General features: G+C 51.2%; 2 protein-coding genes across 2 annotated transcripts; one reads left to right on the top strand and one right to left on the bottom strand.

Moving 5' to 3' along the window:
* Positions 1 to 5983: 5983 nt before the first annotated feature.
* Positions 5984 to 8353, top strand: LOC111933443 (receptor-transporting protein 3-like). Its single transcript, XM_023933022.2, has 2 exons — positions 5984 to 6212; positions 7278 to 8353. Exons 1-2 carry the CDS (start codon positions 6067 to 6069, stop codon positions 8050 to 8052), a joined length of 921 nt encoding a protein of 306 aa, XP_023788790.2. The 5' UTR covers positions 5984 to 6066; the 3' UTR covers positions 8053 to 8353.
* Positions 8354 to 12854: 4501 nt separating this feature from the next.
* MASP1 (MBL associated serine protease 1) lies at positions 12855 to 35889 on the bottom strand. Its single transcript, XM_086843476.1, has 11 exons — positions 35575 to 35889; positions 33178 to 33403; positions 26350 to 26527; positions 25957 to 26088; positions 25309 to 25505; positions 24884 to 25031; positions 24269 to 24387; positions 23337 to 23415; positions 18918 to 19055; positions 17881 to 17955; positions 12855 to 15418 (listed from the first exon to the last, which is right to left on the bottom strand). Exons 1-11 carry the CDS (start codon positions 35790 to 35792, stop codon positions 14523 to 14525), a joined length of 2406 nt encoding a protein of 801 aa, XP_086699602.1. The 5' UTR covers positions 35793 to 35889; the 3' UTR covers positions 12855 to 14522.
* Between the last annotated feature and the right edge of the window lie 15851 nt (positions 35890 to 51740).

Raw genomic sequence — 51740 nt, 5'->3', positions numbered from 1 at the left:
AGAGCTCAGTCAGCAGTTTTGCATTTTGCTTTCCCTTCAGACATGACACTGACATTGTTGAGAGGGTGGACCCTGCTTCATATTTTCCATCCTACCTCTCAGGCAACAGAGGTGCCAGATCTTCAGCACTTCCTGCACTCCCTGACTGCAGCTATGACTTCTCCAGGTGCAGTTGGGGCTGAGTCCTTTCCTCTCTGGTTGGATGGTGGTCTGCAGCTGACCAGAGGCTCCTGAGCCATCCAGTGGGGTTGGAGGTGTAGCAAAAGCATCTCCCACTGTCATTTGGGATGGGAGAGCATCCAGCCTGCAGCAGTACCTGTGCCACTCCCCATCAGCCTGGCTGCAATCCTGCCCCTTGTAGGGAGGAAGGCTGGGAAGATGCATGGGGTGAGTGGTGAGCATGCTCCAGGCTGCCAGACACCATCTCCCATCCCTTCTTGGAGCACAGGATGCCAGCACTAACAGACATGAGCTATACTCCCCTGCACCTGGCTTGGCACTGGCTGTGCTGGCTGAGCATCCCCAAACCAAGCAGTGCCCTGAGCTGGGTATCAGACCCCATACCTCAGCATCTTTCTTGGGAATGGGGAGTCGAGTGTGTTTGTGTGCTCTTCATGCACACATATGCAAACACACACAAATGCTCATGAGCACACAGATGTGCAAACAACTCACCAGACAAATCTGAGTGCACACCCCCAGATTTGCACAGTTACTGTACCAAATACCACCTCCCCACAGACACACATCCCCTCAGGCCCCCCATCTGTGTGCAACAGCTGCTGCTGTGCTGGGATGCCAGACCAGCCAAGGGGGAGGCTCTGGGTGCTGGAGCTGCTGTGTTTCCTGTACAGTCTGGTCTAGCAGTTAAAACAACCACTTCCGACCACGGGCACTCAGCACTCACCCGAGGAGTGGCTGCCACCACCTCAGTGCCAAAATGCTTCATCAGCCCCCTGAGACCACGCACCACCTGAGACCTCTGGAGAGCCTCACCCTGGTCCCACACTAGGGGCTTGATGATGGGGAATGGCCAGAGCCCTCTGGGAGACCTCAGAGAGCTGGGACTGATCCCTCTCAGCATCTGCAGAAAGCTGGATGTGTGGCAACATGCCTGGGCCATACCTAAGCAAATCACCTCCTACATGGTGCTTGAGAGCCATCCTGGCTCCTTATACACCCCAGCCTTGATTAAAAGAGGTTGGGAAACAACATGTGAGCAAGCATCTCTTCAGAAAACATGAACTCAATAAACCATGTCTTGGGAGACCTGGGTAGGCAGATGAAGGTGGAAAGGAAATCCTTTCCTGCGCTTTGCAGCCATGCCTTTGAGGAAAGCCATGCCATGGACCAGCAAGGCACCATTCCTGAACACTAGGATACTGATGCTGAGGGGAGAAGGGGTGGTCAGGCTGTAGGACAGTAGGGTCAGTTTCAAGGGAGCACTGTCCTGGTCACTGGGATGTCTTGGAGGTTTTTTGTTAGGAGAGGTTGGACTGGGGGTGATGCATCAGGTGTGTGGGTTATTTGTCCCCTGGGTTAATGGGATGGCTTGTGGGTGGGACTGATCTGTCCGGAACTGTGGTGTGGGAGCATTGCCGTGGCCTCAAGTGTCTAGGAAAGTAACTGTTGTTCCTGGAAGACAAAGCCTGGAGGGAGCTGGTGGGTGCTGTGGTTGGTGGTAGGAGGGGTGGGCTGCTGTGCAGACTGCCTGGTCTCCTAACCATGGCCAGGCTGCACAGCTCTGGTGTGTCCTGAAGGGTCTGGGTCCACAACATCTCTTCCATCCTGTCCCACCAAGAGTCTCACCCTACCTGTCACTGAGCTGTTGTAGCCTTACAGAGCATCTTTGTTTCCTCCTTCTGCACTCATTCCACTTTCTCTAGTTTTGCTTTCAGTTGTCTCCAGAGTTTCTTCTCCTCTCTCTTCTTCCCTTTGGTGGGATGTGATGCTCAGGCAGTCCCCCTGGTGCCTGGGGCTTGGAGGGCCAGGCAGGAGTCCTTTGTTTGCCTGCTTCTCTGTCCCAAGACCAAGTCCACTGCCCATGGCACTGGAGCAGAGCCTTGTTGGAGGAGGTTGAGCTTGCTCCTTACACCTGTGGGGACCATCACAAGGCTCACCAGGTGAACAAGGAGCCTAAGCCCATGTGGGGTAATACCTGCCCAAACCTTCACATCCATTTTCCCCCTTAAATCTCTCTCCATTGCTCAGCATCCCTCTCCATGCCAGAAGTCCAGGATGATGGGGCAATGTGCCCTCTCTACAGTCCACCTTGGGCATAGCCCCATTTCCAGAGGAACTGATCCTCCTTTCCTCAAATCCACCCTTAGACAGGTGGACCCTTCTGCTCCAAGGGCTCAGCTGTGCAGACAGTCCTGCATGGAAGGGAGCCTGTAACCATTGCTTGTCCCTAGAGCTGGTGGGTTTCACCACGATGGGCTGACAACCATTCACTGTCAACTGCATCAAGGCTGGAGGGGGACTAAGGCACAGGGAGCTGTCATGGAGCAATGTCCCAGGAGGATATGAATGCTCAATTCACCATCTGCTTCATGGAAGCAGAAAAAAGAGAATTTTGGAAATTCTAGATGAGTCAACCTGCTTCAGTATTCAGGAAACTGCTGGAACAAATTACCACCAAGTGACAAACACTGACAGGGCAGTGCTGGGGCTGAGAACACAGATTTAGCAGGAACTTGTGTCAAACCACCCTCATTTTCTCTTCATTAGCGTGTCACACTGGGTACCACGGGGAAAGCGGAAGGGATGCTATCTTTGTGATGCCTTACATTACATTCTCATAAGCAAATGAGGAAATGGAAAATTCTGCCACTGTGGGTGGATGGATTCTCAAGAAGCTCAATCCCATGAGCATTTATCAATAGCTCGTGCAGCAGACACATCCAACAGATTTTCTGGGGATGCCTGGCTCACATGAAAACAAGATGCTATTGAAGGAGGGTGTAGTGGCTGTTTGGGTGGAGGGTTAGAAAATGAGTTCACCCTGATGACCTGGAGAAAAGAGCAAAAATTTCCTGAAAGAAGGAATGATGAAAAATAATTGGGTGTGTTCAGCACAGGAAAAAATGAGGGAAGTCTACAGAGTGGGAAAAATCCTCGGTATGAAGCAAGCTGTGAGAAATGTTTAGGGTTCTGCCCTGTTGCTTAGATGTCAGTTCATCTGTCCTGCAAACCTTGATGTGCCCAAGGACGCAGCATCCCCACTGCTGAGAGGATGTTCCTCTCTGTAGTCCTGCCTGAGGTCTGGGGTTGAATGTCTCTTCATGCTCCTCCCAGGGACTGCTGGCAGGATGGAGCCACCAGGGTATGGTGTGACCCATGCCAAAGGAAGGGATGGATGTCTCAGCAGGAATGAGGCACATGTGGGCTGAGGATGGTCCTTATGGGCAATGTGGGCACTTTGTCCCTTGGCTGGAAGAGTGGGGAATGTGGAGGCTGGCACACTGGAATAGTGAGAGATGAAGAGGAGGAGAAAGAACTTTGGGAAACCTTCCTGCACACACAGACGCAGCTCACCCAGTCAAGTCAAAAATAATTTCATGCTGTACAAAAACAGCAGGGAAATTACCACCCAGGCTGCACTTTGAGTGCTTCCTTCATGCATCCCATGGAGAAGCCATGGCCAGTGTGCTGGAATGAAGAGGATTGGCAGAGTCTGACCCTGGCAAGGGCTGCCAGCCCACTGATGTCATGCTGTGTGCAGGACAGAGCTTGTTCCCACTCCCTGCTGAGGCCAGGCTGTGGGGAGATCCTGTAGGAACAGCTTTTGTTTCCAGGCAGGTACTGATAAGCCTGGTAGAAAGGTGCTTGGGCAGAGCCAGGAGGTGTGTGTGAAATGGAACAGGATGTCAAAGCAATTTTGTCTCTGTGGGTTGTTCAGGAAAGTCCCTTTAGTAAAAGCAAGTCAAAAGCTTTAATAGAGGGACCAGCACTTTGCTGTCTCAGAGATGACTGTGAGGGCTCGGCACATTGTGGGTCACGATTTGAGTTGTGTTACCATGACGTAACAGGGCACTGGTTTCCATCACAGTCAGGTTTTGAAGGCAGGGACCTGTTCCTGTGGCAGGTATGCCACGGTATCCTCACTGAGCAGTGTGCCAGAGGAGCAGTGTTTTGGTCCCTGGGGTGGGAAGTGTGGGGGGTGGTGCCTGTCCTGAGGGGAGAATCCCTTGCCCTGTGTCAGCAGCCTCCAGGAGGAAGAGCTGAAACCACAGATCCCACAGATGAAGCGATCAGTTTGCTCGGGTGAATATGAGAGTGTCAAGAGACAGGGCTGTGTCCTCGAGGGGCTCCTCCTCCTCAAAACAGCTGGAGGTGTTTAACACAGGCATGCCCTAGCTGTGAAGGGAAGGTGTCAAAACCTTTAGGTCTTTCCTGCATTCAACCCCCCCAAGGTGAATCTTGGACAATAACACAGAAGGGGTCAAGGGGACAGACAGGCAGATGCTGCAGGGTGGGGGCTCCATCCTGGTCACTGTGCTGCTGGCTGGGTCCCTGTGCCATAGGCCATGGTGCCAGCTGTGAGGCCAACCCTTTCCCTACTTAGCTCCCACCTTCTGCACCATGAAATTTGCAGCCCTGAAGACCCCTCTGTGGCAGGGTACATGAAGGGGTTTTCTATAATGAACCTATAGATATGGGGGCCCCAGGGAAAGGAATGAGAGGAGGCTGGGAAGATCTGCTGCTTCATCTCTTCCTGCTCATGCACCAGCCCTGAGCCAGGGATGTCCCCCAGCTCCCATCTGTGAACATTGAAAACACTGGTGGGATGATCTCTCCTTCACTGTCCTGCCTGTAGTTCACTGCCCCAGCCCAAGCAGGACCCAATGAAGCCATGACAGGGGTCTCAGCATGGGGGTGACTCAGGGTCTGTCCATAGGATAGGGCTTTCTACCTCTTCATAAGCCTCCTGAAGACCTTGTCTAGGCTTTTCTGCTTCCAAGCTCTTTCTTTCCTTCCAGTCCTGCTCCAGATGATGGTATCAAGGTGTAACTGAGAGCAGAAGGAACCTCATAGAAGGAAAATGTGGAAGCTGAAGGTTTGGTCTGCCCTGGAATCTCATCACAGGAGGGGCAGTGCACATTGTGAAGGTGTTATAGGGCTCTTGGTACAAACAACTTGATGGATTTTCCCTTCCAGCAGCAAAGATCAGAGCCTCTCTGCCAGGCTGTGGTTCCTGGGATTTACCTGCATGGACTGCCTGGACCTAAACCTGCCTTATCAAGATCCTTCTCAAACTCAAGACCTGTTATCATTTGATATCATATCTAACCTGCTCTCTGTCCTGCATTGCTCTCCATGGGATTTCCTGGGGGGCTTGTGCCAGGATCACCCAGGAGGGGTGATCTGGGAGGCAGAGGGCTGCAGGCAGCCCCAGCCCTGCTGTTTATACCTCACCTGTGTGCTCTCAGCTCAGAGCACGCCTCATCTCTTTTGGTTTTACTTACCATGTTGTTCTCCCCAACTTTCCACCCTGCAGTTTCATGTTAGGCCTTTTTCTGCTCAAATTGGCTGAAAGTCGATAAAAATAGCCCATGGTTGGTGGCAGCTATTGAGAGAGAGAAGGTTATCTTGGAGCTTTATCAGCTGCTGAGTCCTGCATTGTCAATGGGTTTCGCTTTCATTATTCCTAAGCTGGGCAAATCTCTCAAAGTTCTCCCCACTGCCATGAATGTGATGGGCATGGGCAGCCTGGCAGGGGGTTTTGTTTCCAGTCTTTCTGCCTATGGACAAAGCAGCATTGTGGCTTTCCAAGCTCAGGGGTTCACCTATATATATTGAGGAAACCCACCTTGTCCTTGCTTTAGGAGCCATTTCACCTGGCCAAGATCTGGTGCAGTGTCAGCAGAGACTGTTGACCCAGAGATTGGGATGGGGCGGTGCTGCTCATGCAGGAGCAAAGGTTCCCCTCTCTGTGCACAAAAACGTTGTACAAAGAGGAAAAGTATAGGGAAAAGGCAGTTGCACATGTGTATTAGCATTGAGAAGCTGCAAGCTTGACTTACAGGCTTGGTCACTACCTCTTCCCCAGCTTCAAGTGGAACCATGACCACGTGGCAGGGCATTTTTGCAGTGAAGATTGAAGAAATGCACATAACAGATCCGTGGACACTTGTAGAGGATGATTTCCTGCAGGTGCAGGACTGCAGGCCTGGCTGGAAGGAGTTTGTGCAGAACCGTGCTCTTGGGAGGTAGGGGGCTGCTGGCAGTCCCACTTGGAGTGGGATCAGGGTTGATGGGTTGCCATGTGGACCTTTCCCATTTTCAAAATTTGCTTGCAGGAAACAGGTTTTTTAGCAAAAAGGGGAGTTTGGAGGTGGGTGAGGCTGTGAAGGGTTTCTTAATTTTTGTTTGAATCTCAGTTGGTTATTGCCAAACTGGAAAACATGGTAATTGGAGGGGAGAATAGTTCAGCAACACCATAGAGCCAAAGGGCAGATGTTATTTGGCCAGAATGTCTCTATGTTGTTGTCAAGATGAAAAGAGCTCCTTCAGCAAGTAGGGGGAGTCATATCTCACTAGAATCAAATCTTCTGGGTTTGCACCCGGAGGATGAGGAGAGAGAGAACCACTGTGTGCTGGGACATGGGACAATGCTTCAGCAGCTATTGCACCTGCCCTGGGCTGTGGCACCTTGGGCAGAGAGAGTCTGTGGCTCTGCATTGCTGATGAAAAGCCCTATCCCAAACATTCCCAGCCTGGGCATTGTTCAAACACCCTGCCTGAGCGGCATCAAATGGAGACCTTGGTTGCTAGGTCCCATGCAGATTGTGCAAGATGAAGAGCTGTGGGCTGCACACCTTTTGGCTCTTCAAGATGTATCTTCACCTGCCCTGTACCTTCCACCCACACCTTCCTTCTATTTTGCTTCTTTTTATTCTGTTACCCAGTCTTGGTTTTGATGCTAGCTTTCTGCTGAGCTGTGATGAGCCAGCATGGGTGAGGGGCTGGAATCCCACACAGGGACCTGATGGTTCCTGCCCCAAGGGCCCCTGCTTTTGGCAGTGGAGCCAGGATCCCAGCAGACAGCCTGGCTTCTGAAATCTTTAATGCTGGGGCCAGCCCTCAGCTCACATATGTGGTGAACTTCCCAAACTGCCAACATGCTGTTAGGGGGAGGACAGTTAGGTGTAAAGCTTGCATGACCGAGGTAAGTCCATCGTCTGTGTTAACCCTCATCCCTACTGACTGTGCTGAAAGGCTCTGGCTCAGTGTGGGGCACCTGGAATGAGCTGGTCTCCTCTTTGCCCTGACAGGTTTGAGTGCTCCCAGTGTTTTCATAAGTGGTCTTCTGCCAAAGTGCACATCCTATTCCACATGTGCCACTCCCAAGGCTGGGGCACAGTGTGGATGAGAATCTTTCGCCAGAAATGCAGGCGCTGCCCCAATTCCCGGCTGGAGGATCCTGAGTTCAGCCTGGAGACTGTGGAGACAATTCTGCACAACCTGGCAATAAAGATCCTCCAGTATTTCTACAATAAGCCTGTCCAGCCCTCTGACCTCCTGGAAGTTGTGGTGGATACACTGGTGACGGGGCCACACGACCGTGCCCACTGCGAGGCCTGCCAGCTCGGCAACTGCAACAGGTCACAGAGGGCCCCAGCACAGGATGCCTGGAAGCCCTTGAGGGATGAGGACAAGGCCAGGATGCACAGCACCGAGTCATGGCTGGCCTTGGCATCAGATGTCTGGAAGTCCTTGACAAATATGGGGGAGGCCAGGACCCATCACACTGAGTCATGGCCATCCCCAGGATCAGATGATTGTAAACCTTTGATTGGTGTGGGCAAGGCCAGGACCCATCGCACTGAGTCGCAATCAGCCCGAGAATGGGCTGCCTGGAATGCAGATGTGTCCAGGACTTCTCAGCCCCTGAAACGCCAGGACTTAAGGCCCCATGTGGCCTCAACCCACCACCCCTCACCCTCGAACAGCAACTTCCCCTGGAAATGCTGCTGCTGCATCGGCGGCTCTTTGCTCTGTGTTTTGGCACTGATCATCTTTGTTGTGCTTTATTTTACCTTGAGGTAGAGAGACCTGGGGATCACAAAGAGGAACTAGGGTGATGGCTAAGGAAGCTGATGAACTGCCTGGAAAATTTGGTACCCAAGGTCAGCCCTTGCTCTTGGCTCAGCAAGCTCCCCAGCTCCTGGTGGCATGGGAACACAACTGGGATGCCTCAGCCACGCACCTTGTCCCACAGCCTCTGGAAAACTGGTGGGTCTGATGGATTCTTATGGGACATATTCTGTATGAGGATGAATCTCCCAGCTACCCCATGCACAGGATGAGGTTTATTACTTGCAAGAATAAAGCAAGCTCCTTCTCCTCAGCCCAAGGGTGCATTTGTGCTTTTTAATTTCTCAAAAGCCTTTTCTAGGTGTGTGTGGACATCTCAGAAGGAAGCTGGGGGCTGTTTTTATCTCCCAGTGGAGCTCTTCTTCCAGGGAGGCACATCCCCAGTCTGCCCTGCCTTTGGCCAGCTGTCTGGGTACCCTGCAGAGGGGACAAAGGGTGCCCAAACTTGGCACGTGCAAGATGGCTGTGGCAGCAATTCCAATTATGCCCCAATTATCAGGAAATTGCAAATATTGGGCTACAGGATCTGGGCAAAGGGGAAGATGTGGACTCTTGCCTTCTGCTACTTCACGCTGCAGGGCTTTAGGGATCTCGTGGGTGTCATAAAGTTGGGAGGAAATGTGCTGTTGTCCCCATGCAGCCTAACCCTGACTTTTACCTTCCTTGCAGGGGAGCTGGGTTCCTGTAGGACTTACCCATAGGCACAGCATGTCCTGTGGCCACAAGTTTAGCCCAGAAAAATGAGGTGAAGTTGGTTTGTAAGTGCTTGTGTCCTGGTTTCAGCTGGGATGGAGATAGTTTTCTTCTTTGTAGCTGTAACAGCATTGTACTTTGGACTTAATATGGGTATAATAATGTTGATAACAGGCTGATGTTTTAGTTGTTGCAAGTAGTGCTTACTCTAAGTCAAGGACTTCTCTGTTTCCCCTGCCCTGCCAGTGGAGCAGGTGCACAAGGAGCTGTGAGGGAGCACGGCCAGGACAGCTGGCCACAACTGGCACAAAGGACTTTCCATACCATAAATCATTCTGCTCAGTGGATAAACTGGAGGAGTTGTCCAGGAGGGGCTGATTGCTCCAGGGGATGAGCTGGACATGGGTCAGAAGGTGGTGAACAACTGTAGTGTACATCTCTTGTCTTTATTATGTCTCTCTCTCTTTATCTCTCTGTTCATGATTGTTATTATTATTATTATTAATAATATTTACTTTGTTTTAATTATTGAACTGTTCTTATCTCAACTCACAGACTTTACCCTTTTCCAGTTCTCCTCCCCATCCTACTGGGGCAGGGTGGTTTGACTGAGTGAGGGACTGTGCTGTACTTAGTTGCTGGCAGGGCTTAAACCACGGCAACTTGACTAAACTTTTGAAATAGCCTGTAGCCTGTACATCACAAACCTCAAACACAACCATGGTTACCAAAGTCTGTCTTCTCTGGGATCCTGGGGTGAGCAAGTGGTGGTGGGGGCGCATGGTGTGCCCTGTGAGAGAGAGCATTGCAAGGGCTGTCACCTGGGAGTGCACTGCGGGATGCACATGGGAAATCCCCCTCCATGGGGCCACAGGAGAATCCAGGAGATGCAGCCATTCCCTGGGGAAGCAAGGTGCAGTGATGAGCATGCAGTCACCAGCTCACTGCTGAGCCCTGGAAGGGTTTAGGAGCAATTTAGGAGACAGCAACCCTTGGTGTGCTTGCGCCATTCTTATCATAGTTTTTGGGGTTTTTTGATACCTCTCACAGAGAGGCTGGCCAGTGATCCTGGCTGGGGAATGATTCCTATTAATTCCATTCACCTTCTGGCTTATTCTGCTTCAGTGGCCCCAGGCACCTGCTGGGCTAGGATGCTGATTGCTGGGGTTAAGTGGGAATTTCTAACACATTCCTGAGTCCCTCTTTGCTGTTTTCTCTGGGATTCATGAATTGTGGGGGAGCTGAAACACAGGCACCAGGAGACCTGTTGCTTATCTGAGTAACAAGAGCTGAATTGAACAGCCCTCAAATTACTTCAGGTACTGACATTGGTTTTAGGCCTGTCTGTCACATTAGTCCAACAAGAAGCAGACCTTCAGAACCACTGAAGCAGCTGTATCCATCCTCTCCTGGCTTTGCAAATGATTTGATGTTGAAGATGGGTATGATATCAAAGATTTCCTGACTGAATTAGTGGAAGAATGGTGGGCTGAAGGAAAAAAAAATAACCAAACTCTGTGTGGCTCACACAGCATCAATCCCTGGCTGCACCTGCTTCCCAGGTGCTGTCCTCTCCTCCCTGCTGTATCCTGAAGGGCCCTTTACGCGGCTTTTTCTGCTACTGTAAGATTCGTCCGTATTCGCAGATATGAGGGCTACTGGTTAAAAAAAAAATGAATATAACAAGAAAACGCTGTGTGGTCCAGACGCAGCGTGGATTTGGTTTCTTAAGTGCTCTGGCCTGCTTTTATTCCACCAACTTTCCTTCACCAGCGCCTTCTCTCTGCAGCCTGAGCAGCCCTGGCCACGGAGCCAGCAGATGGAGCTGCAGATCTCCGGCACTGCACTGGGCACCACTGGGACCAGTGACCCGTCAGCACTGGGACGGGACAGCATTCCTCACATGGGGGATGCCCTCCCTGCTATTTCTGTGACCAGCTGCTTCCCTGTAGCGTGGTCCCCCAAAGGCCATGCTGCGTGGGTCCGGGACTGCTCTGTGGCTGCGGGGATCTGATGAGTGCCTCTGCTGCGGCTCTGCCGGAGCTGTGCTCTGGTCCAGCCCATCCTGCAGCCTGGACCAGCTTCCCTCCCTCCTGTGCTGGGAGCAGCCCGCCCCTGCCCCGCCGCTGCTATGCCATGAAGCAAAGATCTGGCCAAGTTTCTCGCTGCCATTGCCCATAGCCCTCTTCTTTCAATGCTGAGGTTTTCCCAGCCCCAGTTACCAGGTCTGGGCTGTCTGCAGCCTCCCCAGCCGCCCAGCTGCTGAGTGGGAGCTCCCTCGCCTCTGCCTGAGATACCAACTCTGGTGGAGACTACATCCCTGCAGGGAATTTAGTCTGCTAGTCTGGTATTTTCCTGCTTGAGTCTCTCTGCTCTTTTACAAGGGCAGACCTATCTCTTTCAAGTCTCTAACACACCGCTGTGCTCCCCCATCCACGGCCTTGTGTGAATATGCTCTTTTTTCCCTGGTCCCCCCCTCGCCGCTGCCTTCTTGCCTGCCTGTGTCCTCATCCTGTGCAAGCATGTCCCCTCCTTCATGCAGCCCCTTCATCTCCTCTCCTGTACTCAGAGCCACCTGTGCATACATGGGCTTCTCAGCCATGGCTTCATTTTTGGGGTCCTTTCCAGGATACCCCTTTCCGACACGCAGTTGTGCCCATTACTAGTTTCTTAGCAAACTGCCTTCAAAATTCTGCTTTCTGTGGCTTTTGGCACTTTTGGGGTTCAGAGCAAGCACTCCTGGCCTGGCCAGGCCCCCGGCTGTCATGGGAACAGCGAGCCCATCCCAGGGGATGAGGGAAGAAGGATGCTCTCTCTGTGTGCTCTGTGCAGGTCCTGTCTGTCCCCCTGGTCTCTTTGAGATTGGGCTCTGCTACAGCAACTCTCAGCTCGCGCCTGGTGCTCGCAGCCAGGGACAGCGAAAAACTTCACCCAGGGATGTTTTGCTGGCTTTCCACCACAGCCAGACTGATAAATAGCTGTCTCCGCGCCTGTCTCCCTGGAGAGAAGCTCTCAGCACTCTGGCAGGTTGCGAGGTGCCAGAAAATGCAAAGGCCATTGTTGGTCTCCCTTTTCCCCTCGGCTGCCTGTTCCCAGCCCACCGCAGAGCCCGAGGGGCGCTCGGGGCTGGCGCTCGGCGGCCGCAGCTTTGTGAGCAGGGGCCGAGGGCTGGGCTGGCCCCGGGATTTCCCGGCAAAGCTATTGACGGGAGGCGGGGAGAGTGTATTTACCAGTGATCTGTTAAAGGACAGCAATATTTTTTAATGTGCCCCAGGGCTGTCTGGGCTCAGATCCTACAGGCGATGGTTTAATGCTCAGGGGACCATGCCTTTATTTTGCTTTTTCTCTCTCCTCTCCTTTACTCCTGTGATGTCTCTGGAATTGTTAGCGAGCCAGACCCACCACCCTCCTCCCTGCCATCAAAACAGAGGAGCCTCGTGCTGTTTTTCAGTTCTGTGCCATTGGAAAATAGGGATCAATAACCCAGCTCCCAGCCCTGGATACAGGCACAAGGGAGGAGACAGTCCCCATTATTTTAATCTCCCTCCAGAGCGTAGATTCTCACAGTCTCTGGTACAGAGATGTCTGGTGGAGTTTTGTCCCTGCCTCAGCTTACATCTGAGTTCCCTGCAGGTCCTCTGCTGTGAGGACAAGCTCTCAGTCCAACAACTAGTGAGGATGGGCCGATTTCTCACATCTATTAAAGCCAAAGTCACACACCTCATATTTTTTTCCTCATGTCAATTGAATTCAGACTTAATTGCTATTCTCAGCAAACAGGTTGCAGCCCTCTCCTCCTGCCACTACCCCCATCTTCAGTGATGTGCTAAGGCTATAAATAATTGAAGGCAGGTCCTCCTCTGTTGCCCTTTTTTTGTGATTTGTATTCAGGGGCTGCTCAGGGTCTGTCTCAGCCCAAGAAGCTGCACAGACCAAGGCTGAGCAGCCGTCGGAGTGAGGGATGGTGTGAGGATTCTCCTGGGAGTGCAGGCGTGCATAGCAGACATCAGCAACCAGACTTGACCGTGTTCCTCTTGGAATAAAAGCCACGGGGCACAAACTCAGTACATACAAAAGTTTTATTTTGTTCTCAGGACGAAGACTGAGAGAATCATCCTTACCTGACATCAGATATTTTACAGAATGTAATATATATAAAAAAAAGAAATACATATATATTAAAAAATACCTTGCAGTTACATGACATAGCCAAGAGTACAGTTCATAGTGTATCTGCAAGTTCAATCATCCTTAGGCCTTCTGCTCCTCTACAAGTTCTACAAACGGCTTTTTGGATAATAGCAAAATGTCAGAATGGTTCATCCACTGTTGGCTTCTTCTTTTCATGGAAAAACCAAAGGAGGAGGAGGAGAAAGAAAGGTCTGAAGGAGGCTACAGACACACAGAGAGCACAGCAGGTAATTTTTGCATGTTGCTTACAGCTATAGGAGGGCTTTGCTGGCAAATAGAACAGAAGGTGTCCCTGCTGAAGGAAGGACCTGACCTTGTTCCTTGTTGAGACTTGTCTGCATGGGCCATGGAGGGAAGCTGGGGAGATATGAATACTTCTGGTGTGTTTGGTGGGTTTGAGTCAGTCTAGAAGGATTTGGACACCTGCAATAGGCCGCAAGAGCCATGAGCAAACACTGAATATCACTGGTAACTTGTAAATCAGCTAGATCAGTGGCCTCAAAAGCAGTTAAAAGGGACTAGGTTCTTGCAAGAATGAATAAACTGTCATGCAGGACTAACCAGGCCCCTGAGAAGGAGATGAAAGCCAAGGAAGAATGTTTTATATGAAATGATTCTGCTGAAAATAATTATTAGATACAGCCAATGTGAAGTTGTCTTGTAATGGAAAACTTTCCTTGGGAGGTCTGCTGTGGCTGGAAACCACAGAGCTAATCTCAGGGTGGGACTAGAGAGGGCTTCAAGTGATAGAGGATTGGAGAAATTTTTGTGGCTGGAGGTCAGGGTGATGCTGAGTCCAAACCCTGCTCCGTGTCCTCGTGTCCTCTGTGGGTCACTCATCCCACATGGTGGGATACAGGTATCCTGTTTGGGCTGGTGCTGTCTTGGCAGCCATGGCTGAAGTTTAGGGCTAAATGTGGATGCATCCTCACATCTTTGGGGCCAGGTGGATATCACCTGAGATGCCACCAGGAAGGGACTTTTATTTGTATATAAAAATAATGGCAAACTCCTAGGACTCTCATTACTCCTTGCACAGAAAAGGGGTTCACCAGCATGGGGAACCTGTGAGGCCCAGGCCTGCCCACGTGGATTTCCTGCACTGTCCATAGGATTTGAAGCTCTGTAGTTGCATCTTCTGATGGATAGAATTGGCTGGAGAGTCCTGGGGGTAGGGACAATTCCCTGTGCACGGTACAAAGCTTTGGTGTCAGGGAAACGCTGCCTCAATTGCTGTGCCTCTTTCCTGGCTCGGAGGGCAGTTCCCTGGAGTGTGGGTGAGGTTTGCAGATGGGCAGCACATGCGGAGGACACCAGCTGAGATCCTGTCCTTTGCCCCCTCCCTCCAGCTCCCTAGCAAGCATTTCCTAAGAACGCAAGCAAAGGGATGGGGGACCAAGCGAAACAAATGACCTGGCAAGGGCTTGGCATGCGTGGAGTATCGTGGCTATTGCTTGCGAAAGACCCGAGTCTGGAGCACATTAAACAATAACAACAAGAGGAAAGGGAGCCACGATGGCAGCAGGCTGCTTAGTCACTCATCTCTCCAGCTCTGGGTCCAGAAGTGTCCATCTCTCTGAGGAGCCTGTTTTCTGCTCCACCCAGTCCACATAGTTAGAGACCTTGGTGTACACACCGTACACCTGCTTGCTGCCGCACTCCTCCGGGCCACCCCATGAGACCAGCCCTTGGGCCACCCACCTCCGCGTTCCTGGGTCCTGGATGACGAAGGCTCCCCCGCTGTCTCCCAGACAAGTGTCCTTCCCCCCCTCATAGTAGCCGGCGCAGAACATGTTCTCGGTCACGCTGTAGTTGCCTGAGCGCGACTCGTAGCTGGTCTTGCACTCGGCGTGCAGCACCACGGGCAGTTTGACGTACTGCAGGATGTCAGACAGGGTCCTCATGCTTGAGCTGATGATCTCATCCACCGTGATGTTGGGGTTGGAGAGCCCCCAGCCAGCCACCAGCCCCAGGGTGTTGGGGTGAGGCCCCTCCAGCTCATGCTCAAACTGGGGCAGGCAGACAGGCATGACATACTTCCCCATGGTCACCTTCTCCTTCAGCTTGACCAGCGCGATGTCGTGGTTGTAGTTCTGGATGTCAAACTCCTCATGGAGGATGATCCTCTCCACCGTCCTGTTGACAGCTTCCATCTTGTTCCTCACGTCGTGAAGGGCCAGATAGACGGTGACGTGCTCCTTGGAGACGGGGATGACGGTCTTGTCCCGCCGCTGGGACCGGAGCACGTGGGCGGCCGTCAGCACCCAGGACTCTGACAGCAGGGCCCCGCTGCCGAACCATTTGTCGTTGGGCACCCGGGACATGTCCTCCACCACAATCAGGGCCTGCCAGGGGAAGAAGCCGGGCTCCGCGTTCCGCCCGCCGATGATGCGCTTGATGATGCCGGGCAGAGGACGAGCTGGCCGGCCACACACTGGGGACAGAAGGGACAGGACAGTTACTTCCAGCTTATTTATTTAGTCAACAAATGAAAAAAAAACACAAAAACAAACCCTGTAGGTTATGCCATGTGGTTATCTTCAAACCAAACACTCTCTTTTGTCCTTTTAGGTTTTGTTTTTCTTTCCATTTTCAGTTTCTGGAGCGATTTGGCTAGATCTACACCATTTAAGAAGCAGAAAGGCCAAATGAGTAATCTTGTAGCCTCACTGTGACCTGTGAGCTCACCCAGCCCTTCCCAGACCTTTCAGGCACTTGCCTGACTCCTGCTCAGTGTGCCAAGAGACCCAGGGGAATGATGGTGGGAGCTTGACATCAACCCAGTCTCACCCCTCACTCTGAGACCTGTCATGAGGTCTGTGTTCTCACAGCCATGGCATTTGTCCTCCTGGAGCTGCTGTGGCTGGAGAAGGCTTGGCCATAGGATGTTGCCTAGCACCATGGGCTTTACTCCTGCATCTCATCACTCACAATTCTGACAGCCAGAAAAAACCAGACCCTCTCTGCTCAGCTCTTCAACAGACCCAGAATTAATGCCTGAAGAGCCCTGACATGGTGCCTGCTTTGCTTGCAGGAGCTTTATGTAGACACGGTGTTAGGAAGACCGAGGGAATCAGGATGCTGAAGGTGGCTTTAAGAAGATGGACACGGTGGGGAGGGACAATCCTGTCCTCAGGGATCTTAAGCCTTGGGACATGGCTGTTTGTGGTGGGGCTGATTCCTGCCTGTGGCAGCATTTTGGAGGGGGATTCTCGGGTGGGTTGGGGATGCTGATGTCACTGGGAGGTTGTGGGAGTCCATTTGGGCTTGTCTTACATCTGGAAGAGTCCTGAACCACAGCAACTCGGGTGCTGGTCTCATCCCTCTCAGTCTGCAAAAAAACCCCATATCCTCCATGGAAAGTGCTGGGACTGCCTCAATGCCACCTGTGCTGTGAGGGGAGGATGCAAAGCCTCACAAACAGAGGGTCTGACCCCTCAAGGTGGTGGGGTCAGGGTGAGAATCAGTCTTGGAACCAGGGCAGGAGCACTGGAAGCTGATAATGTGGATTTGTTGAGGCTGGGGTCTGCCTCTAGAAAAAATGTAACTCTAGCATGGAGGGATCATGGTGAATGTGTCTCTGCGTGTGCTCCACACCTCTGTCATTCCCAGTGCTGAAAGGAATAGAAAACATGCTCAGGAAACGAATTCCTGGGTCCCAGCCCAGCTGCTCTGCTGCACTGAAGCTGACGGCCGTCCCAGGGAGATGCTTTTAGAGGAAGCACATCCAGCCAAATATTTGTTCTATTAAATTACATATCAAAAATGCTGACCAGGCTGCAAATGCTCCCACTAATGGCAGAGGCAGGCATGGAGCAGCCTGGAAGAGAGGCTCCTATTGATGGGGAGGTGCGTGAGACACAGGGGAAGATCTGAAGAGCAGCTGGCCAGCTGCTGCCTGCAGATGCCGATCTCAGGAGAGCGTCACCCTCTCTCTGGGATTTTCCATTTTCCTGAAGTCTTTCTGACTCCTGTCACTAATCACAAGGCCTGGAAATGGCCCATGAAAGCAGCTATGGCCCCAAAGCTGTCCCTGTATGCTCCCGGCTCAAATTAGTTCAGGCTGAAACATCAAGCAGCAATGCAGAGAGCAGCTGCCACAACAAGAGCAGCCAGAGCCCTGGTCTTGGAGTTTTATGGGATGCAGGGAATCTTAGGAGTCCTTCCTCTAGCCTTGCAGTGTCTCAGCATGGCTGGAGAGCAGATACCCTCCATGGGGCTGGGCCAATATCTGAAGCCCAGGGTGGTTGCAGCTGCAGCTGCTGCACAGCAGCCGGATCCCTGCACCCCTCTGGAGAGCCATTGCGGCACATCCCATTACAATCCACACCCAAGCTGCCTCCAGGCCCCTGACGTGCCAGCCAGCCTGGCACCATGCTTGGCTACAGCCAGAAACTCTCCCAGAGACTTTTATTTAATCCCGAGCAGGTGCCTGGCCTGGAAACTTGCTGGCTGCAAACATTTCTGCCACTGCTCAAAGACTTGGAACTTTTCCTTCCCTGTAAAGCAGCTTCTGGAAGGCTTGAAGAGGTGATAACTGCTACTGGATGTGTAGACATTCAGTTCGGATGACAGCCAGGTAAAGTTCTGCTCTTGGCTAAAACCACCTCCAGGGACACTGAGGGCTCATCATGGCCAGTGGGCTGCTGGTTTCCTTGTGGGGGAGTTTGGGGAGCCCAGACAGCTGGGATGGCTGTGACCCCGGTGCCACCACTGCACCCTGACAGTCTGGGCCTGCTGAGATAGCCTCTGTCCCCACCACCCTCCTGGCCATGCATTGTGGCACTTGGGATGCATAGCTGGCACTGCCACCAGGAGCAGCGTGGCAGCAGCCCCTCCCTGCGTGTCCCTGCGTGTCACCCCTGGCTGCAGGAACCAGGCAGCCAGCAGCAGTACCTGGTCTGCAGGATGGCAGCTCGGTCCCCAGCTCCTTGCTCCTCCACTGCCCCAACGCATCGCACGTGTAGGTGGCTGGAAGAGAGCAAAGTGTTAGCTGGGCTCTGGTCCTGGCATGAGGGATTGTTCTTTCCAGTGAGGAGACCTTGCCCAGCTGTCAGGACCCTTTGAACCCTTTTTCAGAGCAGGAAGTGACCTCCCTTTTAGTGCTCCATTCCCGGGGGGCCATGGTAGCCCTGCCCCCATGCAGGGACATGTCTCCATCCTCCGTTTCATTGCCTGGAGCTGTCTGCAGGGCTGTGCTATAGCCTCAGCCTCTGCTGGCAACTACCTCCACATAAAAATGCTGCCAATGCCCATTCTGCTAATTCTTATGTGATGCTGGGACCATATGCAGGGAGATAAAAGCAGGGAGACAAGAATGTGAAGAATTCTTTTGGCTTCTTGATGAGGGAGGAGAAGGGAGAAGGGCTGGGCTGCATATGCACCCTTTCCACTGTCCAGAACTGGGTCTGGAGGGTACAGAGCACTGTGGTGCTTGATAAACCACCTTGTGGTTTTTCTGTAGTTGTGCACCAAGGGGGCTGGCAGGATAAACTCAGTCTGAAATGACCCCACTGCTGTCTGTTCAACTTTGTCTGTGCTGAACATTTGGGTGCTGGGATGAGCCTTGCTGCACCCTTCTAGAGGTGCTCTCTCCGGTAGCAGCTCCTTTCATAGAGACAGAAAATCCTGTAGTCTGCAGGGAGCAGATGGCAGGGTAAGAAGGCAGAACACCCACACTGCTCTCCCAAGGCTGTGAAACACTCAGGCAAAGCGGCCAACAGGGCCAACTCCATCCTACCTCGTTGTGGAGCAGGATTTGTCCAGTCTGGTAGTCCAGGCAGGGCAGACAAAGGGTTTGGTATGTGTAGGCTACACTCACAGCCTGCTGCTTGTAAAACACCCTGGAGCTGCCATCCCACGCTCCCCCCACTTGCATCCCATGTGCCCACCCTCACTGTGCCGTGGGGACGTGGCCTGGCCCCACTGCTCACCGGTGCTGTTGGGGGCCATGTGGTAGTAGGGGTGCTGGCAGTGGTACTGGATGGCTGCTTGGTAGGTGGTCAGGTTGTTCCTGGTGGAGAAGGTGACAAAGCCATGCTCCAGCTCCGGCGGCGCTTTGCAGTCAGCAACTGAAAGCCAACACAGAAGGGGGGTTGAATCCTGTGCTGTATCTTGGGGTGTTCAGCCAGCCAGCAGGCAGGCAGTGCTGGCCATTGGCATGGGATGGTGGTCTTGTAGGGCAGACCAAGGGCCTGTATAATGCTGTCTCCCTTTTCTGTATGGCACTGCAGGAGGCTCTGTCCTGGCAGGCAGCCTGGCTCTGTGAAACCCTCCCAAGGCCACCCTGCACAGGCAGAGCATGGGTGGCACCGTGGAACACCAGCAGCATGTCCCACCCCCAGGCTGTGTGACCAACACCACTCACACTGGTGGAGACCCTGGGCCCAGGAGCCCCTCCATGTACTGCAAGATCTCTCTGCTACACCAGTGAGAGGAAAAACCTGTTCTGGCAGGTGAGGTCTGTTGAGATGGTCCCACAGTGTGTCTCTGCATTGTAGTGGTGAGCAGGGAGAGGCAGGCAGTGATTCATCAGCTGTGCATCGGGGTGCTCCTCTTTGCTGAGAGCACAGCCCTGTCCTTCCTGCTCTGGTCTTGCTCACCGAACCGTGCTGATGAGCATTTAGAGATCAGGTGGAACAACCCTGGGTCCTGGCTGTCCTGTGAAGGACATTGAGAGTGTGGCTTGGCTGGTCTGCAGGCAGGGGTGAGGCCTGTACGTGTGGGTGAGACCAGACCTGCTCCATCCCCCAAGACATCAGCAGATTTGGCTCTGCTTCACCAGTCCCTGGTCTTGACTCAGGGTGTGATGGAGGGAGACGATTTTTGGGGTGCCATTGCCCTTCCCCATGGCCTGTCCCTTTCTCCCCATGATCCCTCAGCATGCTCTGCCCAGCCTCTCCCCACAGCTTGTCCCCACTATTAAGCTTGTGCCAAATACTCCAGTGAGGACCCCAGGCTGTGGGAGGGTTCATCTGTCAAATCCAGGAGTAACCTCCTTGGAGCTGAGCCTTCCTACCACGTGGGCAGTTGACAGCACATTTGGGTGATGCTGTGCAGCCTTCCCCTACCCCATCCTGGGTGACCTGCCCCAGTGGAAGGCAGGAGCCAGGGTCTGATCCTGCCAAGAAATGCAGTGCTGTGGAGCTGGGTTCTGCTATGTTTAGAATGAGGGGTTGAGTAGGGAAATGGTGACTTTGCAGTGAGCAGGTCCTATGGATCAGGGATGATGTGAGGTCTGTTGGTTCCCATGTGCTCCAGGATGTGAAGGGAATGAGGACAGCAGTCCTAACTGATCCAGGCTAACAAAGAGAGAATTCACTAGACATAGTAGGTGGAACCAGGGCTATGTGCCACTGCTCAGGATTGCCTAATTCCTTGGGTGAAAAAAGCCTGGTTTATGGCAAAATACTGCAGCTTACCATTCACCAGGGTCCCCTCCACTGTCTGTAGGGACAGCAAGTGATAGGATGAGTGTGAAGGTGCAGGCAGGCTGGGTGGAGACTGTGTACCTGTTTCCTTGCAGGAAAGACGAAATGAATGTCAGGGGACCATCCTGGCCTGCATCTCTGCTCTGGGATTGTTTATTGCTGCAAGGCAGCATTCACTGACCCACACAGCCCTGTGTGCCCCTCAGACCTGGACAAGCCTGATGCCTGGAGAATGGACCTTTGTAGAGAGGTGTTGCTGCATCAGTGTCCCAGGTCCTGCTGACAGGGTGAGGGGAGGGCATTCGTTCTATAAGCCTTTCTAGAGTTTTCCCTCAGGAAAGGGGCATTTAGCATCTCTGTCTTTGTAGGACCAGAAGTGGACTGATGTCCCAAACACACACCTCCTCCTCCTCCTCTTTCTTTCCCAGCCTCTGGCCCACATCCCACCACCCTCCTAGTGGAGCCTCCAATGCCCCAGGGAGTCCAGGGTGTGTGCCCATGGCTCCTGGGGATGTGAATAGGGCCAGATACCAGGCTCTGGCCTCCTTCAGCTGCAGTCAGCCTGAGGCTAGTCCATCCTCACCTCTGCCAGGCCAAATGTGGGGAGCAAAGGGGAAATGGAGGAACATCCATCCCCCTGTCACAGTGCCAGGGCTCAGTGCCTGCAGGAAAGGGCTGGTGGTGCCAACCTATCCTCCAGGCATCCTTGTTCAGGGGATCTGAAAGGCACCAGGACTCTTGGAGAGAGGAGAGGAAGGAGTGTTTCTTATTTGTGAGACTGGGCCAGTGAGGAAGGGCATTGGGACACTGAATCCAACCCACCAACCAACCAACTGGGCGGCTGTGCCACGATCCTTGCACGGCTGCCTCGGAGGGGGAGCTGAGGCTCCCCAGGAGACCAAGTGGAGAGGGAGAAATGCAGAAATGCTGGGAGCTGGCAGCAGCACGTGGTCCCCAGGCAGCAGTGCTGGGGCCAGCTGGGGTCCCTTCCCGTGGGGCAGTGTGTCAGTGGGAAAGGGGGACTCGACGCCAATTTCCTTCACCCTTCTTGAGACGGAGTTAAGAAAGCACCAGGTGTGGGGGTTAAGAGTGCCATGCCAGTTAGACAAGCCACAGAGATGGATTTGGCAGCCAGGCCAGTGGAAAGGGAACCTGCCCTGGGTACTGGACAGATCAGAGGGGCATCGAGACAGGCTGCCCGTCGGGGCGGCACGGCCGGCGCCAGCCTCACGCGGCCACTTGCTCCGAGCCGGCTCTTCCCTCTGTCTGGTTGTCGGCTCTATCTGCAGCTGCACCGAAAGCAGAGGGGAAGGAGGAGAGCAGAGAGAGAAAGCCCAATTAGTAGATGAGCAGAGAGAGACATGCAGGAAACCCAGCCCCCAAAACACCAGAAATCGTTAATGAGCTCCCAGTGAGCCGTGCCAGGGTGCCGTGGATGCCAATGGAGCCACGGCCCTGCTGGGGACCCCTTCGCTCTGCACAGCCAGGGCAACCTGGGGGCAGTGGACACAGGTGTCTGTTTAGCCTCTCCAGGCTATGGAGCTGGATTTTATCCACTTTGCTGAGAAGTTTTCTATTTTCTGCATTGTCTGTGCCCTGCCTCTCACAGACATGCTGGGGAGGTAGGAGTCTTTGCAGTCTGGAGGGCTAAATTGCCTATTTAAGGGCTTCTTTGCTTTTCTAAGACCAAAAAGGTCTTAGAAATTTAGTATGATGAGTTATAATGCACAAGAAGGAAATAGTTCCAGCCCAGCTGAAACAATGCAGGTAATAATTTAAATTTTCTCAAAAAAAAAAAAAAAAAAAAAGAAAAAAAGAAAAAAAAGAAAAAGGATTTTTTTTTTAAATGGTGTTAAAAGTACCTAGATTTTGTTCTAATTTTGGACAATGCAAATTTTTCTCTGATCACTGTTCAAACTGGATAAGATCAATAGGAATCTGTGGTAGTGAGAGTGTTGGAGTGGGAGTTCCTCAGTAGGGCAGAGGCATCACTGACCCCAGTGGTTTTTAAGGAGACCTTTCAGTTATTAATCTATTTACCAAGTCTGAGAGACTCCCAATTTCCATTTGGCTTGATAAAACATGAATTAAAACTCCAGATATACTGTTTCTGCCAAGGTAAGATGCACAATATTATTAAAAGAAAAAGAGTCTGCCCAGATGAGGAGAACCTGGATCCTAGCACCACTAGACAGCATCCTCTCCTGCCTCTCCTGGAAGGACCTGGGACAATCTCTGACCATGTTTGCTGCTTTTCTCTCCAGGCCAGCCTTACAGCACTGAGTAGCAGTGAGAGCCTCCCTGAGCTCTGAGATGTTTGGGGGAAAGGGAAAAGGTGTGATCAGGTACATCTCCCGAGCCCGAGCTGAGAGAAGAACTGGGTTAGATGAAAGAAGATTATCACCTGTCCTTCAAATGGCATTTCTTTTCTTCTTTCCTTTTCTCCCATTTTAAGGTTTGTAAACATTTGGACATTTTTCTCTCCCCACTCACTTACTTGAGCAGTGCCCAGTTTAGGCTGGTACCTGGGGCCTCTCTAATGCCCTGCATTTTAATAGCCTCCACTGGAAAGGAAATTTGAACCAGGAACTAGATTATCCCACATTGTCCCAGGCTTACCTGACAGAGACCATTCTCAAGAGCCAGGCTTGCTCTTTCTTTGACAGGGAGACAGCAAAGTGGCTCACAAATCAAGTTATATGAGTAATCTAAATAAAAACACCAATCTGCTCATGGCATTTGGCCTGAGCCCCGTCATTTTATCCAAGAAAAAGCCAAAAGAGCTTTGCAGGGTTACGTAGGCTCTCTGGCTGGGTTCGTGTCTCTGAGTAAGGAACTCCACTCTGGCAGGGCAGCTTCCATTAGCATGAAATGATTTTGGCAGGAAAAGGACATTGGCAGGGTAGGGAAGGGTGTCCTTACTTTTGCAGATAGGGATCTTGTTACTCCATGTGCCATCCTTCAGACACTCGATCTGGAAGGAGTCACTTTCCACGTTATCCTGTGCAGAAGTACCAACAAAAAAACCACAAAACCTTACCAGTGTTCAAGGCAAAGAAACAAATCTCTCAATAAAAAGGGAATTTCTTGGTGATTTAGTCAAGTTATATCCAGCATCCCCTGGAAGAGAACTTTTTTAGCTAAAAATTGTAATAAAATCATAATGAAAAACTTGAGGAGTTTTCTTGCTGCCAGCAACTCAGTGGCATGCTGAAAGCCAAAGAACTGGAGTCACTTATTCCTGTTGTAAATGATGAGATGGGTAAGGAGGCAGCTCTGCGTGAGGATGGGACTGGGAGGAGATCAGAGAAATACCCAAGTCCATGTTGGAAGTCAAAGTGGGCTACTGGCTTGGAAGGAAGACAGGCACCCCATGAGTCAGCCACTCTCACTGTGGTTCTCAGCTGTTTCCCAGAGAGAGCCTGCCAAAATCCTGCCCCCCTTGACTCGCTGAAGCTGTCCCCAAGTCCCCGAGGACCTCCCAGGCAGTGGAGGCTGGCCTCTGCAGGGCTGCTGAGACAGTGCCCACTGAGGTGGGGGGCAGGCAGAGCCCTGGCAGCTGCCTCAGAGCTTTTGCTGAGCTTTTCTCTGGCAGAGGTGCCAGGCCTGACCTTCTACGAGTTTACTGGCTCTGGAGGGATGCTGAGAGGTGGCTCAGGGAAATGCTATCTCCTTTTTAACTCTGTGTCTTTGGAAAGAAAAGGTGTTAGCTGCCAGAGGTGTTTTTTTTGCCCCTGGGAAGGGGGTGAGGATGATGTGTGATTGTGTTCACTCTGCCAGAGATGCAATGGCTTTGAGAGGAAGTATCCTCTTCTTCCTACCCATATTCCCAGCTCTGTGTTGTCAATCCATACCTTCAGCACTTTGTATCCAGTGTTGCAGCTGATTACAACCTGGTCTTTGAAGGTGTACTTGGCTTGAGAAGGCTCAATTTTCCCATTGATCGGTGGCTGCACCAGTGGGCATGGGTTTCCTTTGAATAAAAAGCAAATGAAGTTAAACAGAGGAATAAATGGAGCAAATATAAAGTCCCAGCTCTTGCACCCAGCCCATGTAGCAGAATCTGAGCACCTCTGCCCTGCTTTTACTCTTAGTCTACACTGGCATGGCTCAGCCAGGCTCTTTTAGAAGGCATGGAGGCTCCATGTCTTTCCTTCAGTCTGTAATTCTCTGGCTTTGAGCATTACAAATCTGGGAGCTAATAACAGTAGTTTGTGCAATTATCCTGCCCAAAATTGCTCTGCTTTACAATATGGTCTTGTTTCAGAGCCCAGTTGTTGTAGGGTAAAAAAGAACCCTTTGGAGGGAGGGCTCCGTGTTATTTTATGCCTTCCCCATGATGATTTCTGGAACAGATTCTTGCTGGAGACAGGATCATGGACCACTAAACTCATGGTGTTCACCTGCAGGCTTTATAAAGCCCTTCCTGTTCCCAAGCCCAGAAAACAGAGGAAAGCAGCAGGAGTTACCAATTGCTGTGTATGACAACTTCCAGCCCCTGTTCTCTCCAGAGTTGTCACTGTGGAAGCGGATCTGCACGCTGTTGGTTTGGGTTTCAATGCGTCCTGGGGACTTTTCTCCACAGAAAGGTCCAAACTCCTTTTGGCCTGCTTTGATCTGCCAAGGCAAAGATGAGTGGGTGATTGGAGGGGGCTCTTTGATCCCTGAGGATGGGGCTGAAGTGGGGTTTAAGCACCATGTGTTGGGGGGATGTGAACAGAAAGAGGGTCACTGCTGGCTAGCAGGGTCACAAGCAGATGTGGTAAGAGACACGGGGTCAATAGAGCACAGGGCTCGTGCTGATTCCATCATCCCTGTTTGGACTGGGGTGATTTTGATCCCATCACCAGAGCACATAAAAGGTGAGAGGTGGAGTGTGCAGAGCCCAGCTCACCTTGATGTGGTCATATGGACAGGTCACCTCGGGGTGGTCTTCCACATCAAAGCTATCCTCGAAGTCCAGGGTGATGAAAAAACCTTCCTCCAGCTCGATCCGGTACAGGCAGTCCGAGCTCTTGGGGTAGGGGCTGGGGAAGTCGGCGCTGGTGATTACCCCACTCCTCTGGGTGTAGAGGTTGTCACTGCACTCCACTGAAACACAGACATGGCTCCATCAGGGCCCTGACAGTCATGTCCCAGCCCTGACCATACTCTGGAATCCTCCCAGAGGACTGGGGTCTGTTGGGTGGATCCATGGATCCCAAATATGTGTCCATGCAAGGAGAATCTCACACAGCCAACTTCCAAATATGCTCATGGCACAGAAGCCTTGGGCTGGGGGCTAGTCCCAGCTAATCTACATGATGCAGATTCAGAGCAGGGACTAAACCTTTTAATTTCTGTGACTTGAGGAGGTCTATAGAGCTTAGCTGAGGAGCACAGCCCCTGGGAGAAGGAGTCCCAGACTACTGGTTTATAGAGGAAGAAGCACCTCATCCCTCCTGGCAGCAAAAAAGTGCTGTCTTGCCTGTGCTTGGTAGGTGTGATGCCTACCCAGGGACCCTCAGTGCCCATCCCTGTGCCAGGGCTGTGCCCGTGGTACCTTTGCAGGTCCTGTTGTCGGAGTGGAGGATGTAGCCGAACCTGCAGGAGCAGTAGTACCCGCCGATGTAGTTGTGGCAGTAATGGTCACAAGCCAGCTCCTCATCACTCTTCTCCAGGCACTCATCCACATCTAGAATGGAGTTAACAAGGAAGGCAGGTCACTCTGAAGCTGTCCACATGTCACTCCTCATGGGGACATTTGCCACAACACCAAGAAATCTGTTATCCCATCTGGTGGGTCACATGAGCACCCAGTGAGTCCCACATGGCCCAAGGGCTGCACACGAGTTCTTCTCTTGCCAGGGAACCCAAGGCTGACCTGGGATGTGGTCCCTGCAAATCTGGTTCCCTATCCTAGCAATCTGGCCCTGCAGGCTCAAATGCTGCTTACCCACAGCGGTGTAATGGGCATCAAAGCCGGTGAAGCGTTCCTCGTTGGAGAAGTCAGACCTGAAGGTGAGCCCCATGTAGGGCCCTGGTGACAGGATCACTTGCTGCCCTGGAGCCTGCTCTGTGTCCGTTGTCTCCCTGCCACAGAAGGTTGCCAGCTCCTGGTCCTCAGTTTCAATCTGTTAGCAGAAAGAAGGGGTGAGCCTGGAGAGCTTGCTGTGTGTTCCCTGGGGAGGTCAGGCTGGGATTGGAATCATCCTCTGTGTCCAGAAGCTCATGCCTCTTGCCCAGGCTGTCCCCTGCCAGGACTCCCCAGTGTCTCCATGGGGCACAAGGACTCAGGTCTGTCTGTTCTGCCTGGAGGCATCTCTGAGGCAGATGCCAAGAGCAGGTGGCATCCAGGATGTAGGGAGGAGCTGGGGGGTGTAAGGGGAGGATGCAGGGTGGGAGCCCATTTGGGAGGTGGGATGAGGACATGGGGCTGCAGTGCAGAAGAAGGGGTGTGAAAATCAGCTCTGGGCTGCCTGTGTCATTCCCACTCAGAGCTGGTGGTACCTGAGATGCTTCCCCTCACCTCTTCCCATGGCTCAAACACTGATCCAGACAGCAAGCATCTGTGTGAGGGGCCTAGAGGAGTCCCTGCCTATTGGTTTTGCATCAGCTCAAAGCAGCAGCTGTAATTTGTTTCTGTTCCCTGGGTTGCCTTGGACAAGCTTGGTCCTGTCCCTCCCACCCAGGCTCTCTGTCTGGCTCCAGAGCTGTGGTTGCAGGCACTGCTGGGACTCTGACCATGCACCCAGAGGGCTGAGGAATGGGAATGATGAGCCGGGGTGCCCTATTGTCGTAACAGCACATTCAGTAGTCTCTGTGTGCATCCCTTTAAAACACTGCCTTATCTGTGCCTTAAACCACTGTAATCCCTGCAGAAAAACTTTCAGTTTTCCCTGCAAACCCTCTCCTTTCCTTTTTCCTGGCTGTTTTCTCCAACATTGATCCACCTCCTTCTCCTACACATCCCATCCCCAACCCCTGTCTCAACCACGACCTCTCCCAGGCCGTTCCCAGCACCCTGCCTGCTCTCCCCCAGGGGATTTGAATATGAATAAGCCTTGGCAGAGGAATGTGATGAACACCACCAGCCAGCCCCACACTGCTTGAGCCAAGCCACCGCAATTGCTGCTGTAATGAAGTCTGCAGCCCCCCAGCACATGCCTGGGGAAAACAGTCATCTGCTCGGGGGCCCATGGGGTCCTGGAGGTGTTGGAATGCTGTCCCTGGCTTGCTTGGCCTCAGCAAGATGAGACCCTTCTCTGACTCCATCCCTTGCACCTAGAGACCCTCAGGATGTGCCTTTTGGGGAGGGTCTGGGGCTGAAAGGGAAATTTCCCAGAGCTGAACAAACAGGCGGAAACTCGTTCACACCAGGGAAAGCCAACATGGAAATGGCAACTCAGCATGCCTTGACATTGCCTCCAGATATTTTCCATCCTCTCATACAAGCTGGAGCTGGCCAGAAAAGAGAGACACTTTCCGATGATAAATTTTGGGAATTTTGAGAAAAAACACGCACCCTGCTTTGGGGACAAAAACCCAATTGAATTTTTTTTTTTTTTTTTGTAGCAGCATTCTGGGGCAAAAAAAGAAAACAATTTGGGCTCCATCTGGTTTCAATCCCTTTGAAATATACTGTGGTGCTTTAGAATTGCTTTTAAATCTGAAAGATTGTTTTGAAATGAAATAGTGTTTCAGACTGAAAAACGGGAGTGCCACCACCAGAAGCGAAGGAAAAAGGCATTTCAGCCCTGAAGTGCAGACTTGGCTGCACCAGCACGTGGGACACAGCCTCTTCCACAGAAAAATGCTTTTTCTTACGGAAGTCTGTGGGAAGGAGGAATTTCCAGCCAGCTGCTCTGTGTGGGGATGGTGGGCTGTGTCACCTCTGCCAGGACTCAAGAGCCACCGTGTGGGTTCCCATTCCTCGCCTTCAGCCCCAGAGAGTGCAGGACTTGCAGTACAGCATTCCTGAAGTGCGGGAAAATCTTCCCAGTGCCCTGTGTCTCAGCTGGAGGATGCTCCAGCCAGCCCCCAGCATCCCTGGATGCAGCCCTGGAGCAGCAGGATGGGCCCCGGGAGAGCTGTGCTCTCCTCACTGGAGGTATCCACAGCCCCTTATCTGAGATGGGTCCCATGCCCCAGCCACAGGGAGCAGAGGCAGCCCTTCAGCAGTAAACTAAACAGAGAGGTCATCATCCCTGGTTAATATTTGCTGCTTCTGCTGGGGACTGTATACTTTCTTGTAGATCATTTACATCCAGCGAGCAGGCTGGTAATTAAATCCTGGTTGTTTGTTTGGAGTTTCTCTCTCTCGGGTCACGATGTCGACGTTTTCACTAGAGAAGATGTGTCCCTGAGGGAAATATCAATTGCCACAGATAAATTCCCTATAAAAATACGCTGAAAGAATCCTCCTTTGAAAAATAAAATACAGCGACACCCTTATGCCTTAAATTTACCCTTGCCAATGCCTCCTGCTGTCTTCCCTGTTTCTTCTTGCATCCTCAGTACCTCATTAAGACTTCTGCCTTTCTGGATGGATTGGAGTCCCTCTCTGGCCATGGCTCTATGCCTCTGCATTTTGGCTGGTGCTGTGTCTAAGGGGTGTCCCAAGCTGCGGGACCCCTCTCTGCCCCACATTGATTCCCCCCTTGGGGGCAGGAGCTGGGATGCCCTGGCTGGCAGGAAAAAGAAGGCTGTCCCAGGGCTGGGCTGTTGGGGATGCTGGGAAGCACTGATGCTGTGGAGGTGCCTCCTGCAGCCAGGGGGTTAATGAAATGCCAGAAACACCGAGGGGAATTTGGCCCGGCACTTGGGTGTCTGCTGCGGGAGAGGAGCAGGCAGTCGGCAATACGGAAACACAGCCGCCACCAGCCCCCCCTCTCCAGCCCTCCAGGAATGCACTAATTGGACTGATGAAGGCCAAACATACCACTTGTAATATATATAAATGGCTCATTAGGCAGAGAAATCGCAGCGCTGGGCTGAAGACACTGGGAACATGACATGGGGAGGAGATGCTCGGAGCCAGGGCAGGGCATGGTGGCCCCCGCAGAGTGGCAAGAAGGCAACACCCAGAGCAACGGGGCTTTTCTCTCACAATGCAGCTGCTGCTGAGTGCTGGGAATGAAACAGGGACAGCCCCTGCAAAAGCCTACATCTAAGTGTCCTGGAGATCTTCTCCCCAAGGTACATCAAGGGTCCTTTCATACACAAACATGAAATTGCCCTGAATTTCCATGGGAACATAGGTGGCAGCCCTGCCATGGGTGACAAAGGAGGATGGCTGGTTTCCTGTGCTTGTGGATTTGGCTTGGCATCCAGTCTGTCCCCTCCTGCATGGCAGCTGCACCCACATGCTCTATTTCTGGGCAAGGCTTGTTCCCTGGAGGGGCTGGGGCTGAAAACAGACCCAGGCAGGGGGTGAAAAGAGACCCTGGTCTTCCTCCTCCCCCTGCACTGTCCCCAGCAGCACAGAGGAATGGCCAGTGCCACCAGACACTCTCTGTAGAGAGCTGTCAGGATGGGGAAGACAAGCAGCAAAGCCCTGGGCTCTCTCTTCTCCCAGCTGCCTCCTGGGGATCAAAGTGCTCCTTTTGGAGTTTTGAATCCCCACACTCCCATGGAACGAATGACCCTCTGGCTGGGGCTGGCTGACAGGACCAAAATAGGATGCTCTCCTCCTGAACTCTCAGTTCATGCCAAACCTTGATTTGTGCTTTTTCTCCTTGTTTGAACAGAGGAAGTTGTACCTGGGTCCTGATCACCCTTCTTGCAGCCCCAGGCTGGGCATGCGGTGCCCTGAATGAAAAACAAGCTTTTTCCCTGATCCTGCATTCCCCCACCAGTGCCTCATTGACTGGGTGTCCCCCATCTTCATTCCAATCAAGGAGCTGGCTGTAGCTAGCTGACAAGCTCTTGGGGGCTGATTTCATTCCAGGGCTTGACTGAGCCATGTTCAAAACCTCATAGACAGGTCCCCAGGTTCAGATCTCTAGAGGAAGATTAGGGATTTACTCATGATGGCCCCTTAGAATCTAGGATTTCATTGCCCTGCCACAGTGCTCCTCAGTGACACTGTTCAAGTCACTTAACCTGATTTTTCTAGTCAGGGCTGTGGCTTTTTGGGTGCCCTGGGCCAGTGCTGCAGGCTTGCAAACCATCGTGAAACCCTCTGCAAATGAGGAACCCCCAAACTGCTTCCCTGTGGATGGTGATGAGCTGGGCAAAGCCTGCTGAGCAGCACAGCAGAAGGAAGGAGCAGGAAGAGGGCAGCCCAGGGTGGGTGGCTGCTCCATCCCTGCCCACATGCACCTGGCAGGTGGCTGACAGCAGCCATCCAAAACCTGAGGAGAGGCTGTATGCCATGTGCTGAGGCCCAGAGATTGGCTTCCCAGCATGTGACTGAAGTTTTCTACCTGCACAGGGGGCTTCTCCAGGTGGGTATTTTGGGGATAGCTGCTCCTCCCATTCCTCCTGGCTCACTTCCTTACTGAAGTGCATCTCCCCTTCTCTGCCATCCCCATTTGCACAAACAAGCCTCCCATGCTGTGAGCACTTCTTTAGGATCCACATTCTTCTTATATATATATATACACACACGCAAGTGTGCTTGCACATATATATAAATAAACATCTATTGTTTTAATTAGCCATTGTTTCAGAGCTCTGGAAACTGTTCCCTTCTGCAGACCACCCTGAAAGCAGAGGTCTGTGCAGGTTTACAGCTCAGATCACCCTGAGCTTGCCACTTGGGATGAGCTTCTATACTGCTTAAGAGCTTGGTGTGGGCAGCCAAGGAGTGTGGGCAGCAAAGGCCAGGGCACAGGTGCTTTTTGCCTGTCCTGAATTGAGTCTCCATCTGCTCAGCCCCTTTTTAACCTCCTTCTTATGGCAGCCAAGGTGATGAAAACCCTGAACAAACAAGGTGTTTCTTCACACACACAGAGGAATATAATAATATATTCATCCTGTCCAATTCTCTGGCAGGTGGTGCTGCAGAGATTAAAGTTACCCATGAGCTCAGAAAGCAGTGGTACAAGCTCATAGATGGGGAATCCATTGAGCACCATGGAACACAGAGGGCTGCCTGTGTTTCTGAGCTTCCTCACTGGCACCAGCAGAATATTACAGAGAAGCACCTGTATGTGCCAGGTCTATAGTTATATTCTACAGCCATGCACTGTGGCCTCTGTTAAAGAGGAGACTGATGTTGTTTTTACACCTTGCACTGATGCAGGCAGAGCTGGACACACAAACCCAAGAAGGAAAAGAGGCATGGAGTCATTCACTGCTCTCCTTAATGTTCTCTAAACCAGTGGTTTAGTAGCATCAAGATTGCACCCTCAGCCAGCAGAGTAACCTCTGGATCTCCTGTAATCCATCCATTTTCATCACTTTTCAAATGTAATTCTGTGGTGGAGGCTCTGCAAGCTGAGTTACAGCCCCGAGCAAATTTATACAGCTGAGATCTAAATCCCTGTGAAAAATACCGCCTTCTTATGGAAATCCAGGGGCAGGGAGAGCTGTGGTGCCAAGTTGGCACCATGGCCAAATAACAGAGAGCCTTATGAAAAAGGGAAAAAAGAGCAGGGGTGAAGGGTGGGAGGAGGGGTAAAGCTTGGAATGGGAAAAGTTTCCAAGAAATCCATTCCTTGAGCTTATTGGGGTTTTAAAGCAATATATCTCTATATATGTCCCTGGGCCCTTGTGCTTGGAGAAGATCCAGGAGAAGCAGAAAGAGCTAATCAAACCTCAATGAGAGCTGTTAGTAACAGAGTGAGTGCCAGCACAAAGGGGAAATTAAAGCAGGGAGCAACAGATCCTAGAGGAAAAAACACACAAATGTTTGCTTTGTTTTCTTAGGGCAAGAATAAAACAATAATTCCAATTGTCTGGCAGCTAGCACCAGGGCCAAGTTCTGTGGTTCTAGACCTGGGAGCAAGCTCCAACTGCCTCTTGTGTGGAGGTGCAGGGTGGAGCTTGTTCTAGGAGATGATGTAAGGTATGTTCAGCCAGGCAACCTAGAAAGCACCTGCTTGCTACTGCTGGTCTGCCAGGAGCACCACACTTGAACATTTTCAAAGATATGAAGAGCTGCCCTTGTCCTGGATGTGAAGGAGAAGGGCTTGGAGAAACCTGTGGTGTAAAGGCAAGGTTTCTCTGGGGCACTGCAGTGTGAGGCCACCAGAGTTTTGGGTGGGTTACCACCCAGCAGTGAAGCAGACTGAAATATTTTAGGTTTTGCCATGACAGCTCCCTGGAAACCTCCATAGCAGCCTCAAGCTCAGGTCTAACCTTTTCCTTCTGCTTCCCATGGGGCTGGACAGGGTGTCCCAAGAGCCTGCAAAGTGTGGCCAGGGATCCAGGCTGGCTGCAAGAGGCACCCACAGCCATGGGTGACAAAGTGTGCCCAGCTCAGGGGTTCTCCTTGCTGGCATCAGAGTGGCACAAACTGGTGTTTAGCCACAGGTGTTTTATCAGCTCATAGGTGTGAAAATCCCATTGGGTGCAGTAAGAATTAGGTGCCCAGATACTTTCAGAAATTTGTTCCTCTGTGGGTAAGCTCTGACTCTGGTGTCCCACTCACTGTTGGTCTAATGGATGCTGCCAGCTTACCTGTGTTCTCCCTGTGCTCCACTGGACTCACAGCTCCTGAGCCAAATAAAATGGGGAAAGCTGTCTTGTTCCCAGCTTTTCCAGCACTACTCTTTCTCAGCTGGCCAAGCTGCTCTGCTGTGTACCCCACCATCTGCCCTCAGATGTCACAGCTCACCTTCACATAGTCGTATTCACAGAGGTAGGAGGACTCCAAGTCAAAGTGCATGAAGTACAACTTGATTTTAAATCCATCAGGCACAGAGATGTTCCACGTCATTTCTGAGTCACTGGGATAGGAGTCAGGGAAGTTGGGAGACTGGATCTCCCCAAACATGTCTGTCAGCTCCACGGCATCTGCCACGCAGAGCAGCAAGGCACAGAAGGGCCAGGCCAGGGGGCACCTGGAACACACACGTGAGGAGATGAAATGAAACTCTGGCAGTGACAATACCTGTGGAAGGCTCATCTCTTTTCCCAAGTGGATCGTGCAAGAGGAGGTGCAGCACCATGAGCAACCCCTGGGAGCTGGGATCTGCATGTGGCCCCCATGAGGGGAAAGCCCCTTTGAAAGGTGGGTACCACAGGTGCCACAAGTGATGCAAAAGCACCTCCAGAGCTCCCAGCCAGCCAGAAGTGCCAGCAGGAGCTTGGTGTTTCCCATGCTTCTAGGAGCAGCAGCCATTGGCAACACATCCGTTAACTAATGGAGCTCTGGTGGGCAAATCTTCATTTAATGGAAGAATAAACATAAGCATGCTTAATAAAATAATGATGCTTTCTGAATCGATTTAGTGAAAGCATCATGACAATAACTGCTAAGTATCATTAAATTATTATTATTATCATTATAATTATTATTACTACTACTACTGCTGAGCCTGATCCTGCCAAATTGGGATCATTAGCTCTCAATAAACATCTTTGCAGCTGGGCAAAGATGGAACCAGGCCTCAGCTTTGCAGCCCTTCATGTTACACTCTACCTCTCTTTTCTTTTCTTTTCTTTTCTTTTCTTTTCTTTTCTTTTCTTTTCTTTTCTTTTCTTTTCTTTTCTTTTCTTTTCTTTTCTTTTCTTTTCTTTTCTTTTCTTTTCTTTTCTTTTCTTTTCTTTTCTTTTCTTTTCTTTTCTTTTCTCTTCTCTTCTCTTCTCTTCTCTTCTCTTCTCTTCTCTTCTCTTCTCTTCTCTTCTCTTCTCTTCTCTTCTCTTCTCTTCTCTTCTCTTCTCTTCTCTTCTCTTCTCTTCTCTTCTCTTCTCTTCTCTTCTCTTCTCTTCTCTTCTCTTCTCTTCTCTTCTCTTCTCTTCTCTTCTCTTCTCTTCTCTTCTCTTCTCTTCTCTTCTCTTCTCTTCTCTTCTCTTCTCTTCTCCCCAAAAGAGAGAAGCATGCAGAGACTGACATCCATAAAACCATCAAACCCATCTTTTAAAAAAATCTTGGTCTGAAGAGTTTGTCCCAACTTGTTACCAACTTATCTATCCCAGAGGAGGGCAGAGAGAACAGGTAAATCTGTGGTGGTCCAGCTCACTTCACACCAGCCTCGAGCTTCATTTGACATGAAAGGGAGCACAAACTGAGTATTCCTCTGTGCAAGGAGATAACACCACCCGTGCTGGAGGTGTGAACACAAAAGCCTGTGCTATTGTATAGGACCCAGAAAGAAGAGAGGACCTCAGGCCCTTTACACATAGTGGAGCATACAAAAGAAAAGAAGCATGCAGGAAATAAGAGCCATTAGAGATGAAAATTTCTAAAATAGGCCTGGCAAAGGCTTGTAGGTGTGTACAACAGACATTGGAACTACTCACACATACACGTACACCTGATTTCAAAATCAGGGCTTGATTTAGATATGCTAGTGGGGAATTCGAAGCTGCATTAGTGGATTATTTTTAACCTGTGTTCTTTCAAAACGAGGACAGTAAATTTCTGGGGTTCATTTGTGTAGTGCCACCACTTTTCTCAGCTCTTCGTTACAGAGAAAAGTAAGTGGGAGCTAAGAAATTTGGATTGATTTTTCGTTCAAACAGAGTGAGGTTGAGCATGCCCTTTTCTGACAGCTTTTCTGAAACCACAAAAATGTGTGAAGGGAAAAACTGTTACTTCTCTAGTCAGAGTACATCCATGGGGCTGGATGCTGTGCTGGTGTAAATGGGCATCACCTCCTCCATTTCCATTTCAACAGGCTGTTTTCTTCCGCCGCTCTTCTTTCCCCGAAGCAGCGGAGGCAAAACAGCATCAAACTTCTTCCCCACGACAGGAAAGTCTCAACCTCACGTGAAAGCGATAAATGACCGTGCCACGCACAGAAGCGCATGCAGCAGGTCCCACCTCGCCCGCACCTTTTCCCGGCCGTGCAGAGCGGTGCCCGTGCCAGGATGTCCCTTTGGCTTTGCCGGGATGCAGGCTGCGCTGCGGCACGAAGCCGGGGCGTGAGCGCTGCCTCGTTGGCTCAGGGATCGGGGAATCGGAGCCGCGCTCATCCTCGGGAATCCTTCCTCAGCAGGACAGCCCCCCCTGCCCGGCCGTGCCCTGACTCCGCCGGCTGCGGGAGCTCGGCCCCCCGGAGGAACTCACCTCATTTTGCTGCTGGGACTTTCCCGGCGGGCTGGCTGCGGGGGATTGATGGCTCGCCTGCGGGGGACGGCTTCGCCTCTTTCCCAGCGCTCCGCTCTCCGCCTTATCTCTGTCCGGAGATTTGCGAGCGTGTGTGCGCCTATGTGTGAGTGCGTCTGGAGCTGTCTGGCATTTTCCATGCAGGTCACGCCTTCCCGTGCCTGCAGCCTTCCCCACATCCAGGCAGGCAGGCAGGCAGACCTGCCCGCATCCGAGCCCTCCTCCCCGCCCGCCTCTCCCTCCTCTCCGCCGCGGGGCTGCCCTGCGCTCCAGCATTCAGCCGAGTTTTTGTCTTCCCTAATCTCCAGAGTTTTTTGTGTGTGTGTGTGTGTGTGCCCATGCACATTGTGTTTTCTCTCTCTTTTTTTTCCCCCCGCTCACAGCCTGCTTTGCCAGATGGCTAAAATTTGCCTCTCAATAGGGTCTGAGGCTCCAGCAAAAACAGAAGACAAGAATGTGCGAAAACCCCCTCCCAAAAACCTGTGCGGGGATAAATAGCTTCAGTGGTGGTGCTGCTGCTGGGACCGGCGCTCAGAAATTGCTTTAAGCATCTTTGCTCAGTGCCGAGCAGAGTTTGGGATGGGGATCTGGCTTCCAAGAAACTTTGGAGTTGTGACAGTCTGAATAAAACGAAGCCCTAATTTGCAACCTCCTGTAGAACTGGAGGAATTGCCAGATTCCAGTATTTTGTCCCAGGGCAAAAGAGCAGCTTTTGAAGTGGACTCTGCTCAGGAATGAAAACTTTGAAGTTCCAAGTTTTGAGCCTATTCAGGAAACAGGTAAAAACATGAACACTCCCTGCTAAGCCACGGGAGATTGATCTCCCCTCCCTGTGCCAGGCACAAACCAACCCGAGCTCCCGTCTGCATAGCTAAGTGGGAAGAAGATCTATCTGGGCTGCAAATAAGGGAATAGCACGTAGGACGTCAAAGGATGCAAGCGACTCCCTCGTTCAGAAATCTCCTTGGACACATGAGGAGCAAAACTTTAATAGCTGTTTACCAACTTCAGCTCGAGCTGGTTAATGTAAACCACACAGATATCCAGTGGCAGGCACGGATACACATGCGGCATGTTAAAAGGCACACAAAAACAAGAGCTGGGAAGAGGCAGGGAAGCAGGGATGTGTTGGCAGCGCTCCTGGAGCAGCAGCTCCCAGCTCTCCCGGACTCCGCAGCTCGCTGATGTCAGGCTGTGGCGCTGCTGTTAAAGGGGCGATGGTACCTCCAGCCTCTGCACAGGCTTTACCCCTTCAGCAATCCTAGAGAAGCTGGAAGGGAAGGTGATAGAGTACAAAGAGTAAAATTTCCTTTTTCCATTTCTTGTCTTTGTGTTTTGGGGGGGTTCCTTGGCTTCCCATGCATGAAGCTCCTTCTCTCATTCCCATGAGCCTGGTTCTGCACTGAGAAAGAAATGGTACCTAAGAGACACAGTGAAATAAAATAGAAAAATATGGGTGGAAAAGCACTAGAAAAACAGGAGAAAGGCCCTGAATAAAAGGAAGATCTCAGTCTGCCTAATTTGTAGCTTTATTTGGGAAGTTTTAACAGCTTATCACTAAACAGACATGAGCTCTCACTCATGCTAGCACACCCAGGCAAGCTGATCAAACTAATTAATATGTAAGCAATGTGTCAAATGCAAGGATTTATTTTTGCAGGCAAGTGTGGTCTTGTCTGAGCCCTGAATACACTGTGATCTATTTTTTCCCTGCCTGTTCTGCAGGGTGGGTCCTTCATGCATTCATTTTTCCATCACGGCAGCCTTCTATAGCTTTTTGGAATGGCTTCTCTAATTCAGGGGCAATATTAATTCTGAAGTGAGATTTTCTTTCCCTGCTGATACTTCTTTCAAGACAGATCACCTCGGGTCAAAGTCAGTGTTTACACTTCAAGGCTGGACTGGGAAGTGTGATGTGGTAACAGAAGCTCTGCAGATTTTTGGACCATGTTGGTGGATGCAGCATGGGCTTAGAGCACCCATGCTCACCATGTAGGCTCTGGAAGGCAGGAGACCAAGAGGCAGGAGACTGCAGATCCCATCAGCAGCCATCTGAGCTGATTTCCCTGCTAGGCTGCTGAATCCTAGCTTTTTTCCTTGATCCAGGAAATCCTCTTGGTGTGCAGAATAATTTCTCCCTGGAAGCTCATACTCACCCTGGAAGCTCAGGACTCAGTTTTTTTCCTAGCCAAATTTTTCCTGAGACATGGTGGGCTCCTAAAGAAAGTTGAGGGGCAGTGTCTGCATGGCCACAACTTCAATTCTGCTGTACCCAGGTTCTTAAAATTACCTGCAGCCTCCTGCATCCCCACTGCCTCCTGCTCCAAGCTCCAGCCCCAACACCTACGTTGCTGAATCTTCCAGTAAGGGACTCTGATCTCCAAATAAGTCCTATTGGAGCCCTAATGAGCTGGCCTGGCTAATTGCACTGCCTCCCTGGGTTACAGCAGATGAGCCCTGATTGCCCTCTGTAGCAGCATAAACCCTGTGCTGCGGTGTCTGCTGGTGGGGAGGCGGATGAGGACCTGCAAAGGGAAGCTGATGCAGAAGCTGTTCTGGCTGCAATATCTTCTCCAGTGTTATTCCCATCTGACAGAGAAGAGGGTTCATCATAGCCAGGCCTGGCCACTCACACGGCTGTGTGAAGGGTCTGTGAAGAAGAAAGGCAAAAAAGGTCACCAGAGGAGGATCTGGTGCTATCCAGGCAGGTTTCTGTGTGCTGTTACCTGCTCTTTACCTGAAACATACAGCTGGCTAACAGCTATCAGCGATGCCAGGGCTTCGCCCTTACTGGGGCACTTGTAAAAATATTATCTGAGGTCTCACCATGCGGTGACCAGAGTGGGCATGCTGGGTTTTTAGGAAAGAGTGTTTTCTTCCCCAGGTGCTGGTGCAATAGTGGAGTTAGACTGTGACAGGTCAGCAAACAGGCTTGGACCTGCTTTCTCACCAATGTCTCACATACTTGGAGAGATCATTTCTGGAATTACTTCTGCATGTCCATGATGGTCAGCAAGGATTGAACTCAGTAGTGCTGTCTGAAGCATTTCTTTAATGCTGGGGAAAAATGATCTCCTTGAAATAATACCCCAACACTGAGTGGAGTTAGGGATAAAACAGATGTGAGGGGTAAGTGGGGACCCACAGGAATAAGACTGTGGGGTGAATCTGTGGCTGGTATAAATGGTCATACACTGAAAACCAATATCCTGCAAAAGTTTATGACCCTGCTGCCCTCTGGGTCAGGCCAGCATGGCCCACACCACAGCCTCTCTCAGGCCCTGTGTTGGGCACACTGTAACCTGTGCACTGCTGCTTGTCATGATGTATGTGACAGGGATAAAAGCACTGGCAGATCCTGTTCCTGTTCTGAGCTGTGGCATCTCCTCTGCTCTCCTCCACCTGGGGTGCTGGAGAAGGCCTCATTCTCCAGGAAATGTGAGCTCTGCTCTTAACACCTCAATCCCGCAGGAGATGCAGGCTCTGCTCCCGGCATTTCTCCCCCATCTCTGATGGGTTCCTGGAGCCCCCTCGTGGCTTTTGCCATTGACAAGGTCCCACAGAATGCACCCTTTGGGAGCTGCCGGGGGCCCACAGCACCTCTGCAGCAGCTCCTGTGCAGCTCCAGTGCTGGGGAGGCGGCCGGAGTCACCTCGGGGATGTCACGACAGAGCACGGAGGTGACACCAGAGACACTCGGGAGTGGGAACATAGCAAAGCCATCTCCCTGCTTGGTGAGCCTGGAGGTGATGAGTCCTTCAGCGGCTCTGCAGTGCCTGCCCTTGGAGCCTGTGCTCGGTGCCACAGCCCCGGGGGAGGTGGCCACAGCCCGGATCCGACCTGGAGGAAAGGGAGGATGTGTGGGAAAGGGGGATGTGAGACAATGGGAAAAAGGGAAGGTGGGGATCGAGGGAGGAGGCTACACAAAGGTGGGGAAAGGGGGCTGTGGGGTGATGGCAAGGGGTGTCTGTGGAGGAGAGGAGAGCGGCTGGGAGGGGCGGTGCAGGACCAGGCTCGCTGGCCGGAGCTGCGGACTGTCCCTCGGGGCCCCGAGTGCCACTAGATGGCACCTGAACCTCTGCTCCGAGCGACACCGGCCTCAAAGTGCTCCTGGCCGCACTTCCCGAGGCTGATTCTGCCCGTAAGGAGAAAACGCAGAGGTGAGATGGCTTTGGGACAGGTGACAGGGACTTCCCTGGTGTCCCTGGGCTGTGCTGGCCCTCCTCTGGCACCTGCCCTGCAGAATGGCTCATGCCGCAGTCCCTTGCAGAGGCGACCTGCTGAGGCACCACCCGGCTTCTACTGCAAGGTACCTCAAAAAAATCTAATGCACTCAGTTATTCAAAAAAATCGATGCTTTATTCAGCCGTGAGAGAAAATCAGATCCATAATGCCGTGGATGGAAATATTGAGCCCTTTTTCCCATTTTCTGTCCCATTCTCTGCCTCTACATGCACCCTGACTGTCACAGCACGTTCACAACTGGCGAGATGATCAGGATTGTTTCAGCAGCCAGACACTCCCCTCTCTGCTGAAACTGAGGGATGCTTGGGTGACCCCAGAAGGATGCACAGAGGGGAAAAAAATGCATATAACATTGAAATAAAACCAGAGAGATCAGGATGTTGTGCCATATATTGGCCCAGTCAAACATATCTCTTCTCCTCTGGATCCCAGCCCTGCATCACTGGCTCCTGACTGCTGCCAGACCTGTGCCTTTGTGCTGCTGTGTAACCACGTGTGCTGGGCCTGACTTTGGTGGATGTTTTGCCATTGCTCCCCTTTGTATTCCGCTGGAAAGGAAGCCTGTGAGTGCTTTTGACAGTGTGAGACCTGAGGTGCTGAGGCATCACCCACCTGGCAGGATACAGGCTTGGCTGAGCCTACACCGCTGTTGAAGGACAAGACTTGTGAAAGGCTGAGGCACTTAGTAGCCACAGTAGCATCATCTCTTGCACATCTTTGAGAGAAAAACACCTCTGAAATTTATTTTGAGGGATCCAGGGAAAACCTGGGGTTGAGACAGGCTTTGAAACCTGGTCCTACCTCATAACCTGATGCCCTACACCCTCCCCAGTTCAGGGGAGCACTTGGCATGAGAAGGGCTCTCTTGTCCATCCCTAGACAGTCAGACTCAGAGTCCTTTGTTTGTCCAAGCACTTTTCTTGGTGACAAATGAGTCACTGGGGAGCTCTGCACCCTGTAAGGGTCACACCACAACCAATCCCTCTGTGCAAACCAATGTCCTCTTAAGAGGCAGAGCGCAGCTGTAACACTTTCAGACAAGCCCAAATCGCTGTGATTTCCCCCTGACAGAGCAGCTGTGAAATTGCAGTGGGACAGAGCGTGGTGTGACTGAAGTGATTATGTGGGTGGTGGGGATGATAGCAAATCCATGGCGCTGGAGCAGGCTGAGCTGTGCTCCCGAGCACAGATAATGTGAGCTGGCTGAGCTCAGTCAAGAGTTTCTTTCCAGGACCTTGCTTTGCTGGAAAAAAAAAAAAAAAAAAAAGACACAGAAAAATCCAAGAGCATTGTTTCCTTTTCTTTTTTTTTCATTTCCAAAAGCTTGGCCTTGCTGAAACTGGTGGGTGTTGGACCATGATGAGAGTCATGTATGGTCTTGATAGTGCCAGCCCCCACTCACATGCCCAGGGTTCACTGCAATTCCCTGTAGCTCGTAGCTCCCAGCATTCAGGTCTGCAGACCCTGCTCCAGGGGAGTCACTCTCTACCCTAACTGCAGCCTCTTTCTCCTCTTGGGAAGCCTGAGAATCAATGCCCGGGGCCAAAGCTTCCTGCTGCAGAATGGCCACTTTTTCTCAGGAGCAGCAGACCTCCCAAAGCTCCCTGAAGGGGAAGTCCTCTTTCCTGGGTGGCTGTAGTTACTTCTAGGCATGGTGCTGAGGATGTGATGGGTGTGGAAGCCTGCAGGTCTTTGTCAGCTGCAGCAATGAGCAATGCCTGAGAGTGTTGTGTTGGGACTGCCTGCTCCATGGGGTCTAGGTTATAATGGCACCAAGCAGAATGGTGACTGGGGAGCAATTTGTCATGAGTGGTGGCTCCAGGGGGTGCCATTTGGTCCTTGGTGGAGCAGGGGTAGGCAGGCAATTTGCTGTGTGTCACTGGTGCTGGGGACACTGCCCATGTGTGCCATGACCAGTGCAAATTTATGCTTCAGGCCCCTGTCTGTGCCAGTGGTGGGATGGATTTTTAAGGCTGGTGATGTGCTCACGGTGTTGGCTACCTCAAGCAACATGGCCTGGAAAGAAAATGAACTAAAGAAGGTCTGATGTATGGAGAAATGTCATGGTGACCTCCACTGCTTCTGGACTTGGTGAGGCCAAGACTGCTGGGAAAACCCTGGTGCTGGGGCTGGTTCAGTGATGAGGCAGCTCATACAGACATCTGTGCCAAGTGACTCATTTCCTCCTGGCCACAGGGGGAAACTGCTGCTGCCAGCATGGAAACCCACATGTTTGTAGGCCCTTCCAGTCACTCCAGAGATCATTCCTCTTGCTTCCCATTTCTGGGCTGGGACATGGCAGCTGGGTTCACGAGGAGCTGCTAAGGCTGGAAGGCAAGGCAGGAGAATGAGGATATTGCAAGAAGGAGAAGGTGTCTCAGACACATCGTTTGAACCTGGTGCACGCCGTGTTACTGCTGAGGAGACCCCAGCCCCTCACAGCCACAGCTGGGTGTGTGCCTTGCACCTTTCATGCAGTGTGACATCCATGGCAGAGGCCTGATGTCCCCTACCCCAATTTCTCACGGTGAGGACGACTGTCCAGGGCTGAGCCACAATGACAATGACAATACAAATGTCGAGGCCATCGTGCCACCAACTGGTAAATGTGCTTCCTGAGCTGCTGCCTCTCATGTGGCCAACTGAAAGGCCAGCTGCCCCGGCCCTCCGAGCATCCCACCCAAGGAAGGTCTGGGTATTTAACCCTTCCACTCACCCTCCCCTGGAGCAGCAATAGGAAGACTGGAAACTCGTGGCTATGCGCAGACAGGGGGACTGTCTGCAGAAGAGGACTCGGGGATTGAGGGATGCAGGAGAGGACTGTGAGCTGTTTGCCTGCCTCTGTGCACTGCTCTGAACCAGCTCGGGAGCTGTCATTCTTCATGAGGGCTTTGTGAGTCTTGCTGTGGAGGATTATCGACAAGCAGCAGCTCTGCCCTCATTAGGACCCCTTAATCACCCACCACAGGTCGTTAGGAGGTGTGCAGAACGGCAGGCAATGCATAACCTGTTCTATAGGCTGGAGGTGAAGACAGCTTATAGATCACATAGCTGGAGACAGGAGTATGGGGGGGTGGGGGGCTGATTTCAACAGCTCACCTGGATATATGAGACTCAGCAATAGGCTGTTAGTTATTGTCAAAATCTGCTGTGGCTTGTGCTTTCAGGGACAACCACATTTACAATGCCATTCAAATCACACCTTGGTTCTTACTCATGCTCCAACCGACCCCTCCAAGACATAAAAATTCAGCTGATGATGAGCCATGGATTTGGGAAAAGCAGAAGCTTTTCTCCTGAGGGAAGCAGTGGGCAGAGAAGGATGGTGCCCTGGGCTGAATTTGTGGAGAGCAATTTCTGCATTATTCATTCATGAGTGAGCTCTTTGGAAGTGTATTTGAGCACAAAAAATTGATATTGAACATTTGTAGCATCACCAATTGACTGCACAGAGGTGATTTCAGTTGCTGCCAGGACGTGGCCACTTCTGGGGCAGAGTAGAGGTACCCAGAGCAGGGGACAGGAGGGGGCAGGCTGGGGAAAGGAGAAGTCTGAAGCCAGTGTCTGCCTGAGCCACTGCCAGGCAGCGACCCAGACACATTGTGCCCTTGTTTACAAACAGAAGAAATTTAAACATCAGTTTTACACCTCAGGGAAAGCTCTGCAGCCTCGGGGCATGGCCCTGGAGCGTGCTCCCATCTCAGAGCAGGGTGCTGAGCATGGCTGGAAGCCGGGGGTTAATGGTGCCCGCTGGTCTGACACAGCTGCACTGGTTTTGCCTTCAGACCAGTTGGAAAATGCATAAATAGCAACAGAAAAGCTGAGGGTCATTTTGTTATCCTTGGGAAGACTTTCCCCACGATTCCATTGCTCTGTCTCCCTCCTCTGCTGTTTCCATCAGGAGTGTGAGAAGCTGCTCAGAAAGCTGAGGGATGCAGTTTGGGTGAGGGGAGGTGTGCCTGGTCCTTAGGAAAGCCTGTCGGTGTGGGTGGGGTGCCTGTCACCTCCTGCAGGAGAAGGATGTAGGCTTGACTTGCCAAGGACTTCCCCACAAGCTGGCGGTGTCCGATTTCTCCTTAATGGTGTCTTTTAGTCCTTGTGGGGGCTGAGCTGGGACTCACAAAGCTTTGTTCAGCTCTCAGTCTGGGCTGCCTGGGGAAAGCCAGTCGGTGATGAGTGGAGGCCAGAGGGTCCAGTGTGCAGGGGATAAGCTGTGTCTATAGCTAGCGTAGGTGGGTGCTATTCTGTGTGCTACCATGCTAAAAACAGCAATAAAGACACCAAACCCACACAGACAGGTCGCTGATGAGACTCCAGCAGCCTCAACAAGAGACTGAGGAACTGTCCAGCTGCCTCCAGCAGGTGCTGGTGGTGAGATATGCTTCATGTCTCATCAGTGCCAGGGAAGTGCTGACAGGAGAAACAAAAAGTGTGAGCAGGGATGGAGAAGGAGAAGCTGGATGGAAAATGTATCTTTAGATCCATTTCCAAGTGAGAAAAATCTTGAACATATTAGAGGACTGCAAAGGGAGGGGTTTGCCCGCTCAAAGGGTTTGGATCACCCTGCAGGAGCACAATGGGCTCTGGTTGTAGTCAGTGGGAGCTCCCAGTTTGGACTGCATCCATGGGATGACTGCAACAAACACTTGTGTACCAGTGCTGTGAGCAAAGCTGAGCTGAATCCCAGCTCCTGGGCCCCTTAGTGCTGGAACTGTCAGCCTGGGAATGACCTGTACCTTCCTCTAACTTTGGGGAACTGGGTGATGAAGGAGGGCACAGCACAGGGTGGCTGTCACTTCCAGCCTGTCCCATCTGCTTTGTGCCAAGGTCAGAAATGTTTTGTGGGTTTTTTTGTTTGGTTGGTTTTTGGAGTCTTCTTTTCACCCCCCAGCTGCGTAATTTCATCTATAAAATGCAGAAGTGTCAGCTGGGATCGAGTCCTGCCTTTCATTTTCTGTTTCTGCTTAAATTAATATTGATGTAGTGTTTATCTTTATTTAATATTCATGATGATAAAAGACTTGGAGCCATTCACTTTTAATTACATCCTTCTCATAGAAACAGTCTAGTGCAATTAGAGGCCTTGCAGTGCATGAAAGAAAAGCAAAGTTTTTGCCTCCTCTGCTTCCAGAAATGCCAAATGGGGTTCCCAGGGGCATCCCCTTTCCCTCTGCTACAGTGGTCTGTGAGCAGAAGTTTCTGTGCAGGACTCCTCTGGGCTGAGTTGTCGGGGAATCCACAGCACTTGTGGATGTGCAGCCCTCTAATGTGGGGCAGTGTCTGGGAGAGGTGAGAAAGAGACAAATGTGCAGCTCCACTGGATGGGGGCAGGTGGCTTTGAGTGCAAGGAAAAGCAGCTGGGGTTTCCTGGATGGGGCTGTGATTCAGGAGTTCCATTTCTGTCCTTGTGGCAGCCCTGCTGTGTGTGAGGGAATTGTAGCCCTTGTGCTCTCTACCCTCCCTTCTGGCTGGGCACGTGTCCTTGTGCAGCTCAGAGTCTGTCTCTTCCCCCAGCAATAACAGACACTTAAATCAAATCTGGGAAAATGATCATGGAGTGATGCCTGGACAGCAAGGCAATGACCAGCTTTCCTCTTTAATGCTCAAGACAGCATTTCTTCTCTCTCCCATTACATTATCCATGAGCAAATTGTTATATTGAGCCATGCAAATTGCCCAGGAGCTTTTGCTGGGAGCCTGAACCTTTTCTGACACACAAAACCAATCTGTCTGAGCAGACATGGTCTGGCAATCGTCTCTTTTGGCAGCTGAGGCAGTGGTGGCTTCTGCTCTTGGTGTGGCTGGTGACAGGAGGCAGCAAGCCTGAGGACTTCCTCTGGACTGTAACCACTCTTCTGCTGCCTCTTTTTTTGAAAAGAGACAAAAGTCTTTGAAAATTTGAGCTTTTAAGAGTTAGATGTCAGCACCCTACATGGAAACATCCCAGGTTACAGCTCTGTTTGGAGACCCCTGTGCCAAAGAACTTTCTGTTCTTGGGCTGCCTTTTGGTGAGGAATCAGAAGTTGTTGGTCACATCCTGCTCACAACCAGCTGATTGCTACCTGGGGCTTTCTCATGTTCAGTGGCTGTTTCCAGCTGCGATGTCCCTTGGCTGAGACAACACCTTAATGAGGAGCTCCTTCAAAGTCTCTGTTCTCTTCAGGCAGTGCTGAGTGCAACAGGCTGATCATTTTCACCCTGTAAAATGTACATCATTCCATTTTACATAGGGGATAATCATTGCAGAACTGACTCTTATTTTCATCCTTTTCCTGCTGTAATTACTATCCCCCTGCTGATGCCAGCACCGATGTCTGTGCATGATGAGCGAAAATTTAAACTGCCCTGGGTGATGGGACATAGACCTTGCTGAAAAATTTAAATGTCTTGTATCCAGAGAAGGCTGTCCCATAAATAAAGGATGAAGTCTCCACTGCAGGAGGGGGAAAGCTAGTGCAGCTCCCAGTTTAACACCTTCCTGCCCACCTCCATCTGTGCTTGGAGCTGTGGTTCTTCTTGCTGAAGTCTGGGAACTTGTAGGAGCCCCACAGTATCAGGGGCTGGAGACCCAGAGCTAGGAGGCCTGGTTGAGCCACTGTATGTGTTTTAAGGAAGCCTTGGATTTAGGAGTAAATTGAAAGCAGCCATCCTGAGCTTAAGTGGCCACATTGATCCATTCAGCCTAAGAGCTAAAGCTGCTGGTACCTGTGGAGCAGAGAGAAGAAGCAATAGGCCAGTTTTCTTCTCTGAAAAACGAGAAATACAAGTAATTAATCTCCTTGTGACATGGAGGGGATGCTGGGGGAGAGTGATTATAACATGCTATAAGCACTAGCATGTATAACCAGTTATCCCTTAAAAGGTCAGTGATTTTTTTTTAGTTTTACAGTGGAGAACTGTTTCTATTCCCACACCTCTTCAGAGGTATTTTACACTCATAATTTGCAGATCAGCTAAGACAGTCACAGATGAAATGACAGTTTGGTGAAAAATCTCTCCGAGTAGTAAGTTGCTATTTCTGTGCATTACTGACTGTGCAGCTGAGTTCACTGTAAAGAACAGGAGCTGGAGACCTGTGGCATCATCAGGTCTGACTCCCTTCTGCCACGTGCACAGCATCACACAGACTTCAGGGATCCCTCCCCCACCTGCTGCTGCTGGCAAGGGCTCATCCAGCACACAAACATAAGGGTCAGTCTCCCTGGGACATCTGTCCTCAGTCCACATTGGTTTAAGCAGTTGCAGGGAGGAGGAAATTGTGTGGGATGGACCAATGTTTCAGGAGGAGGCAGTGACTCTTCTTACCTCCCAGGTGGTACTTTGCTCTGAATGTGAAATCTTTCCTCTCCAGCTTCATGTCCCAAGAATGAGCAAAGGGGCTTGGCCTCCTGTCTCTCACCCCAGCACCAGGCACCTTTAGCCAGCTGCTAGTCTCAAAGATGTTAAATTCCTCTTCAGTTCAAAGAGGAGTGGAAGAGAAATACCCAAATTGGTGTCTCCAAGGGGTGAACTTAACAGCCTGAGGCATGTGAGAATCCACTTGGGAAAGTCCCTGAGAAGCCACCTTCATGTGTCTGCTGTCTGTGGAAGGCTGGGTGTGAGTGAGAGGGATGCAGATGCAGACAAGTTAAAAGCTGAGCTTAGATGGCTCTGTGGCACCTTCTGCCATCAGCCCTCGGGGGTGGGGGGAGGGATTAAGACAGGCAGGATGGAATATTTGCTTCCATTAACATGGCTAATTACTTTGTCATTCCCTGTTCAGAGCTGGGTGCAGGGAGCTGTGCAGAGTGGATGGAAACTGCATTGGCACAGTTTGGGGGTGATGTAGAAATCAGCTAAACTGCCAGAACATTCTTCACTGGGATCCCATGGAGGTTGGTGTGCGAAAAAAAACTTCTTATGGGGTTGTATGGGGTCACAGGGATAGAGGGGAGCTCATTCCTGGGGCTTGCTTCTTAGGGAGGTCCGTGTGGGTTCTTCCAATTAACCCATTATACTTAATTAGTAAGAGATTCCTGTGGAGGCCAACAGGTAACAAACTTGAGGGTTGGTCATTATTAGCTCTGGGTTAGGATATTGGATGGGGAAGTGCAGGTTGCTCTGGAATCTGCTGTCTGAATCCTGGAGAAACTCTGCTCCCATCTCCTGAGTGTCCCTGTCCCCAAGGCAGGCAGTGTCACACAGTCCTGTCAGCGCTGCATTCTGTGCAAGGTGTTTCCATGAGGTGGCCCATGCACTTCTCAGGACTGAAGGGGCTCTGGATTTTGCAGGATCACCTCAAGGGCCATAGATTTTTGGTCTGCAGGCCTTCTTTAGAGGGGAACTCCCAGAAATGGAATGTTACCTCCAGAGTACAACCAGCAAAGCTCATGTTGGTGGCTTGGGGGCTCTGTGACAGTCTGGTGGAGGTGGCCAGAGATGCCTGTCTGTTCCATCTTCCTGCATTCCAGCTAGTTTTTGTGCTGGAGACTGGATGGAGGTTTTCTAAAGGCCAGAGCATTCTATCCAGCTCAATTCCAGCTGTGTTCTGCCAGCAGCAAGTGGTTGGTGATAGTTGTTTTTTCATGCTTTCTTCTGCCTGTTCACACCTCTCTGGTGCAGCCCATCCTCCCCCAAGCACAGTGAAGAAACCCTTTCATTTTGCAGCTGCACTGTGGAGAAACAAGGAACTCAGGGTTTGTATTAATTTTGAAGAAGCAGATATTTTGATTGTCAAGTCAATCCCAGGTTATTTTGGGAGAATGCAGTTCGACAGACCATTATTTTGAAGGGACATGGATCATTTAACTAAGCCTAATTGCCTCTGTGTGACAATTAGTCACTCAAGCTGAGGAGGAATTGGTGTCACCATCATTTTGTGTTTGGAAGCCAGTGACTAAATCTAATGAAAGTGTTTGAATCAGAACTTCTATGTATGTACATTCATTTTAATGCAAAATTGGCCACATCTCCTCATGGGGTGGGGCAAGACTGTGTGAGTGTGTGGTTGTGCTGCAAGGGTGAAAAGAAGTGCTGAGGATTTGGGGAAGGAGAATGAGGTTTTCAAGTGCCTCCTTGGCTGGAGATATGGAGGGCTGCTCCTGCAGGTATGGAGAGAGGTGCTCAGTGCCACTTTTGACTCTGAGACACAATTAACTTCCTGGCAAGGATGATAGGCTCCTGTTTGCAGTACAAACATAGTGGAGGGAGGAAAATAGCCAAAGGTCTGGAGAAGGGAAAGGTTCCACAGTCCTTGGACTGCCTTGAGTCACCTTGAAAAACAAGTCAGGAAGCCTGAGACCAAGGGTGCAATGCTGCTCCTCAGGATGAGGTGAAAGACTCTGTCCTCTTTAATTTCCCAGGGGTAAATGATGCTCTGTGGTTGTGTTCTCACAGTGGTCAGGGTTACACGGCAGGAGTAAGGGCTTGCAAGCTTCCACTGCCACCCCATAGCACACCATGTGTGCTGAGGTGGTTTATTTGCTATTTACACTTTAAATGTGTCAGGTAAATCTTGCTAGACTTTGAGGCTCTCAGTCATCTCTTGTGTTGAGTTCAGCAGTGGGGATGTTTTGGGAAGGAAAGGTGGGAGGGCAGTGCTCCTTTGCTTCAGGTGCCACAGGCACTGGAATGCCACTGCAGAATTGGAGGGTGCAAAGTGGTTTCTGGGAACTCACCCTCCTGTCCCACAGAGCCCAAAATTTCAAAAGTCTTTCAATTTTTCAGAGAACTGCAGACCGTCAGCTGAACATCGCAAGTGAGCAAAGGAGCCAGGAAATGAACTCCTCCATGAAACAAAAATCAAACTGACTCATTTGTTTTCAAGGTTCTTTACCCCAGCAAAATGAAAGCCATAATCACACAGGGGAAATAGGAAGATAAATTGGGTGTTATTTCAAGTATCGCTTGCTCACATAATTTTATTGTGATGTTTGCAAGAATGGACATTTGTTCCAAAGCTTTGGAATCTGGATTCAGACAGATTCTTGTTACTCTAAGCTTTGAGTAAAAAAAAACAGGATATTTTATGCCTCATAATCATAGAACACAGCTTGAAAACTGTGGCCTGAGATTGGCTTCAGAAGCTCAGCAACCAGAAAATGAGTAAGGAGAACTCAGAGGACACTTTGTCAGATTCAGGCCAGGAGGCCGTGCCTTTGAACACCTCTGCCACAATTCAGTACAGATAATGAATGTGTCTCAGTGTCTGGGGACACCAAGGTGTTGGATGTGTGAGCTGATTGTGACCAAACCAGACTCATGGGGAGCTCATTTGTCTGCAGCATCTCTGCAGTTTGAACTTGCTGGGAACAGAGGAACAAGGTGAGTGGGTTGTTTGTCTCACTGAATGGGTGAAGGTCTCGGTGCTGACGTCAGGGGAAGATGTTGTGGGAGCCACCAGACCCTCTGTCCAGCAATTCTCTGATTTTATTGTGCCCCCATGCTGTTTTCAGATGAATGGGGTGAGTTGGATGCAATTCCCGCTCTTCCTCTGAACAGCTTTGCCAGCTGATCTGATGGAAACAAATCTGCGCTGGTCCCTCTCCTGTTTTGATCAAGACAAATATTTCCATGCCTTTAAACAGCCAAACACACAGCCTCAGAAGGACAGGAGACCCTAGGGATATATCAAATAATCTGTGTGTGAGATGTAACGCAGTGCAACATCAGGAGAGGTGTGGGTCTAACACAATCTTTCCATGCTCTTGAGAAACCAAATGCCTCAACCCACTGTGGCTTAAAGGGAAGGGAGTGGAGACAGGATCCATGTGGTACAGCTGAGGTAAGATTCTGCCAGGCTCTCTCACATCTCCATCCCACTCCTGACAGGTGGATGCCCATCACAAGAGGACCCTGGTGTTACACACACACACCATTTTGTAACCATCTAAGCCAAGTGAAGCCCTGGATGGCTGCTAATGTGCCTTGCAGAGATTTGTCCCCTCTTCATTATTAATGTTTAAATCCCATTCAGAAGCACAGCCATTAATTTTGCCGTTGCCTTGGTGTTGAGGAGCCAGCACAGACAATGTTGAGTGCTCCTGGAGGCAAAAGTCTGGCTGAAAACACCTCCCACTCCACTCAGCTGCTGTCCTCATCCACACTGTCCAGGAGAAGCTGGACTCAGCTCCTTTGGTGCAGGTGCTGCTGGTCAGAGGAGGCCTGCTTCAATGAAGAAGGGACAAATGTCTTGGTGAATGCAGGGGATAAAAGGCTTTATCTCGTTCCTGTCCTGCTTTCAACTCCTCCCCCATAACTTGTTCAGTGCTGTTTTGGGCATTGTCCTGCCTTAACTTGCCTATGATGCATTTTCTGTCACCTGTCACTCCAGAGTGTCTCACCTTTGAGAGCACAGATTATTTCAGAACAGAATAGTTATAAAGTAGCAACAAGAAGGAGCTGGGGTTTAAGAAATAATCCCAGCAGTCTCTGGGGGAAATTCTATCCATTCTTTTGCCCCCTCCAGAAAAAGGGAGAAACAGTCAAAAGAAACAAGATGATATTCAGCAGGAGGAAGCAAAAATTAGTCTGATATGTCGATGCTCCCTGACTGCTTCTGGCCAAGTGATCCATGTTCCACGGATGCAGCCCAGCTTGTCTGGACTATAAACCTGTAACAGGAGATGCTCTCGGCCCTGTAACAATCCAGTCCCAACCAATGATCAGCTTCACTCTCTTTTCAGTATCTCAGAGCTGAGTTTGTCTGACTTCTGTTCCTAAGTAGGAGACACTGTGTAGGATTAGGGTCTCCTCTGTAGACACCCACTAATGAGCATCTCCTTCTCATTAAGAAATGACAATCTGCATAAACATGTAGGCTAGGAGCTGTTCATCCCTTAACTTAAATACTGAGTGTCTGGAAGCTACAAAGCCTGGCTCTGCTGCAGTTGAGAGCTTTCCAT

This window comes from Cyanistes caeruleus, chromosome 10 (genome assembly GCF_971803275.1).
Source record: "Cyanistes caeruleus chromosome 10, bCyaCae1.hap1.1, whole genome shotgun sequence".
Lineage (NCBI taxonomy): Eukaryota > Metazoa > Chordata > Aves > Passeriformes > Paridae > Cyanistes > Cyanistes caeruleus.
This window is presented reverse-complemented; position numbering and strand designations above follow the sequence as displayed.

Bases quoted from the DNA above. Each gene is read 5' to 3' on its own strand.
- MASP1 (XM_086843476.1), bottom strand. From the start codon at position 35,792: ATGTGGGGAAGGCTGCAGGCACGGGAAGGCGTGACCTGCATGGAAAAT. The intron at 33,404-35,574 runs GTGAGTTCCTCC...TGTGTGTTCCAG, and splicing joins AGTCCCAGCAGCAAAATGAG to GTGCCCCCTGGCCTGGCCCT. The intron at 15,419-17,880 runs GTACTGCTGCTG...TTCTGTCCCCAG, and splicing joins GCTGCCATCCTGCAGACCAG to TGTGTGGCCGGCCAGCTCGT.
- LOC111933443 (XM_023933022.2), top strand. From the start codon at position 6,067: ATGACCACGTGGCAGGGCATTTTTGCAGTGAAGATTGAAGAAATGCAC. The intron at 6,213-7,277 runs GTAGGGGGCTGC...TTGCCCTGACAG, and splicing joins CAGAACCGTGCTCTTGGGAG to GTTTGAGTGCTCCCAGTGTT.